At 30.9% G+C, this 72,089-nt stretch overlaps 2 protein-coding genes across 2 annotated transcripts; one reads left to right on the forward strand and one right to left on the reverse strand.

The window, feature by feature from the left end:
* Nucleotides 1-721: 721 nt before the first annotated feature.
* LOC110672426 (putative leucine-rich repeat receptor-like protein kinase At2g19210) lies at nucleotides 722-17,809 on the reverse strand. The gene is made up of 14 exons (XM_058142868.1): nucleotides 17,665-17,809; nucleotides 14,122-14,695; nucleotides 9,305-9,780; nucleotides 9,062-9,200; nucleotides 8,848-8,919; nucleotides 8,601-8,672; nucleotides 8,390-8,461; nucleotides 8,227-8,307; nucleotides 7,931-8,079; nucleotides 7,644-7,843; nucleotides 7,357-7,483; nucleotides 7,119-7,181; nucleotides 6,846-7,035; nucleotides 722-1,416 (listed from the first exon to the last, which is right to left on the reverse strand). Exons 1-14 carry the CDS (start codon nucleotides 17,807-17,809, stop codon nucleotides 987-989), a joined length of 2,790 nt encoding a protein of 929 aa, XP_057998851.1. The 3' UTR covers nucleotides 722-986.
* A 47,475-nt stretch (nucleotides 17,810-65,284) lies between these two features.
* Nucleotides 65,285-65,677, forward strand: LOC131177769 (uncharacterized). The gene has a single exon (XM_058142869.1). It carries the CDS (start codon nucleotides 65,285-65,287, stop codon nucleotides 65,675-65,677), a length of 393 nt encoding a protein of 130 aa, XP_057998852.1.
* The last annotated feature ends 6,412 nt before the right edge of the window (nucleotides 65,678-72,089 follow it).

The following is a 72,089-nucleotide window of genomic DNA, read 5'->3' on the forward strand; positions in this document are numbered from 1 at the left end:
GTTTAAGCTAAACAGTACTAGAGTTATATTAAAGGCCGTGAGATCTCGAAACAATTAAAGAGTAACAAAAGTATTAGTAATGGCAAAATTAAGAGATGAAATCATAATTTATTCTAAGTTTTATGTCTCGTTGGATTTATTTGACTGAAAAAATGCACTGAAAAATATGGATGGAGAAAATAAAGTGTTTGATACAATTAATTTTTAAAGATTTAATATATTTTCAAAACAAAAAGACTAAAATATTAGTAATAAAATATGAAGATTAAAAAGTAATTCACCTTTAAAATAACTAGACACTTATGAGACAATCCAGACTTGAGCAGTGCCACACGAGGAAAAGAACCCAAATGCTACTACATAACCAGTGGTACACTGCATATTTTATTATCTATACATAGAAAACGATTCATCGTTACATATTTTATGCGCTTAAAGAAAATAAAATTTATTATAAATTTAATTTATTTTAAAATATATTTTTCAATACAGAAGGAAAATTTGTAAAATTTCAAAAAAATATATATCGATCTTGGCAATAATCATTAGGGATGGTAGTGTGCAGGGAATTTTTTTTTTTTTTTGTTTTTTTGAAAAAAGGGAACTATAGGGTGCTGAGCTTGATAATGTGCAAGGCTAAGGAGAACACATCTTGATTCATTAATTTTGAAACTGAAACTAAATTGGAGGCTCGTCTTTGTATGGGGTGTAATGAAGCATCTTAATAGAACTAACACATTTCTTTGACAAATGGGTGCTTTCCACTTTGCAGCCTAGCTAGCTAGTGGTACAGCAAATGCAGTTATGGCTCTACCGCTTACTAGTACTCTGAAAAACAAAGTCACTCTATAGTATTTTGAAATGATAATTATACATCTCCAAGAAACTTCACAAACAAATTATAGATGCAGCTTAATACGTTAATCTAGAAGTGAAAGGTATAGAGAAATTTCAAGCCCTTACATAAGAGATCTATACTTCGGTGATTACCTTGGACTAGGAGCCATATCAGTATCAATATCCAGATAACTCATTCGAAGCGAATTGTTTAATCTTACCGCCCTAGCTTCCATTGTTTGGGATTCTTCAACGGCCATTACTATAGCTAAGCACTCCTGTAATTCAGCCAGTACATGACTCATGTCCGGCCTCTGTATTGCAGTGTTTGATACACAAGCAAAGGCAATCTCCACAACTTTCCAAGCAGAATTGGCATCGAATTCTCCTCGCAATCTAGGATCAACAATGGACTGAATATCACCCCTCTCAATTATAGGTCTAATCCACTGATGTATGCCAATGAAGTTTCCATCGATGTTTCTTACTATTGCAGGTTGACCAGTTATTAGCTCAAGTAGAATAATCCCAAAGCTATAAACATCACTTTTTTTACTAAAGTTTCCTGATGCTTGAGCCCTGTTGTAGAAAGCAAATAATTAGTCCAATCGAACTTTCACCAAAAGCAAATTAGACAAGAAATAACGCAAATGCAAAACCACTTGACAACCCTCATATAGAGTGTTGACTGAAATGTGATTTTTCCTTGATACTTAGTTGCTTAATTTTATGCTGGAACTTGTACTGAAAATGCATTTTTTACTGATGTATTTTTGCAGCTGTGTTAGGTAACTTTTTACCATACTTCCAGCCATGTTTTGCTTATTTTTAGTTGCTAGAGAAGTTAGTTTTTTGTAATCAGTGTAAACAACTCTCTCATGCCTATTTTATGAATGAAATTCTAGCTCTCAGTGTAAGGGGGATGTTCTGCCGAAGAAGATTTTTTTTTTCTTCTGTTTTGCTTTGGATTTATTTCTCTGTTTTTTAGAATTCATTTTTCTGCTCAAAATTCAACAGTGGTATCAGAGCATCTCATGATCTTTGAGGGCCTGTGATTGAGAGAAAACAAGTGAGAATCCCATTTACAAAAGAACCAAAACACTAGAAAGTTGAGAGAGATGGCTTCAAGTGGATACTCTGCTCCACCTCCTCTTGTATTTTCTGGAGAAGGTTACTCTATTTGGTCTGTGAAGATGAAGGCTTATCTCAAAGCCTTTGACCTGTGGGAAGTCACTGAAACTGGAAGGCAACCAGGTCCCTTAAGGGAAGATCCCACTCTTGCTCAATTGAAAGCACATAGTGAGGAGTGTGCTAAAGGGTTTAAGGCTTTGTCTTATATACATTCTGCTGTCTCTGATGTTATTTTTACAAGAATTATGGCTTGTGAAACTGCAAAGCAAGCTTGGGACAGACTTAAGGAGGAGTTTTATGGAAGTGAAAGCTCAAAGCAAATGTCAGTGCTGAATTTAAGGAGGGAATTTGAGGTTTTAAAGATGAAAGAATCTGAAACTCTTAAGGAGTACACAGATAGATTAATGTCTGTGGTCAATAAAATCAGATTATTGGGTGAAGATTTACCAGATAAAAGGGTTGTGGAGAAGGTTCTTGTAAGTCTACCTGATAGATTTGAGCCTAAGATCTCATCCTTGGAAGATTCAAAGGATTTGAGTAAGATCACCTTACCTGAACTTATAAATTCCTTGCAAGCCATTGAGCAAAGAAGAATTATTAGACAAGAAGATGCTTCTGAGGAGGCATTTGTTGCCAAATAGAAAGGGAAGCAAGTGATGGAGGTTAAGAAAGGTTCAAAAGAGAGAGACAACAAAGGGAAGCAACTTGAAAGTAGAAGTGAGGCTGTCAAGAAGAGCAGATTTCCACCTTGTCCAACTTGTAAAAAAACAAATCATCTGGAGAAGGATTGTTGGTAGAAGAATGGTGTAAAACCCATACAATGTCACTATTGCAAAAAATATGGCCACATTTCAAGAGATTGCAGAATCAAGCAAAGTAATGCTCAAAAACAACAACAGGGCCAGCAAGCAAATTTTACTGATGATCAACCAAAGTAGCAAGAAGATCATTTGTTCATGGTTTCTCAATCATGTAGAGCTATTGATAAGTTTATTTGGTTCATTGATAGTGGCTGTACAAGTCACATGGCTAGAGATGAAAGCTTATTTACCTCCTTAAACAGATCAGTGAAAGCAAGTGTCAAGATGGGAAATGGAGAGATGGTTCAGGCTATGGGCAAGGGTATTGTTGCTATGCAAACAAAGAAAGGTACTAAGCATATTTCTGATGTTCTCTACATTCTTAGCTTAGATCAACATTTATTGAGTGTTGCTCAGATGATGAAAAAAGTTTATTCCTTGTCTTTCAAAGATTGTTGGTGTCATATTTATGATTCCAATAATTCTAAAGTAATGGAGGTTAAAATTGTTGATAATAGCTTTCCTCTAATGTCTGGCAATGGTACTGATCATGTATTTACGACTGCATCTGATGATTCTTGGCTATGGTACAAAAGATATGGGCATTATAACTTGAATTCTTTGAAGTTTATGCAATCTCATGATACGATTAAAGACATGCCTGTTATTTCTAATTGTGATGAGGTATGTTCTAGTTGTCAATTTGAAAAATTGCATAAACAATCATTTCCCAAGAATCAAGTTAGGAGAGCTACTAAGAAATTAGAAATTGTACACATTGATGTATGTGGCCCTATGAGTGTGCTTTCTTTGAGCCAAAACAAGTACTTTGTGTTGTTTATAGATGACTTGACTAGAATGACTTGGGTGTATTTTCTAAGTAGCAAGGGTCAAGTTTTTAGTGTTTTTAAGAAATTTGAAGCTTTGGTTGAGAAGCAAAGTGGCTATGTTATTAAAAATTTGAGGTCTGATTAGGGGTGTAAGCGGTTGCTGGTTCGAACCAACCGAACTAAAAACCGAAAACCGAAAATCGAAAATTTTAAAAACCGAACCGAACCGATTGATAAGAGAAAACCGAACCGAATCGAACCGATAAATTTCGGTTCGGTTCGGTTTTAAACCGATCAAACCGAAATTTATAAAATTTCATATTTTTAACATTAAATCTAAATAATAAAAACATAAAAACAAAAAAAATTGGAAATCAAAACTCAAAAATCTTTAGATTCGGTTCGGTTTTCTTTGATTTCGGTTCGGTTCGATTCGGTTAGATTGGATTTTTTTGATTTCCTATATATTAATAATTTTTCGGTTCGGTTTTTTATTTTTTATGAAAATAACCGAACCGAACCGATTAAACCGAAATTATCAAAATTATAAACCGAACCGAACCGATTAAATTTTAAAACCGAACCGATTGAACCGAATTAATCGGTTCGGTTCGGTTTTTCGGTTAAAACCGAAAACTGCACACCCCTAGGTCTGATAATGGGAAGGAGTACACCTCAAATGAATTTGACAAATTTTGTGAGGAAGCTGGAATACAACATCAATTATCAGTGCCTTACTCACCTCAACATAATGGAGTTTCTGAGAGGAAGAATAGAACAGTTGTTGAGATGGCTAGGTGTATGTTGAAAGAGAAAGAACTACCAAAGATGTTTTGGCTAAGGCTGTTTGCACAGCTGTGTACTTGTTGAATAGACTTCCTACTAGAGCAGTGGAAAGAAAAACTCCAGTTGAAGCATGGTTTGGATCAAAGCCTTTTGCAAGTCACTTAAAGGTCTTTGGATCAATATGTTACATGCTTGTTCCTGATGTCAAGAGAATCAAGCTGGATGATAAAGCAGAATTGGGCATCTTTCTGGGTTATGCAGCCACATCCAAGGGTTACAAAATTTACAATGTGAAAACAAAGAAGGTGGTTGTTAGTAGAGATGTCAAATTTGATGAAGGAGCCTACTGGAACTTTGAAAAAGAGCAGGTTGTTGGAGTAAAAAATTCAGTTCAGCAAAGAGTTGATTCAGAAAGTTCTAGCAATGAATGTGTTGAGTCTGAAAAAGAGTACAACTCTGATGGTGAAGCACATGTTCCTAAGTTCAAGTCTCTTTCAGAGATTTATGAAAGTTGTAATTTAGTTGTGTCAGAACCTAGCAGCTATGAAGAAGCTTCACAAGTTGAAGAATGGCAACATGCTATGAAGGAAGAAATTGCAGCAATTGAGAAGAATGGAACCTGGGAATTGACTTCCAAACCAAAAGGAAAAAATGTAATTGGTGTAAAATGGGTTTACAAAACTAAAGTTAATCCTGATGGTTCTATTTTTAGATATAAAGCTAGACTTGTTGTTAAGGGTTATGCTCAACAACCAGGGGTGGATTATGGAGATACATTTGCTCCAGTTGGTAGGCATGATACCATCAAATTATTGTTCTCTTTAGCAGCTCAAAAAGAATGGCAAGTGTTTCACTTGGATGTCAAATCTGCATTTTTGAATGGTTTGTTGATTGAAGAAATTTATGTGCAGCAACCTGAAGGATTTGAGGTGCAAGGTCAAGAAGACAAAGTGTATAAGCTGAAAAAGGCTCTTTATGGCCTGAAGCAAGCTCCTAGAGCTTGGTATGCAAGAATTGACTCACATCTGATCCAAAATGGATTCAGGAGGAGTGAGAATGAACCAACCTTGTATGTGAGTGGTGATGGAGATGACTCTCAGCTGATAGTGTCACTGTATGTTGATGATATGTTAGTGACAGGTGGAAATTTTCAGTTACTGAATGATTTTAAAATGAAAATGCAAACTGAGTTTGAAATGTTTGATTTGGGGAGTATGAGTTACTTTCTTGGTCTAGAAATTGAGCAAGGTACTGAAGAAATCTTTGTCTCTCAAAGAAAATATGCTCTTGAAATATTAAAAAGGTACAATATGGATAAATGCAAATCTGTTGCAATTCCTCTAGTTGTGAATGAGAAACTTAGCAAGGACGATGGAGCTGAGAAAGCAGATGCTTCAATGTATAGAAGCTTAGTTGGTAGTCTGCTATACTTGACTGCATCAAGGACTGATTTAATGTATTCAACTAGCTTATTATCCAGATTTATGCATTCACCAAGTCAAGTGCATTTAGTCACGCTAAGAGAGTGTTGAGATACTTGAAAGGTACTATTGATTATGGTATATGGTTTCTAAAAGGAAGATCTCACAAACTTGAAGGCTATGTGGATAGTGATTGGGTGGGTGTTGATGATTCAAAGAGCACATCAGGCTATGTTTTTTTCTAGGTTCGTGTCCTTTCTCTTGGAATTCTAAGAAACAAGAGGTGTTGGCTCAATCTACTGCAGGTTGAATATATTTCAGTTCTTCACAGAAACCAATTAATTTGGCTTAGGAAGCTGTTGAAAGATTTGGGAATAGAGCAATGTGAGCCTACGGTTATTTGGTGTGATAACAAATCTGCAATTGCCATTGCAAATAATCCTGTTCAGCATGGAAGAACTAAGCACATCAAGGTGAAGTTTCATTTCCTAAGGGAGGCCGTAAAGAATTCAGAGATTAAGCTGCTGCATTGTAGGTCTGAAGAACAACTTGCTGATATACTTACTAAAGCTTTGACCAAGAACAGGTTTGAAGAGCTGAGGAAAAAGCTTGGAGTATCAAGGAAAAATCTCAAGGAGGTGTGGACTGAAATGTGATTTTTCCTTGATACTTAGTTGCTTAATTTTATGCTAGAACTTGTATTGAAAATGCATTTTTTAGTGATGTATTTTTACAGCTGTGTTAGGTAACTTTTTACCATACTTCCAGCCATGTTTTGCTTATTTTTAGTTGCTAGAGAAGTTAGTTTTTTGTAATCAGTGTAAACAACTCTCTCATGCCTATTTTATGAATGAAATTCTAGCTCTCAATGTAAGGGGGATGTTCTGCTGAAGAAGATTTTTTTTTTCTTCTGTTTTGCTTTGGTTTTTATTTCTCTATTTTTGAGAATTCATTTTTCTGCTCAAAATTCAACATAGAGAAACATAAAATATTCCTAGTAGCACTAAACCAAGGAGGTCTAGTTGAGCTTTAACACTTACTCAGGATCGAGGTAACCAAATGTGCCAGCAGGACAAGTTGATACATGTGAACCACTTTCTCTGGTGAAAGCTCTAGATAATCCAAAATCAGCGATCTTTGCTTGCAATTTTTCATTCAATAAGATGTTGGAAGTCTTCAAATCCCTATGGATAATCGGTGGTTTGCAACCATTATGTAGATACTCCAGTCCTGCAACGCCAGTTAGCAATGGATGAGAATGATGAATGGGCAGCTAGAAGTAAAGAAAAACAGAAATGGTTTCGCTCGAGAACCATAAGCTGCATCTACTGCTATTTGAAATCTCTCTTTCCAAGTGAGAATATTTCCACTAGTATCTGCAACCAAAATACACCAGCCTATCATTTTCAGGAGGTGTCTTGAGGAAATTCGAAAAAAGGATATCTATCTATATAAGAAATCTAGAAAAATCAACAAATCAAGTGTATATTTTTTTTTATAAGCGACCAATCAAGTGATTAGCGGAATTCTTCAACAGGTCGTGACAGATACCTGATAAATGCTCTCGCAAGTTTCCATTAACCATGTACTCGTATACTAATGCCAAGTTATGACTATCATTACAATATCCAATTAGTGAAACCAAATTCCTATGATGAACAATAATCAATAGCTGCACCTGCATTTGAATTTAAAAAAAAAAATCACTATTAATTAATCAGTGTATATCTATCCATCTATCTATCAATCTATCTATCTATCTTGTAATAATGACAAAAGGGCACAAATAATTGATTAAATTGAGTTGTAACTGCAGCTGTAGTAGTTTCAAATCTAACCTCTGCTTGAAATTCCTTGTAGCCTTGCTTTGATGATTGGGATAACAGCTTAATTGCAACCTGAGTGCCATCTTTTAGAGTTCCAAAGTAAACTTTTCCAAAGCCCCCTCCTCCAATGGTGGTATTAAAGTTATCAGTAATACTAACAATCTCTGAGTAACTAAAGGTCTGATTCTTTGATTTTTGTGTTTCTGCTATTGCTGTGTAAGTACAATAAACAGAGTATGAAATATATAGATAGAGAGATAAAGAAAATGATATATGCAAATGGAGGGAAAAAAGATTACCTTTCTGTCTTCTATATCTCCAAGAGATAGCTATCATGCATAGGAGTAGAAGCATCAAGATTGATATAATTGATGCCACAACTGGAAGAAGAAAATGCTTCTTTTTCTCACATGAATCCGACTGGCATAAATTTGGGTTTTTGTCGAAGCTAGCATTAAGTATGACGTCATCAATTCATCATATAACAGATATTAAATAATCTCTGTATTTTCAATATCATTATTTTTTTTATTGGTTCATTTAATGGCTGGGAAAATATGAAAATAAAATGATGGACAAGAGAAGATGATCAAACCTTAACTGCAATGTTCCATTATTAGACTTTGCTATAAGTGATTGTGGAATGGATCCAGTGAACTTGTTCCCAATTAAATTTCTGAAAAGAATGCATACTAAATCACTCGTGTATAATTCATCAAAAAAAAAAATCATGTATTTTATGCTAAGTTTCTTCTCACAGAGTTTTTAAATTTGGCAGTTGTGCTAAAAATTCTGGCACCGGCCCTGTCAATTCATTGTAAGATAAATCCCTGAAAGAGAAGATGCCATTATAATGTCAGTTGTATATTTATTTGGTGAAGGCAGGATATTAGTTCTCTACTTGGAGATTTAACCATACTTGGGCATGGTTCAACAATTTTTTTTTTCTTTTTTTTGGGGAAAACTTACAGCAAAGTTAAGTTCAACAGTTCAGAAAAAAAATTGGGGAGAATTCCAGTCAATTCATTGTATGATAAATCCCTGAAAAGACAACAAAAAGATTAACATATATTATATATTATACTATGATAGAGCAAGATATGTGAAAGCTCCTTCCCTGTAACAAGGGTGCCCTGTTTCTGCCCCCTATGGGAGAATGTCTTACGCAGAGGATATGTTCAAAAGAACAGTTAAAAACTTAGTCAACAATACTTACAAGTACTGAATTGCCTTGAGGGCGGAGAGTGGCGAAGCTATCTCCCCAGTCAATCTCCTTGAACTGAGGTCCCTGTTCACAGTTCATAGAGTAAGCTAGAGTGATATGTTGGCATCAAATCATAATCTAGATAATGATGTGCAGTTTAAAGAAAAGACATTACTCTTATGAATATTTTGTTAACAGCTAAGAAATTTAAATGAGCGCTACTCACAGAGAGATGATCCTTGGAAGATTGTTGTCATAACTACAATTCAAACCATTCCATAAAAGATCTCTCGGCACACAGGGGTCTCCTTGCAATTCATCTCCATTTATGTTGTATGATTGCATGACGGCCATGATTGCATCAACTATGATTGTTCCAGAAAAATATAGTTTATGTTGAGCATTCTAATTATCAATTATTGCTACTCATATAACAGTCACTACAAATGTTTAAAAAAAAAAAAAATACCATCTACTTGGTCTGTTGGAGAACGAGGAAGCTTAACTACACTGAGAATCTCAAAGGCATTGAGAATGGGTGGAAGGTCGGAGTTGCTTGTTGGATTGATAGTGAAGTTAATCTCTCCTTCATTTGGTGATTTAAGAGGTATAGTCTGTGGCTTCAAGTATTCCAGGCTAATGGGTCCATAGTTGAGATCATTCAGAGTAATTGTGAATTCTCTTCGTTGATCTTGTGGAATCTCCACAATTTCAGCAATGTGAAAGTAGACATAAAAATTGCACGATGGGGAACAGCCAAAGCTCTCGTTGTACGTCAATGAGCCAATGTCATTTTGGGCCTGGGCCGCAGTTTTTAAAACTTCAATGGGCAGTTTATATGAATCATCAATTTCCCGGAGTTGTGTGTCTGATGTGGCATTGACCCAAGTCGTATTTGCTAACCCACAAGTTCCCCAGGTGCGCTGAAAGACATCATCCTTGTACCTGAATATCAAAGATAAGGCAACACCCATTTTTATTTATACCAACGCAATTAAACAATATATATATACACACACTATTGATGTACCTATTAAAGTTTTTTTCCAAATAGTTCCTATGGAAATTTAAACTTGAAATATAATAGTTTTAGAGACGATTTTAATGTCATTAATTAAAATTCATTGATAACTTCTAATGCCTATTTAGTACTTAGAAAATTATATTATGTTCTTAGTATAGTGTGTATTCACTCAAAAAATATAGGCCTCCTTGACATGTGAGTAACATATTTCGCGTAATTTTGAGGAAAGATATATATAAACCGACTGAATATATAGCAATAATACACCTTTTTAACACATTATCCAGCAAGACAATTAATTTGCAAAGTACCATGTCCATGCATGGTACTGAAGAAAAAGTTTGTTGCCAGCTCTCGATATGACCAACCAAACTATTTAAAAAAAATATATTTTATATGCTAGAGAAAAATATTTGAAGCTATTAATATCACAATAATTTTATCTTAATTAGATAAAAAAAATACTAAACATTATATCTAAATGCTTTAACTTTAGACTACGTATTTTAACTTTTAATATTAAAAATAATTTTAACTAAAACTCAAAATCTAAAGTAGCAAATATAGATTTTATGGTGTTAAATTATTATTTTGTTACCTACAATATTATAAATTTTTTTTTTAACTTTTTTTTAAATAAAATTTAAATTTTTCTAAATTAATTTTAAGATTTAATAACAATTGCTCTAATTTTAAAAGTTGAAATTTATAATTTAAAATTAAAATATTTAGATATAATTATTAATTAATGAAAAGATTTCTATCTAATAAACCGTTATTTTCTATGGCAATGATAATCACATTTTAAATCTACCTTCGAAAAATAATCTTTAATTGCCCAAGATGATACTTTTCTCCTATGAGAAGGATTAAATCAGATGTCATTCACTACTTAATTGGGGACCTATAAACGTCCGTAGGTGCAATGATTACATTGCAATCATATCCTAATTTTTTTCGTCTCCATGAAAAATTACATTATTACTTTGTTTTTAATAAAATATAAATTCTATTTAAATTCTTCTCTCCTCCCTTCTCTTTTTTTTTTTTCAATTATTTTCTTTTAAGCAATCACATTATGCATTTTCTTACTGGTAGCTACTCTTAAATTAATTTTCTTTATTTATTTTATTATTTTTTATTAATTTTTTTAATAAACTCTTAAACCTATATTTGTTTAGAAGATAATCTAAATTTTTTTTCTCAGATTTATATTTATGAGGAATAGACATTAGCTTCTATTTTAATTATAAATAGAATAATATTATATAATTAAATTGTTTAAATTGAGTGTTTTGTGTAATGCTAAGGAATGTAAGTATTTTATTTTAGGTTAAAGGTTCAATTTTTCTTTAAGGTTCAATTTTTCTTTTATATAAATTTTGTTCTTAAAAATTAGCAAATTAGTGGATATTAAATGAAGAATGAGAAAAGTTAATAGATATAAGTGAAGAAAGAGGTAATAAACATTAAATGAAAAAAAAAGTATAAAAAGGATAAATTTGACTGTAAAAATAGTATTAGTGACTTTATAAATGAAAAATACAATTATTACCATAGTTTTGAAAATTGAACTGGTTTAATTGGAATCAAAGCTTAGTTCGATTTTATTCACTCACAAATCTTGATTTTAATAAATCTGTGCTGAACTATAATAATTAGTCAGATGACCAGTGAACTGATGAGATCTGGCTGCATTTAAATCGATTACTTGAGTTATTAATCAAACCACATGATCTTATTACTCATAAAAAATTTCTCTCTCTCTATATATAATTTTTTTAATGTTATTACAATAAATATTAATATAAAGTAATTAATAATTATTAATTTAAGACAATTGTAAAAAAAATGAATGTTTCTTTATTTTACTAACTTATGATTTAAATAATTAATGACACTAATAATTTATGTTATTAATGTATTAATATAAATTATTTTTTATTGTTTCATAAATTCTTAATATTTTAAAATAAATTTTTATTAAAATGAATAAATCTAATATTATATAAATATTATCTAAAATATTTTATTTTAAAATATTATAAAATTATTTTTTAAAAAAAGTTACACATTAAAATTGAAGTAAATTTCTTTTAATTACTATTTATAAAATATATTAAACTAAATATAATAATATATTATTTTTAATGAAATTAATAATTTTATAATATATTTATATTATATTGATTAAATCCCAATTTAATGCAGTTAAATTTTAAATTCTTAACTCTATGTTTTTACTGATTGGGCCATGTTTAAAAACCTGGATTATTATCCCTTTCATCGAATTAAGTTGATCAAAACAATATTGTTAAAAAAAATAATAAAAATAAAATCATGATGAAGACACCTTTCTCGATATTTAAATATATATAAATGTATGAATGAGGGAGCAAAATTTTAACAGATAAAATATCTTTAAATTTTATATTATTTATAGTTATATTATTTTTAATTATTTATATTAATTTTAGAGTTTTATAAATCTAAAATTAATTTTTAACATTGCTTATAATTTATTTAACTAAAATTTTTATTGCAACATAAATTAAAATCTTATAAAAAATAATTAATAAATTTATATTTACTAAAAAAATCATGAATTTATGTTTAAGAAATAAAAAAATTAAATAATATACTTAATTAAAGTAAAAGAAAATTTGTCAAATGATAAAAAGGTGCTCTAGTGATGGAAGAAAAAAAAAACTTTCAGATTTTTGTTAACTATATATGTAATCTGGTGGATTAAATATATCTACTAAAATATTATATAGATATGATAAAAGTTTTATAAACAATTAGCAATGGACACATAATTAAAAATGTAGGAGGACAAAAATTAAATAGTTATATAATTGTTATAATTAATAAAAATTTATAAATTATACTTTTATCAAATAATTATCGCAATTTTTTTTTTATAGATCATATCTTTTTATTAACTTTAAATAATTAGAAATAACTTAGTAGAAAAGATCCATAAATCATAACCAACATTTATTGTAATATTTTTTTTAACTTTCGATTCGAGTATTAATTTTTAGAGAATTTAATTTAAGATTTCAGGATTAAATATATTTTTGTTTTAAAATAATAATTTATAAATATTATAATAAACATAATTAAAAATTTTGACTCTATAGGAATAAAATAAAAAGAGATAAATTTGTATACCATACAAAATTAGATTTTTTTTACTTAATATTTAATCTATTTTCATGATTGATGATAAAACTAATTTTAAATATTAATTAGATAAAATTATTATTTTCAAATTTTAAGAGAAATTTTTAGAGACAATTTAAAAAAAATAGTCACTAAAATTAAAATTTTTAATAATTTAAATAAATAATAAATATAATGGAAAAGCAATATTTTTAGAAAAAAAAGCGTACATGAGTCTACCCTCATATAAAACATTCATAATAAAATTATAGAATTAAACAAATAAAAATTAATTACAAAGTTTATTAGAAACAAATTAATAATTAAAAATTTTAATTATATATATAGAGAGAATATTATAAAAGGACATAATGTGATATTTAGTGTGTTATCACTAAATGGACAAAACCTTTACTTTTATCAAATTAATGTCTTAAAATTTTAATCATCATATTATCCATATTCTTTAATAGAGTAATAACATGATAATGACACTAAATGAAATTTAAAAAAAATGGTCACTTTAGTATTATATTAATTGATATAAAAATAATATAAGAGCATAAAACTTCACAATATTAATTTAATAAAAATGAAAACTTTCTTTCTTAATTAATAATCATGCGGTAAGCCACATGGTGTATTTTTTAAAATCTCTATATATAATTTTTATTTATATATTCACATTTTTATATAGAGTTTTGTCTTGTTTTATTTATTGAGGTTCTTAATTTTATTTGTTTCATAAGAAAGAATTATATATTATCTTTATGCTATTTTTTTTTTTATAAATTCTATACGTTTTAATGTTAAATAATGATTTATTAACATAAATATTTGGTGTAATGTTTCTTATTCTAAGTTGGTTTGTAATTTATTATTATTATTATTATTATTATTATTATTATTATTATTATTATTACAATTAGATCATAAATTTAAATAAATTAAAAATAATTTTTTAAATAAAAACAATAATAATTTAAAACATATTAAAAATGATAAGACGCACAAGCACGCACTTGCCAGAAAAAACTAATATACACTAATTGCAACAATAATATATGTACAGACTAAAATGCATATCTATTTACCTGAAATTCAAGCCGGTAGGATAGCTCAGTTGACATCTTCCAACAACATTTAATGATCCAAACTCACTTCTATAAATGGAATCATTCACAGGGTGTAATTCCAATGCTGAAATGAAAGGTACGCCAACGTTTGTGTTCACAAGACACAAATGAATAATATCAGTTGAAGAGAAATGAAACAAGTCGTATGTTCTCCAAAGCAAACCAGCTAGACCTTCCACCGTTATCCAATAGTTAACCCCTATATACAAATCAAACTTTGGAGGCTGATTCTTGCCATCATAATTTCCATAACAAAAGAGAGTTTTGATGAAGTAATTATGGTTTTTTCCCTGTTTAGGTCGCAGAGTGTAGCAATTTTTTCTTCCCGTTGGGAAACTTCTTAAATTCTTACACAGCCGTTCTGTAAAGGACTCGAATTGAGTGGACCCGAGTTCTGCATCATGATTTTCCCCGGTGCTTATGAAATCTCTGTCTGATTTGTAAAGCAATCCTACATTGTCATCTACATAATCATCATTCACCCCGCAATCGATGCTTATGGAGCCTTTAAATTGGACATAAAGATAAGAAAAGAGTTAGTTATGCTAAATAACATATATAAGAGTTAGTTTATAGGAAAATAAATGCAAGTACCAATAGGTCCTAAAAACTTTTGTGGCCTTCAAAATTTTTTTGAAGCTACACAAAATGCATAGAATTTAGAACTTAATTATTGTTTCTAATTCAAAGATATAAAATGTATGGTAAAGCTCATATATAAAATCAATAAAATTCACATATTGATGCCTGATAAATAGACAAAAAAAACAAAATAAACCCATGATTCTAGAAGTCTTTATGCTTTCCTTTATTTTTCCATTAAGTGCAGCTTATGATTAACTTTCATTGAGGCAAAATATTTATCTAAACATAATAGCTCAAAACATAAGATATATAGTAAAATTCACATATAAAATAAATAAAAATCACATATTTATATTTTGAGTATAGATAAATGAAAGTAAGAAATATTCTTCATCAAGATAGATAAATATTAATTTTAATATCATTTTAATTGATTATCTAAATAAATATATCTATCAATTTAAAAATTATTTTTTATTTGATTATATTTTTATAAAAGTTGTATGCCATATGATTAACATGTAATATTAACTTAATTATAAATTTAAATGTAATATAATAAAAAATATAATAATAAGTTTTAAAAATATAAATAGGCAAAAATATATAAAAATAAAAATAAATTAACAATAAATACAAGTTAACTTATTGAATTTAAATAATTTAAACTCTATTATTTTATTATTATTATTTTTTTAAAGTTTGATTTGCATACCTTATTTTTATTTCCCATAATTTAAAATAATCTTAATTTGCATAATGAAGTTGCACATCTAATATGTGAAAGAAATTTATTTGTAAAATTAGAAAACAGAGTAATTTATTAAATGAATCTTTGTTAGTTAAGTATACTATTATTATAAAATTTTCATTTTTATTATATTGATATCTTGAAATTTTATATTGCCATATTGTTTGATAAAAAAAATTTAAAACCTATTTAATATATTAATTATTTAATATATTTAATAAGTATTTTTATTTTTTGCAATTATAGATTAATTATATATGTTATAAATACATTATTGATTAAAATATAAATATAAATTTAATCAAGAATGTTCTAATTAAAATTATATATATGTTAATTTTCAAATGTTAAATTAAAAATTATAACAAATTTTTTGTATAATAATTTTTAAAAAATAAATTTATAAAAGAAAAATATAATTTTAGATTATTAATATTTATAAGATTATTTTTATTAGTTCAAAAGGTAATAATACTTATAGGATTATAAATATAGAATTACTATATTAAGAATTATAATATGTTTTTAGTATAAGTTGAATTATTATTATAATAATATTAAAATTTTAATTCATACTAATTATTGTAATATTAAAAAATAAAATTATAAGGTATTTAGTAACGAATATTTCGTTGCTAAAAGTTATTAGTGACAATATAATATATAGTTGAATTAGCATTATAAAGAGTTTAGATACAAAAGATTAACGATGATAATGTTTAGAAATTAGAAGGTATTTATTGCTAAAATTATTAGCGATGTATCTCTTTGTCGTTAAATAGTATTAGCGATGAATTTATGTTATTATATATATATTATTATCTTTAATATGTATTATTGGTGACAAATTATTTATCTGTCGCTATAAATACGTTTTTTATACATTTTAATAAATAATAGATAGATTAATAATATTTTTTCTTTATTAATTTCTTGTTTTAGTTAATTATTTCTCATAAGATTTTATATTTAATTGAAGTTAAGTATAAGTAAAATTAAGAATTTTAAATTTATATAATTTTAAAATTAATAATTTTAAATAATAAAATATAATTATAATTAATTTTAAGAATGAAAGGTAATTTAGGCAAAATCAATGTTTCAACCTTCATATATATATATATATATATGAAATTTTTAATGACAAAATAAAGAAAATATGTTAAAACTTCATATATAAATAAAGTTAATCTTAATGAATTAGAAACAAATAATATAATATTTAGAGACTAAGAAGTTTTACCTTAAAAAATTAATTATTAGAAACAAATAGTATAATATTTAAAGACTAATAAATTTTACTTCAAAAAATTAATGATTAGAAATAAATAATTATATATTTAGAGACTAATAAGTTTTTATATTAAAAAATTAATTATTAAAAATAAATAATATAATAGTTAGATATTAATAAATTTTTGTCTCAAAAAATGAGTCATTATGGACAAATAATATAATATTTAGAAACTAATAAATTTTACCTTAAATAAAAATTATTAATAATAAATATCTTATTTTCCTCAAAGTATTTATCTCTAAATTTTTTTTTTTTTTTTCATTTGGCTTCTATTAGTATTTAAACCTCAAGACTTCACAAGCATAGAGACTATTCTAATACTGCTATGTTAAAATTCATTGCCAGATAAATAAAACTCTTTAGAGTCTGTTTGGTTAACTGGAATGATGGAGTGGGAATGGGAATAAAATATTTATCCCCAAAGTTGGAGTATTTTAGCAAACAGGAATGCTAGGAATGGGAATGAAAAAGCTGAAATAAAAATTAAAATATTCCTGAGTTTTTATTACCTTGGGGGGAATACTAAAAATGAGAATCAATAATTAAGGCGTAATGGATATTTCAAAATCTTATTCCCATTATTTGCATTTCAACCAAACTTATATAGGAATAACATTCCCATTCCCACTCCCACAATGCCATTCCCATTAAGCTATTCTTAATCCCAGTACTTGGTGATAATTATAATAGAAAATAATAATTAATTATTGGATGACACAAAAATTAACAAAGTGGGTTGGATCTGTAACTCTCCAGCCACAACTTACTTTAATAAAATTTTGTCAACTCCCTTACCAGGCCTAGGATATGTAAACTCTTTAACATTTTTATATCCCACTGATGTGGATATGACAGGATTCGCGCTTACCTGGGTTTCCGGTGGCAAGCTTTCTTCTTCCGGCGGGTTCATTATTTGCTGCAACAGCTACTTTAGAGCTCCCAGATGAAGCATATATTGGATTAAAGATTAGCCATAGTATTGAAAACAAAACGAATATCTGCCAACCATCCATGTTGATGATTCGATAGCATACAAGTAAAGAAAACTTGGTTGAAATTGGTTGCCTCTTAAGTGCTAGCGCGAATAGGAATCGTTCTATATATACTACATTCATGTACGGATAATTATGTTTCATACAGCGGATGGATCTTGGAGATTGAATTATAGCCATTCATTAATGCCGTGTTTAGATTTTTTAGAATTTTATAAAAATTTAATTTAATTAAATTATCACACAATATCTAAATTGTGATATCAAGACTATAAATTTTTATTCAAAAAGTAATTTATTTATCTTTATATATTTTTAAAAATAAATAATCATTTATCTCATTTATAAATGTAATTAAAGATAAATATAGTAAAGACTCCAAAGCCTGGCCCATTTCTCGCGACGCAGTAAGTCATGCAGGTCACCATCATTGTTTGTATTCCTGCATTGAGTTACAATCAAAACAACTGTTTACAATTTCTTTAGGCTTATATGAAATTACTATTTTGCAAAAAAATTAAAAATTAAAATAATTTTTCATATAATTATATGTTTTATTTTTATTTATTTAAAAATAATTTTTTAAAATTAAAAAAAAATTCCAAAATAATATGATAATTGGCTAAAAAAATGCACTACTACAATATTATCTTTTAGAGATAAATATTTTGAGACAAATAAAATATTTATTACTAATAATTATTTTTTGAGATCAAATTTTATTAGTTTTCAAATATTATATTATTTATTTCTAATGATTCATTTTTTATGACAAAAATTTACTAATCTCTAAATATTATATTATTTATTTTTAATAATTAAATTTTGAGACAAAAACTTATTAGTCTCTAAATATATAATTATTTATCTCTAATGATTAATTTTTTGGAGGTGAAACTTATTAGTCCCTAAATATTATATTATTTATTTCTAATTCATTAAGATTAATTTTATTTATATAAGAAGTTTTAACTTTTTCCTTTAATTTGTCATTAAAATTTTTTTTTTCATATTAAAAAAATTTTAATAACTAACTAATATTTCATTGATATAATATTGGTATATAAATTAAAATTCATTTGATCATAAAACAAAGTCACCTTAAAATTAGTTTAGGAAAGATAATAATGATTAACATAAATTTAATAATCAAATAGTTAAATAATTCAACATAATTAAAATGACAATATAATAGAAAATAAAATAAAAAAATATTTCGAATTCATATATAAACACTTAAGTAATTAAAAATAAAAATAAATAATAAAAATTCAAAATATTACATAATAAAATAAAATATTTAAATAAAAATTTAAAAGGGATTAAAAGAAAAAAATGGTGTAGCATGTACAAAGATTACAAGATATATCATATGAAAATTAAAAAGAAAGTATTTGTTTTTAGTAATAAAATAAGAAAAATTTTTATTGATAAAATATTTTTTATTAATTTATTTTTTTGAATATCTTGAAAATATTTTTTAAAAAATATTTTTTTGTAAAATAAATGAAACCTTAATATGGAATAATATTGAATGGATACTTATGTTCCATACGGCCATTGGATCTTGGAGATTGAATCATAGCCATTTATTTAAGAAACTGAAAACAACTGTTATGATTGTAACATGAGGAAGACAAACAATGAGAGTGAATTGCATGACTTACTGTATCGTAAGGAATGGGCCGGTGGACATAAGTTAAGGATTTTTTTTTTTTATAAATATCATTCATCATTAATCTTAAATACAAGATATATAATTTATATATTTTATTTTTTAAATTTATTATAAATTATATCTAAATAAAAATTTCTTGTTGAGTTCATTTCTATAAATTCGTGGCCTTTACGACAGAGTAATTCGTGTTATTATGAGGAGAGAACTTTAAAAGTTCATATCACTACGACGTTACATGGTTTTCGATAATTGAAGTCTTGGTTACGACTACTTTACAAATTTAGTAATTTAAGGGGACAAAAAATAGAAGACCATTATTTTTGCTGGTCCCCTAGTATACAATATTAAGCAGAGGCAAGTATACAATATGAATTACTAAAAAAATTATTAAATTTAACATTTATAAACTATAAATTTAATTTTTGTTTATAAAATTATCAAAATAAATTATATGTAAATTTATTATAAAATTTTAAATTTAAATATGAGGATTAAATAGCTGAAATTTTAAATTTGCTATGAATTTATATGTTGAAGTATTGACGTGCATTTTCAACAAGTTCATGAATCGTATTAAATAATAAAATGATGAGTAGAGTATCATTGTCACAAGAAATTGTGTTTAAGTATTAAACTATGATTACTTTGATTATTTAAATTAATGGCAATTTATAAGCAAACTAAATTAACTCAATGTAATAATTTAAATAGAAAATAGGTAATAGACAAAGTAAATAAAACTTAAACTAAGCAAACTTATAACACTCCTCACCCGTCTACAGTGTAGCCGAGCAAGGCATGTCACACAATGTACCGGAGCACCTTATCTTATCCTATTTCACTTTAGTTCTTAATGAGCAGAAGTATTAATTTATAACATTGAATTCAAAAATTTTCTTCTAGGGTCTCATGTATCATGCAAGATTCATTATTTACCTAATTGATTTCAATGTTAAACAGCATATTAAAACACTTTTAATATGTTTTTGAATCTACATTTGCCATTTAAGATTTTAGAATTAACAGATTAATTCATTAGAACCCTAAATTAAATCAAGAACATGTGCACTAACCTTTTTGTCACGACCCAACCTATGGGCCGGACCGGCACTAGGACCTGGGCCAGCCTAAAGCCTCCGAGGCCCGTAGTAAGCCTAACTGTTCATTTACCCAATGCTGAGGCCCATTTGGGCCCAATTTCAAGAAAACAAACGGACAGAGTCCGGCCATAAAATGGACTTACCAACGGGGAGTTTTCGACTCACCCGACCTGTAAACACAATATATAGTCATTTGGGGAGCTCAGCTCACCCTCCACATACTCATCAACATAATAATAAATGGGAGCTCAGCTCCCTCATCCAATCCATCAAAACAGACTTAAAATATTAAGTTTACAGGTCCAACATGATAATAATATTACAGACCAAATTCAAATAATTACTGCTAACACATGCGGAAATTCTAGGAGTAAATAAAATTACACAAATATCGATAAACAACCTGCGAAGTATAAAAGCAGGTTAACCCAGAATAAAATATCCTCCTGCGGCCTGTAAAAATTTTTGAACAGGAGTGAGCGTTCGACTCAGAGAGTAAAATATCAATTTTAACCATAATCTCTATAACTATCTAAAACTCATGCAACCTGTGGAATGAAATGCAACATCAGCAATAAATTCACATCATAGCATCAAAAAGGTAATTTGGAGCACTCACACACCCTGTAGCATCAATCATAATATATTGGGAGCTGATCCCCTATACAGCTCTCTTAAATCCAACCTGGTGCCAGCGAAGAACTCAAGCCGGACTTTCGCTTAATAAACCAAATCGAGGGTCCCAGCGAAGAACTCAAGCCGTGACTACCCCTCGAAGGAACAGTCCCAGTGAAGAACTCAAGCCGTGACTACCCCGGCCCTATCCATAGTCCACACCACATCACACGACGCCAACGCACGCACACCGCCTCCAAATTACCACAACAACACTCATGGCACATTAACAGTTATGAATGCAACATAATTCGTGCCTAGAGTTTAACTACATAAATATATGCATATAAGTGATGCATGGGCATGCTGAACATATAATAATATCGAAATTACAATTAAAATTAATATTCTACTCACAGACTTGACGACAAATTACTGTGGCGGCGGAGGAAGAAGGTCATCGGCTCACCTGATAATTACATTACATCTATTTAATAAATTTGACTCAATACAAACAAAGAAAAAGAAGTCGTGCCGAAAATCCGGCAGAGTCTCCCCTATACCTAGGACCTACCCATCCTGCAAAAGGGCTAAAAACGCACTTCTATATTCACAATCCATATATCAACAGTTCAATCATATCACACAGCCCCTCCTGGGCCCATCAAATCAATCATCCATCACAATACGCAAAATTTCAATTTAGTCCTTATTATTGATCATTTTTGCAAAACCCCAAACAAGCTCTAAAAATTATAAAACTTTGCCCCGCGGTCCTTAGCAATATTACTAAGCTATTGCAAAAAGAATCGTAATTTTCTAAGCTACCACGAATATTTTATGGATTTTTAATCCTATTTAAGCACTAGAAAATTACGTAAAAACTAGGTTCGGGTTTACCTTTGCCGATTCCGACTTCGGGGACGCGCTCGGGACGTCTGACAATGGGGGGCTAGCCAAAACCTCGGCCCAATTCGGAGACTTTTCCAGAACAGTCCGTTCGCCCAAATTTGCGGACCGATCAATCGCCGAATTTCCGCGAATCTAGAATACCTACACGAAGCCCATAACACGGGGGTTAGTACATAAATTTTTCAGAATTTTCTAAGCTCATTTAATGCTCGAAAATACACTGCGAAGTTTCGTGGGACCCACCGAAAAACGGTGTCGAAAAATTTTGAAATTTATGTCGTTGCGAAGCTCTCGACGAATGGAGCGTGCTGGTGGCCTAGGTTTTCTCGTGGGATTCACGGTTTTCGAGAAATCTAGCCCAAAAGTCGAAATGGGCTAAAATCTTCCCGAGCTAAAATCGGACAATCCGCTCGATGGATTTCGGCGTTCTTGGTGTCTATGGAAAGCTCTCACCGAGTAGATGATTTTGAACACAAGACCCGGTCCAATTGGTGGCCGGATCGGCCGGATTTGGCCGAGGAAGTCGAAGCGGCGCGATTTTCCGGCCGTTGGCCGCTGGCTGGCTGGCGGCGCGCTCGTCGCTGGCCGGCTGGTGCGGGCGGGCGGCGAGAGGAGAGAGAAACGGGAGAGAAAAGAGAGAGGGACGACGCGCGCGGGAGAAGAAAAAGGAAGAAGGAAAAGGGCCGGTCCGATTCGACCGGTCCGATCCGGCCCTCGATTCGGGCTGTTCGATTCAGATACAAAATTTTGAATTTTTACTCGCCTCGGACCAAAACGAGGTCCAAAATTCAAAAAATTCGTAAAACTCGTAAAAATACGTAGACTCCAAATATATTTTTAGTTTTGCCACGTGGTCTTTAAATTAATTTTTAAAATCATCAAAGTTTATATTTTCGTAAAATCGAAACCGATTTTTAAAATCTGAAAAATCTCAAAAAAATTCCTAAAATTCAAATAAAATTAAAACACCAAAAATACTCATAAATAATAAAATTTTGGGGTGTTACATTCTTCCCCTTACGTAAAAATTGTCCTCGAATTTTTACACAAGGCGTAATAAAGTACATGATTATACATTGAACAAGTAAGGGTACTTGCTACGCATGTCCCGCTCGACTCCAGTGCACTCTTCCACCAACCGACTCCTCCACAAAACCTTAACCATAGGGATCTGCTTGGATCTTAGCCGCCTTACTTGGTAGTCCACTATGGCTACAAAGTTGCTCCTCAAATGTCAAATTCTCCTTTAGCTCTATCACATCCAGCTGCAGTACATGAGAAGGATCGGGAATGTATTTCCTGAGCATGGAGATGTGAAACACGGGTTGAACGTGAGAAAGGTTGGGTGGTAGCTCCAACCGGTAGGCAACTGCTCCAACTCTATCCGTAACCTCAAAAGGTCCAATATACCGAGGTGCCAACTTGCCCTTCTTTCCGAATCTCATGACTCACTTCATTGGAGATACCTTCAGAATACATAATCGCCCATCGCAAACTCCACATCCTCCGTCTGGGTCTGCGTAACTCTTCTCGCTTCATCGAAAGTCGCCCTCGCTGCCTCGATTAAAGGAACTACCTCTGAAGTGTACTGCACTAGGTCTACATCATGCACCCTTGCTTCCCCCATTTCTGTCCAACACAGAGGAGACCTACACTTTCTTCCATATAATGCCTCATAGGGTGCCATCCCTATGCTGGAGTGATAACTGTTGTTATAGGCAAACTCCACCAAAGCTAGCTGCTCATCCCATTGACCTCCAAAATCCAAGACACTCATGCGAAGCATGTCTTCGATGTTTGGATTGTCCTTCTGACCGTCCGTCTGCATCGAGGGTGGAAAGTCATCAAGTTCAATTGTGTGCCAAGTGCCTCCTGCAACTTTCTCCATAACCGAGAAGTGAACTGGGGCCCTCTGTCAGATATTATGGAAGCCGGAACTCCATGCAATCTGACTATTTCTCGAATGTAGAGCCGGGCATACTGTGCCACAGAGTATGTAGTCTTTACAGTAAGAAGTGAGTGATTTGGTCAAGCGGTCTACAATTACCCATATCGAGTCATATCCTCGCGTGGTACGAGGCAACCCAGTCACAAAATCCATAGTAATCATTTCCCACTTCCATTCTGGGATAGGGAGCTCTTGCAGTTTCCCTGACGGTCTCTGGTGTTCAAACTTCACCTTCTGACAAGTCAAGAACTTGGACACAAAGTCTGCTATGTCTCTCTTCATGCCATTCCACCAATAGCTATCTTTCACATCATGGTACATCTTGGTGGAACTCAGGTGGACATCATGATGTATAGTGTGCCTCTCGCATGATTTCATTTCTGAGATTGTCCACATCGGGCACACATATCCTAGAACCTTGCACTAGGACGCCATCATTGGCAAATCCAAACTCACCACCTTCACCTTGCTGTACTCTTTCTATGATCTTCATCAATTGTTGGTCTCTGTGCTGGGAAACTCTAACTCTGTCCCTCAAGTCTGGCCTCACTGAAAAGTTATCCAACAATAGCCCCTCATCTGAATGATATATGATTAATACTTGATCCATAAACTCATTTACCTCCTTATTCAATGGTCTCTTCTATACTGAAATGTGCGCCAAACTGCCAGAAGATTTTCTGCTTAAGGCATCTGCTACAACATTGGCCTTCCTGTGGTGGTACCGATGGTGCAATCATAGTCTTTCGTAAGCTCCATCCATCTCCTCTGTCTCAAGTTCAAGTCCTCTGTTGGAAGATGTACTTCAAACTCTTATGGTCGGTGTATATCTCGCACACTTCACCATACAGTAGTGTCTCCAGATTTTGGTGCAAAGATTACAACTGCCATTTCCAAATCATGGGTGGGGTAGTTCTGCTCATGCCTCTTCAGCTGCCTTGAAGCATAAGCCACTACCTTTCCATTCTGTATCAAAACACACCCTAGGCCAACTCTGGAGGCATCACAATACACGGTGTATCCTTCACCACTCATAGGTAGTGTCAACACAGGGGCAGTGGTTAGACACTCCTTAAGCTTCTGGAAACTCACTTCACAGTCATCTGTCCAAATGAATGGAACATTCTTCCTGGTCAACTTAGTTAAGGGAGCCGCTATCCTGGAGAAATCCTGTACAAAACGCCTATAGTAGCCACTAAACCAGAAAACTTCGCACCTCGGTGGATCATGTAGGCCTAAGCCAATCGATTCTGACTTCAATTTTCTTGGGATCCACTTGAATGCCGTCACTAGAAACCACGTGTCCCAAGAATGAGATGCTTTCTAGCCAAAATTCACATTTTGAAAATTTGGCATATAGCTGGTGCTCCCTCAACGTTTGCAACACCATCCTCAAGTGCCACACGTGTTCTTCCTCGGTCCGAGAGTATACCAGAATGTCATCTATGAATACGATGACAAAACGGTCCAAAAATGGCTTGAACACCCTGTTCATCAAGTCCATGAAGGTCTTGGTGCATTAGTGAGTCAAAAGACATCACCAAGAACTCATAATGACCATATCTTGTCCGAAAGCCGCTTTGGACACGTCCTCATTCCTGATTCTCAATTGATGGTATCCTGAACGCAGTCTATCTTGGAAAGAATCTAGCTCCTTGGGTGATCAAACAAATCATCGATCCGAGGAAGTGGATACTTGTTCTTCACATGACCTTGTTCAAATGCGTAGTCGATACACAACCTCAATGACCCATACTTCTTTCTCACAAATAGAACAGGAGCACCCCAGGGTGAAGTGCTCGGACGTATGAAACCCTTGTCCAAAAGCTCCTGTAGTTGCTCCTTCAGCTCTTTCAATTCTGCTGGTGCCATCCTGTAAGGTGGCATCGATATGGGGTTTGTACCCGGAACAACATCAATGCAGAACTCTATTCCCCTTTCTGGTGGCAACCCTGGAAGCTCTTCAGGGAAGACATCCATGAATTCTCTGACAACAGGAACATTTTCCATGCTGACACCTTCTACAGATGTGTCTCTCACCAATGCCAAATACCCTTGGCATCCACGCCTCAACATTTTTCTAGCACTAATTGCTGACACCAAATTATATGGAGCCACGCTCCTGTCACCATCAAAACTAAACTCTTCCACACCAGGTATGTGGAAATACACCTTTTTGTTCCTGCAGTCTAAGGTGGCATAATGAGTTGCCAACCAATCCATCCCCAAAATTACATCAAAATCCATTACTGGTAGAGGAACCAAGTCTGCTGGGAGGATCTTTCCATCCACTACCACTGGGCTACCCGGAAATACCATGTCTACATCTATGTTATCACTAAGTGGGGTAGCTACTGACAAAGGGCACTCTAAAGTTGTAGGGTTTCTACCCAACCTCATGGCAAACACAGGGGAGACAAATGAGTGCGTAGCACCCGGATCTATCAAAACACGAGCCTCATAAGAACAGACCAGAAGAATACCTGCCACAACTGCATTGGAAGCCTGAGCATCCTGGTGGGTCAGGGTAAAAACTCGAGCTTGACCCCTACCCTGAGTGGCAGAACCCTGATACTGACTTCTACCTCCTGATCTGCCTCCAAATCCACGTCCCCCTTGTCCTCGGCCTGGTACCGAATCGCCGCCATGTTGGAAGCGCCGGATACAATCGTCGAGGAACATTCGCAATGTAACCTGTGACCCCATCTGTGGCTCACTGAATACGGGGCTTTCTCTAGCAAAGTTACCTGGTTTGCCACACCTGAAGCATACTCCTGATCCCATCAAACAAGGTCCTGAATGTCCTCTTCCACACTGTGCACAAGGTGCCAAGGAGGATCCTGAGCCAGACCCAGAACTGCTGTACCCTGAACTGTGACCACTGCTGGATCCGTACCCTGGTCTGAATCCTCGTGGTTTGTGTCTAAAACCACTTTTCTTGTTCCTACTCTTTCCTCTGTAATTACTCTGGCCACCACTATCCGGAGTACCCATGGAAGGGACACCTGAGGAACCCTCTGCTCTGTTTTTCTTTGCTCTTCCATTGTCATCTACAAAGATAATCGATCTCAATATGTCTAGCTCGGTCAACCACAACATCAAAAGAATTATCAGACATCATGGACAGTTTGCATATCTCTGTCAAGCCCCTTTAGGAATCTTTTCACCTTCATAGTCTCTGTAGATACCTTTGTAGGGGCATATCTGCTCAATTCAGAATTCTGTAGCATATTCATCTGGACACTGCCATTCGCCTTAAGGCCTCAAAGGCCCACTGCTTCTGATCTCTGAAACTTTCTGGCACAAACCGGTTGATAAAAAGTTCCACAAACTGAGCCCATGTCAAACCCTCCATCCGGGGTAACACGTAGTCATTCATCCATTGCCTAGGCATGGGCCCCATGACGTGCTGCATACACTCTATCAATCTTCTATCGACCAATCAGTAATTACATTCTGCTGCTGCAGAATCCAAAAACCGATATGCATCGTCTGACACATCATAGGTACCAGGCACCAACTTCTTGAAATTTATGATCTGTTTGTAAGATTCCTCTCTTGGTGCGGTGGCCGCTTTGCTGTGGAGGGTGGACCACATCGCGCCATCATGTCGATGGTTCTCTGCAGACCGGCTAGAGTAGGCGCCATGGGGTCCATAGGACCTGTGCCATGAAAGACTGTTCTGAATCGTGGGTAGTGCTCTACTTGAGCTCTAGGCCTCCTACCCCGCCTCCTCGGGCAGCGCCTCATCTGTCTTGACACCTCGTCGAGCACATCGCTCTGGTGCGATGGCGGCTCTCACCTTCTACGCATTTTCCTGAAATTCAGCAGCATTAGCCCACAAAATTCAAAACTGCACATTACACAGCTCTATAGACTCATATTTATACATAACATATGGAGCAAAAACTAGAAGCAAAGATGACAATGCAAGACGAATGTGGACCCTATATTTCCGCATGTGACTCCTAGTAGACTCTTCCCAACACTTTAGACAACATTCCCTAAGAATCTGGAGCCTAAGCTCTGATACCACATTTGTCACGACCCAACCTATGGGCCGGACCAGACTAGGACACAGGCCACCTAAAGCCCCGAGGCGTAGTAAGCCTAACTGTTCATTTACCCAATCCGAGGCCCATTTGGGCCCAATATCAAGAAAACATACGTACTGAGTCATTCCTTAAATTGGTCTTACGAACGGGGAGTTTTCGACTCACCCGACCTGTAAACACAATATATAGTCATTTGGGGAGCTCAGCTCACCCTCCACATACTCATCAACATAATAATAAATGGGAGCTCAGCTCCCTCATCCAATCCATCAAAACAGACTTAAAATATTAAGTTTACAGGTCCAACATGATAATAATATTACAGACCAAATTCAAATAATTCGCTAACACATGCGGAAATTCTATGAGTAAATAAAATTACACAAATATCGATAAACAACTGCAGTATAAAAGCGAGTTAACCTGCATAAAATATCCTCCTGCGGCTGTAAAAATTTTTGAACAGAGTGAGCGTTCGACTCAGAGTAAAATATCAATTTTAACCATAATCTCTATAACTATCTAAAACTCATGCAACCTGTGTGGAATGAAATGCAACATCAGCAATAAATTCACATCATAGCATCAAAAAGGTAATTTGGAGCACTCACACACCCTGTAGCATCAATCATAATATATTGGGAGCTGATCCCCTATACAGCTCTCTTAAATCCAACCTGGTGCCAGCGAAGAACTCAAGCCGGACTTTCGCTTAATAAACCAAATCGAGGGTCCCAGCGAAGAACTCAAGCGTGACTACCCCTCGAAGGAACAGTCCCAGAAGAACTCAAGCCGTGACTACCCCGTCCTATCCATAGTCCACACCACATCACACGCACGCCAACGCACGCACACTGCTCCAAATTACCACAACAACACTCATGGCACATTAACAATTATGAATGCAACATAATTCGTGCCTAGAGTTTAACTACATAAATATATGCATATAAGTGATGCATGGGCATGCTGAACATATAATAATATCGAAATTACAATTAAAATTAATATTCTACTCACGCACTTGACGACAAATTCTTCGTGGCGGCGGAGGACGAAGGCTGTCCCGGCTCACCTGACAATTACATTACATCTATTTAATAAATTTGACTCAATACAAACAAAGAAAAAGATCAAGTACGTCCTAAGTCGTGCCGAAAATCCGGCAGAGTCTCCCCTATACCTAGGACCTACCCAACCTGCAAAAGGGCTAAAAACGCACTTCTATATTCACAATCCATATATCAACAGTTCAATCATATCACACAGCCCCTCTTGGGCCCATCAAATCAATCATCCATCACAATACGCAAAATTTCAATTTAGTCCTTATTATTGATCATTTTTGCAAAAACTGCCCAAACAAGCTCTAAAAATTATAAAACTTTGCCCCGCGGTCCTTAGCAATATTACTAAGCTATTGCAAAAAGAATCGTAATTTTCTAAGCTACCACGAATATTTTATGGATTTTTAATCCTATTTAAGCACTAGAAAATTACGTAAAAACTAGGTTCGGGTTTACCTTTGCCGAGTCCGACTTGAGGACGCTCGGGGCGTCGACAATGGGGCTAGCCAAAACCTCGGCCCAATTGGAGACTTTTCCTGAACGGTCCGTTCGGCGAAATTTGCGGCAGATCAAGCGTCGAATTTCCGCGAATCGAGAATACCTACACGAAGCCCATAACACGGGGGTTAGTACATAAATTTTTCAGAATTTTCTAAGCTCATTTAATGCTCGAAAATACACTGCGAAGTTCTGTGGGACCCACCGAAAAACGGTGTCGGAAAATTTTGAAATTTATGTCGTTGCGAAGCTCTCGATGAATGGAGCGTGCTGGTGGCCTCGGTTTTCTCGTGGAATTCACGGTTTTCGAGAAATCTAGCCCAAAAGTCGAAATGGGCTAAAATCTTTCCGAGCTAAAATCGGACAATCCGCTTGATGGATTTCGGCGTTCTTGGTGTCTATGGAAAGCTCTCGCCGAGTAGATGATTTTGGACACAAGACCCGGTCCAATTGGTGGCCGGATCGGCCGGATTTGGTCGAGGAAGTCGAAGCGGCGCAGCGCGCGTAGGGGGCATTTCAAGCGCGATTTTCCGGCCGTTCGGGCGTGGCCGGCTGTTGGTGGCGGCGCTGGTTCTTTGCCGGTTGAGGCTGGTCGGCGGCTAGAAGCGAGAGGAGAGAGAAACGAGAGAGAAAAGAGAGAGGGACGACGCGCGTGGGAGAAGAAAAAGGAAGAAGGAAAAGGGCCGGTCCGATTCGACCGGTCCGATCTGGTCCGGTTCGATTCGGCCGGTTCGATTCAGGATACAAAATTTTAAATTTTTACTCTGCCTCGGGACCAAAAACGAGGTCTAAAAATTCCGAAAAAATTTCGTAAAACTCAGAAAAATACGTAGACTCCAAATATATTTTTAGTTTTGCCACGTGGTCTTTAAATTAATTTTTAAAAATCATCAAAGTTTATATTTTCGGAAAATCGAACCCGATTTTTAAAATCCGAAAAATCTCAAAAAAATTCCTAAAATTCAAATAAAATTAAAACACCAAAAATACTCATAAATAATAAAATTTTGGGGTGTTACACTTTTGATGCACTGTAGTTGTGTTTGGCACCTTTGGGATGCACCTAGGACACCAGATGTTGTCCCTCTAGCTTGTCCACACCAAGATCACCAATGGCAGCCCCTTGAACAGCTTCTCAAGCCTTTTCAATCAATTAGAAATTCAGGTTTTGGCTTTAGAGAGATTACAGATGTATATAGGACATTAGAAACGATTTCTAGTAATTTTAATTCAAGAGAATGTTGGCAATTCTCTTTGAATTGATGAGAGATGAAGAAGAAGAAAGGGGAGAGTTCTTTGGGTGGCGGCACATATGAAAGAATAACAGCTTATTATTTTGTTCTTTCATCCTTTCCCTTATATAGCTAGGTCATTACTTAAAACCCTTGCCACATGTCATCTTCTTATTGGCTCTTAGTTTAATTGACCCAATCACATAGTGCCAAGTGTCAAACTTAGATTTAATCTTGACTTTGATCACCTTGCATGATAGGAAGACAAATGACAAACTTATATGATGCCATGTGTCACCATCTCATGGTGCCACATGTCACCATGTGAAATGACCAAAATACCCTTATGTTGTAATTTTGAGTTCTCAACCTAAAATCATTATTTCTCCTCTTCTAATCAATTTATATCAAATATAAATTAATTAATTAATATCTATTTATTAATTTCTCATAATGAAATTCATATATAAACACTTTAAATATAAATTTAACTTATACTATATATACAATAACCTAGATTTGGTTTCAAGCCATGCTAGGGACTTTGCAATCTTATTGCAAACTAAACCTATTTAATTAATCAATTAAACTCTTTAATTAATTAATTAAATCACATTTAACTTGGTGATTAACTTGTGTATGTGTGTGACTCACTAGGCTCATCACTAATTGGCAATGAGATATGATATCAACTCTTAATATCATCAGAACTCTTTCTTACCATAAATAATTTCTCTAAATCATTTTAGGCATCTCATAGATCATGGTTGACACCTAGCATAGCGTGCCATGGTCACCCAATCAGTTACAAGGAATACCTTAAATGAACCTATAATCATATGTTACCATGCACTGGCATATCTCGGTTATAAAATCCCAATTCGAGCTGGAGTCATGGTTAGTGTCAAACCCTATTTGCTATAAACATTACGTTCTCTTTTAATTCCAGTTCTTAATTAATTAGATTTTCTTGTCAGAAACTCTTTTTTGACTAAATCTATCTGTCCTGGCCAGGAACTTAAAACATCAAGAACAATTAAATGAACATAGGATTTTATCCCTATTTACTTAGGGTAATGGATTCCATCTTGATCAACACCTATCTCCATATATAACTAGTAGGAGCCAACACACGCCCATATACCCATACACAGTACAAGTATGAAAGCAATATCAAACTCAAACTACCTATATACAAGATAACTGTGTTATCTCAGGTTTAAATATTATATGCACCGATATGATATATGACAATGCATTGACAAGAGTAAACTCCATGTGCTTGTCATATGCGTCACTGGTTCGACATACTTCTCATGTATAAGTGCCTATCATGTTTGTTATGTGGCATGAGACTCACCATTCCATTTTATTTATATCTCATGTAAATAAATTGGAATAAACATGAATACAATATTTCTGGATAAGTCATGTCTTGTGTGAAGTATCATCGATTACGAAACAATTTATGATACTTTATGCTAGAAATACTGTCACCCATATTCTTAACAACTTAAGAATAGAATTTCTAACAAAATATCAATGGATCTTTTCTACTACACATAAATATATTATGTAAACGAAAAAGTGAAAATGCCTTTTATTAATAAAACATGTACAAGATACATACTAAATGATATGCTATAGGGCATACTACTAACAATCTCCCACTAGCACTAGAGCCATTCATTACAATATCTTAGACCCATCTTCTCAAGATGTCGGTCTAGCTAAGTTTGTGACATAGGCTTAGTGAATGGATCAGTTGGATTTTCAGCTGATGCTATTTTCTGCATGGCTACATCGCCTCGCCCAACTATTTCTCTGATAATGTGGTAGCGCCTTTTTATGTGTTTGGATTAGTGAGACCGGGGTTCCTTATATCCAAACAGCTTCCTTTGCAGCATCTGATGCAGCAATATACTCAGCCTCTGTAGTAGAATCTGTAGTCGTACTCTATTTGGAACTCTTCCAACTGTCTGCACCTCCATTACAAATGAACACATACCCAGAGGTAGACTTTCTATCATCGATATCTGATTGAAAATCAGAATCAGTATAACCATCCAATTGCAAGTCACCACTTCTATATATCAAGAATAAATCCTTAGTTCTTCTCAAGTACTTAAGGATATTCTTGACAGCTATCTAGTATTCCAAACCTGGATTGGATTGATACCTGCTAGTCAAACTAATAGCATATGCGATATTCGGCCTAGTACACAATATTGAATACATCAAACTTCCATTAGCTGTAGCATATGGAATCCTGGCAATTTTAACTTTTTCTTCAGGAGTCTTAGGAGACATCTCTTTAGAAAGGTGGATACCATGTCTCACTAGTAACAATCCTCTCTTGGAATCAAGCATGTTAAACCTCTTTAACAATTTTTCCAAGTATAGACTTTGGGATAAACCAATTATTCTTTTTGCTCTATCTCTATAGATGCGAATCCCAATAATATAGGTTGTCTCCCCTAAGTCTTTCATGGAGAATGTATTTGACAACCATACCTTTACAGTTGTCAACATACTTGTGTCATTACCCATCAATAAAATGTCATCCACATATAAGACAAGGAAAGTGATAACACTATTACTAACCTTCTTATATACACATGGCTCATCCTCATTTTTGATAAAACCAAATGAGTTAATAGCTTCATCAAAATGGATGTTCCAACTCCTCGAAGCTTGTTTCAACCCATAAATGGATCGCTTTAGCTTGCATACTTTGGAACCATCTTGGGATTCAAAACCCCTAGGTTGTTCCATGAAAATGTTTTCTTCAATGTATCCATTGAGAAAAGCTGTTTTGACATCCATCTGCCAAATCTCATAATCATAGTATGTAGCTATTGCTAATAGAATCCTAATTGATTTAAGCAAGGCAACAGGCAAAAAAGTCTCCTCATAGTCGATTCCTTGCCTTTGGCGAAACCTTTTCGCTACTAGCCTTGCTTTATAGGTCTCTACCTTTCCATTAGAACTAATTTTCTTCTTGAAAACCCATTTGTTCCCTATAGGTACAATACCTTCAGGTGGGTCAACAAGATCCCAAACTTGATTCTTATACATGGAAGCAATCTCGGATTTCATAGCATCAATCTATTTTGAAGAGTCTATATCTGATATAGCTTCTTCATAAGTAAGTGGATCATCTCCATGATCTACTTCTTCATGAGTAAACAACTCTTGTTCATCTTCATGAAAAAAACCATATCTCACTGGTGGGTGAGATATCCTGGTTGATCTGCGAGAAATTACAGTAGATGTTTCATCAACAGGTGTAGGTTGACAAGATGAATCTATATCCATCTGATCTGTTGGTTGGTTAGAATTCTCCAATTCTAACTCTATTTGCCTTCCTTTGCCTCCTTCTTGAACAAACTATTGTTAAAGAAATGTGGCATCTCTACTTACTACAACCTTTTGTGATGTAGGCAAATAAAAATAATATCCAAAACTATCTTTCGGATATCCAACAAATCGACCCTTTTCTGATCTGGTTTTCAATTTATTAGTGTTCAGCTTTTTGATATAAGCTGGACAAACCTAAATCTTAACATGCTTAAGACTTGGTTTTCTTCTATGCCATATCTCATAAGGTGTAGAAGATACTGATTTTGATGGAATTCTATTCAGAACATGCAAAACTGATTCTAATGCAAATCCCCAAAAGGAGATTGGCATATCAGTATAGCTGTAACACCCTCCCTGTAGCAACTCCGTACATTTTACTGTTCCTGTGACCAGTGTTGGTCCGGACAGCTAGAACGTCTAGAAAAAAATTTAAACTAAAGTGAGGAACCATAATTAACTCAAATATTAATAATAAAAATTTTAAAAATAAAATACAACCAAGTTAAATGAGCCGGTATTCTAGCGATGGGTAAACCAGTGGGAAGTTGCGGTTCTCGTAACTAGGAGCCCTAGACCTAGGGGAAAATTCATAAAATAATTTTTGGGACTCCAGAGAAGAGTTATTGAGGTTTCTATAGCATTAGAATGCCAAGAAAAGGTTTAGAAAAATTTTTCAATCGGTACAGACAATTTTGGCCCGTTAAGCCAAACGGAGGGCATTTTGGTCATTTTGTCTTCAGAGATGATTTTTGGCCAACTTGTCCAGTTAAGTAAATAATTATTATGACATAAAATATGAATAAATATTGCTAAAAATTAAATTAGAAATGAGTAGAAAAGAAAAGAAATTTAAAATAAAAATTAGACCTATGACATAAGCCATGATGTCATAAAGTTTAAATTAAAATTTACAATAAATTAAAGTGCCAACCAATGGGAGCTTGACAAACATTTTAAGAGGATAAAAACTTAATAAATAAGGATAAAAAAATAAAAAGAAACAAGAATGTTCTTCGTAAATTCGGGCAGCCATCTTCTCCCTCCACCATTGAAGAGCTTCTCTCTTTCTCTCATGCCAAACCTTACCTTTTCACCATAAAGCCCTAAACTTTCTTTACTAAACCTCTTACTCACACCTTAAACCATCTCTAGGCAGCAATTAGAAGAAGAAATTAAGGAGATTTATAAGCTCAAGTTATCTCCCAAAAGAGGTTAGTGCCAATTCCTTCTAGAAATTTTATGCATATCATATGTGGAGTAGGAATTAAGTGTGAAAATTAAGTGAAATTAAACAAAAGTTGCACGATGAATTTTTACCATTTTTGGCAGCCATGGACTTATGAGAGTTTTGATGATTTTTTTTTAGGTTAAAAGAGTATATAAGCTGTCCTTTGATATGAAATTAACACTTAGCACCTTATATTGTAAGTTAATGGAAGAATAGAGGAATTGAGAATTTAGGGTTTTGACCAAATTGAGGTTTTAATACTATATGGTGTAGGAACATTTTAATGGTCAATTAGTGACCATTTGGTTATTGGTAAACAAGAAATGAAGTGTGTTTAGTAATGGGATTTAGGTTTAGTGTGGCTGCCCTAGGTGACCTACAGAATTGGACACGAGTCTAGCAGGTTTGGGCAGCTATAACTTGAATTGTAGAGGTTCAATTGGTGCAAGGCTAATTGGACATAAAACTAGACACATAATGGCACAACTTTGGTGAAGAAACCATGCCCATAAAACCAAACCAAGTGGACCAAAAGCTTGCCCTAATTCGGGTAAACTGCAGTCTATTTCTGCAGAATGACCAACTGAACAGGCCATAACTCAGTGTAGAATGGTCCAATTGACCTGAAATTTTACCATCAACAAGTTGAGATATAGACCAACAACTTTCATGAAGATACCTAACCCAAATTATGACCAGAACCTATCCAACAAGTGAGTTGCAACATCGCTCATCGTGACTGTAGATATGGTCAGTCCAGAAAAATTTCAATCCGGCTAGTTGTGGTTTTTGGACCATAACTTGAGCTACAAAACTCCAAATGGAGTGATTCAAAAAAGGAAATTCAACTAGACAAAATAAGGAACAACTTTCATGTTGATCATTTTGCCAAATTCCCACTGCAAAAATAACTAATGGAACAGTAAAAATAAGGAATGAAAACTGAAAATTCTGCTCAATTAACTTTAAGCTTAGAAATGGTATTGGCAACCAATACCAACAAATTTTGAATGCAAAATGTGGTATGTTGGGAGTATTAAAACCAATGTACCTATTGTCTATGCAATAGTCAACATTTTGGTTGACTAATGAAGTGAATAATAACACCAAAACTTTAAATTCAAAAATTATAAAACTCAAATGTGTAAAATGCCCTAGTATACCTAACAAGATTGGTTTGGATAGCTTGGCATGCCAATAGGGTTCAGTTAGCGGTACTGCACATGGCATTATGCCATTCTATGATTTTATGGCTTTTAGCCATTCTGACATTGTGTTGAGACTTGGCCTTGTGCCTAATGTTATTACAGCTTATTAACTGTTCTGTTGCACACCGGAAGACACATATGTGACCGATGGTGTGACGGCCTGAGGTACTTGATGCCCAGTGCCAGTTTACCCGTTTATCCAGTCCAGTCGTCCAGTATAGGTTACTTGGGCAACCAAAAATGAAAGTGGATAAATTTAATTAAATAATGAATAAAACAAGTACAAAATAAGTAAGACTACAAATACTCATCGAAAATTTATTTGAAATGAGACATCAATACATTCACTGCATATTTATTTTCTGTTATTTCTTTTTTATTTTATTATTGGCACCACTAAGCATTATTGCTTAGCGCGTTGCTTTTGCCACACGTAGATTCTGGAGAGACCGACCGAGAGCCCAATAGACCACAGACTGGGTGAGAACTTCTGCAGCTCTGCATAGTGTCCGTGTTACCTCACCGACGTCAGTGCATTCGTAGGATACTAGGTTTCATTTTGGGTATTTTGTAATTAACTTTTATTTTCTCATATGTAATTGAAACTTATGTAATGTATTTTGGTATTATTGTAAATAGTGAAAATTGTGTTTATGAATGAAAAAGTAAATATTTATTTATGACTTTTACATGATTATCATATGAGATGAATGATTGAGAAATGGAAATGTTGTTGAAAAAAATATTGAGATTTTGTTGATGAAATGGAGTTTGGAATTGATTGAAAATATTGGAAGTGTTTTTCACAGGTTCCGAAGAACTGTTTTCTCCATTTTTAGCCGGTACTCTGCCGGATTTTCTATAAAATTTGCGGAACCTCAAATAAATTTATGATTTCAATAAATGACTGAAATGAATTATATTTCACAAATTGTATTCCATAACTATGAAAAAAAAAATAAATTAGAAAGAATAAAAATGATTGAATTAAAATAGGGTGTTCTGATACACTGTGTGGCATATCTTGCTCGGCTACACTGTAGACGGGTAAGGGGTGTCTCATTTAGTGGTATCATGCTACGTACCGTATCTAATAGGGTACGATTTCTCCTTTCAGATACACCATTCAGCTGTGGCGTTCCTTGAGAAGTCAGCTTGGAAACAATGCCATGTTCTTTCATGTATTCATCAAATTCAGTACTTAAGTATTCACCTCCACGATCTGATTGAAGAGTTTTTAATACTTTTTTCTGTTTGATTTTCTACTTCAGAATTAAATTCTTTGAACTTTTTAAAGGATTTATGTTTGTATTTCATCAAATACAAATATCCAAACCTTGATTTATCATCAGTAAAGGTAATAAAATAATGAAAATCGCCTCTAGCCATTTCTTTAAATGGACCACATACATCACTATGTATTAGCTCCAAAATATTTTCAGCTCTTAGCCCTTGTCCAACAAAGGGTGATCTGGTCATTTTGCCTTGAAGGCAAGATTCACAAGTTGGAGTAGGTTCAGAACCCAATGGTGATAGAATCCTTATTTTCTCCAGTTTTGCAATCCTATCTTCTGCAACATAACCTAATCTTAAGTGCCAAATATATTTTGAACTTGAGTTGATTTTCACCATGGCATTGCATTCATTTAAATCAGTTGCATTCAATTTGTGTTTGTCATTATTATCCAAATAATAAAGACCATTATTCATATAACCCGAACCAACATATTTATTTCCAAAATAAATATTATAAACATCATCTGTGAACTGAAATTCATAGCCATTTCTAGTCAAACTAGATATAGAAATGATGTTCTTAAAAGGATCAGGTACATATAAAATATTATCCAAACACAAAACATGTCCAAACATGTAAAATATTTACAACATCTCATGCTTAACAATTATTCTTAAGAAAATCTTTTAAATTAATTGCATCATATGCAAGTATTTAAAATTTCTTAAAATAATTACCTCAATGGAGGGCCCATGTTATAATTACTTTAATTATACCATTTCCAACTTAATCATTTGTTTTGAAGATTTTTTGGTCATCCTAATTACTATTATGGTCTCACTTTGCACATTATCCTTTTAGCATGCATATATCATATACTTGCATACAATCCCATACATCTCATGCATTCATGGATAAACAATAAATATGGTATGATTATGGACTTTCTAAGAGATTCAATTCTGAGCCACTAAGAATTGAATCAGGGCATTCCTAGGTGCATTTCATTCATTCATATTACAAGAGTTGCTGAAGGAGTACATAATCAATACTTGATATTGAATTCCTCCCACTGGTCCCACTAATGCTCTTGACCTCCTTGATCTTTTTGCAATCTAATTACATAGTAATCCTTGGCATACCAAGGCGAATTTACAAGAACCAAATAAATGAAATTATAACCCAAAAATATTACAACCTTTATAATATATGCCACCAAAATAAATTAATTAATTTACAACCCAAAGAAACATAAAAGAAATAAATCAAATCACATTGGTCTTTTATTGTCCATGATCATCCATCATGCATATCACTATTTAACAATTATTATTTTCTTAATTTATAATTTAGAACTTAAATTTTCAATTCATCATATAAATATTTTACTATAATATAGAATTAATAACATATTATATTATACAATCAAATTTTATTATCTTTATTATAGTACTTCTATATTTTTCAGTATAAATTTAATTAAAAAAATAATTAAAAAATAAATATATTAATATTTGTATAATTAACAAATTCAAATTATCAAAAATGGTAAAAGTGTTTTTATCGAATTTTTGAGTTTTTTTTCTTAAAAAGTTAATAACACTTGTTAGTCCAATAATTAACAACAATATATTGATTAAAAGCTTTAATTATATAGATTAAAAGAAACATATAATTTCTTTATTTTAATATATAGAAACATAATAAAATATGAGTATATATGTATATATATTTTACATTTTTAATTTTTAAAATTACTATTTTTGTAACACCCCATTTGTATAGCCTAGTATATTTCATTATTCCGGTGACCAGTGTCAGTTCAGACAATTAAGAGGATTAGAACCATACTTAAGATAACTGGAGAAGCCATAAACACAAATAATTAGTAATGTCCAATTAGTTAAGTATAAACAAGAAAAATAGAACATAAGAAGTTAAACGAGTCGAGAGTCACAGCGATGGGTGACAGTCTCGGGAACGATTGCGAAGTCATTTTAAACTCAAATTTTGAATCGTAAAATGTGACGTTGCTGTCCTTAGGACCATTATAAACATAGTGGAAAAGAGAAAATCACGAAAAAGAACTGTTAAGTCAGTCAAATAATTAGGTCAGGGAGCCGGAAAAAATATTAAATTATTTGCAAACCGGGAAGAACCGACGAGGCGCAATTTAGTCAATTAACCTCGAGAGCTAACTCTTGACCTAACTGTCAAATAAAATCGGAGAAAAAAAAAATTCAGAATCGAGAATTAAATTAAAGAACTAATAGAAAAAAAAAAGAAAAAGAAAAGTTGAAAAGGTGATGACATCATCATGATGATGCAACTATGACTTCATAATTAATTTTAATTTAATTAACTAATTGACTAAGTCAAATTAAAGAATAAAAACAAAATTGAAAAGCCAAATTTTATCTTCTTTTTCTTCTTTTTTTTTCTCTCTTTCCCATAGCTTCTCATCCCTCTCCCTTTTCTCACTAAATCCTCCATGGCTACTTAATTTCAAGCTTTTAAAGCTTGAATTAACCCCATAAATCCCACAATTTTCCTAAATAAAACTTGTTCTTGGATCTTGGCAAGCCTATTGAGAAAGAAATTTAACAAGAAAGAAAGAAGAAAAGAGGAGGAAAATTGAAGAATTGGAGCTAAAAATTCTGCTCACTTAAGGTTGGTACTCTTCCTTCATTCTCTCTTTGAATTTATGTTTAAGTAGCTAAGTTACATTTGTAAGCAACAAATAAGTGAACAAAATCAAGCATGGTGGATCAAATAGAAATGTGGGCAGCTAGGGTTTAGGTTTGAGGATGGATAATTTTGATACAAATTATGAATTAGTTAAGTGTGAATGAGTGTATAACTTCTAAGTATGCAATTAGAATTCAACAAGTGAGTTAAACATGGAAGTTAGGGTTTGAAACCTAGGGTTTGGGAGACAAAATTTGGAAAAATGGTGAAATGATGTCTTTGACCTAATGTGAAGTGAAAAATGGTCATTTGTGACCAAATGAGGTGTGTTAGAAGTGTTGGAATTAAAAGCCAATTCGGATTGGGTATGCACCATGACCAAAAAGTCAACTTTGAGGGACCAAAAATAAAATTTTACAAGTCCAATTGGTATGGGACCAATTGGAGATGAAAATAGGCACTAAATGACACAATTTTCATTTAGGAAGCCTGCCCAAAAAGTGACTAAAACCTAGTGAACAAAGTGGCCGAAGTCGGAAAATCACAGGCTGCCTCTGCACAAACTGACCAAATGAACAGTGTTTGTTCATTTGGTCATAACTCGAGCTAGGCAGGTCAAAATGACCTGAAATTTTACCAACAATTAGATAAGATATAGATCTAAAACTTTTATGAAGAACACCAACCCAAATTATGCCATTAACCCAATCAAAATACTGAGCAAAATTGGTGATCTGAATCTGCAAAACTAGAGATTGCCATATGAACAGTAAAGTTTCAATGGCTATAACTCTCTCCAGAAAACTCCGATTTAGGCGATTCTTGAACTGATGGAAACCTAAGACATAGTAGAACATTTCATATGAAGAAAATTAGACCAAATTATGGACCTAACTTGATCAAATTGCTGAACGAAGTTGGAATCAATAATCTGCCAGAATAAAATTCTGCAGCATAAACAGTAAACATAATTTGCTTATAACTTGAGCTACAAAACTCCAATTGGGGTGATTCAAAAAGGAGAATAAACTTAAGACAATAAGGAACATTTTCTATAAAGAAAGTTTTGCCAAATTCTAACAGTAAACTGACCAATGAAATAGTACAATTAGGGACACCAAAATTGAAAATTTGGCAATTTTGCCTAAAAGACCTAAGTTTTGAGAAAATGACCAAAACCAACAAGTTTAGTGACCAAAATGTGGTATGTGGGTGAAGTTGGAGTTCCCATACCTATTAAGCCTTAGAAAGTCAACTATTTGACTTGAATAGTGTAGTGAATAGTAACCCGAAACACAAAAAATTCTAGAACGTCGAATTTAGTTCGTTAGAGTTAGGTAAAAGTGAAGCTAAATTTATTTTGGGTTTATGTTAAGTTTTAGTACTGAAACATTATAAAATTGTGTGTTTCAGTTGAAAAGAATACCGGGAAAGAACCCGAGGAACCGAGTCAAGGCCAAGAGGCAACTCGCTTGAGGTTTGTGCACAACGTATACTTTTTGTAATCATCTTTTGCATACTGTTTTGAATAATGTGAAATATTGGATTATGGCATTCTTATGATGTTTTGATTTAAATTGTTGAAAGTTATTATGTATATTGAAATGACAATGTTTAGCAAATTGTTAAGCTAAGTTTTGAAACCACAGTGTCATGACTATATATTTGAACACCTTACTAGCATGACTAGTGGGGGTAATTAGTTTCGAATTTTGATTCCTTCTCTGGAGAAGTGTTGAGGTGTGCCAGTAGAAGAGGATGTGAATGGATATCCATATATTTGAGCTAGCTAGCCTTGTGATGTGATTTCTCTTTAGCCTCTGGCTATTGAGATTCTATTTGTTTCGAATGACATGATCTAACTGTGGGTTTTATGAAATGTGATTTGATACTTCAAAATGAAATTGTTTGGGATTAAAATCTCATAATGCATGATTTGTACTTAATTCTCATGTTCAGCCAAATTTTTGAATAAATGTGATTTAAGTTTTGCATAAAGATTATTTTAGTATGTTGTGCACCACTGAGTCCTAGTACTCAGCGATAGCTTCTATTGCTGTCGCAGATACAGAGACTAGAGGAGCAGCAGATTGAGCTGCTGAGGTGTGAGGAGCTATCAGCTTAAAGTCTTCGGGTATAATTTATACCCTAACTGTAAATATTTCTTTTGATATATATATTGCACATAAATGTATGGACATGTAAAAATGGGTCTTGAGCAGTTTGTATAAAATTTGTATAAAGTTGTAATATATATTGTAGTTTGAAATTCTCTTAATGTAAATTTTGTAATGATGTATATAAATTGTTTTGTTTCTAATGAAATATGAATGAAACTATTTTATTTAATTTGAATAAAATGTATTGCAAGTATTTTGAGGATTATTGAATTTTGAACTTGAGAAATTGATTGAAGTGATTGTGGAGTTGTTGAAATGGATTGAGTTTGGTTGTGAAATTGAAGTAGTTGTTGAGAAAAATTTTTAGAAGTGCTTTCTACAGGTATTTGAAGAACTGTTTTTTTCAAAATACAGAGGGAACTCTGTCAAAATTTTTATAAAATTTGTGGAAAAATAAAATGGACCAAAAATAATAACTAGTTTTAATTTTAACTAAATGTTTTAAATACTTATTAGAAAATGCTCACCACTTATCAAAAATAAGAAAATTGTTTTAAAATCTCTTGTAGGGTATTTAATGAGTTATCGGTAGGCGAAGTTCGGTAGTTCATTAGGTATTCTACGGAATCATGTTATGCCTTACAGAGTGGTAAGGTGTGACAATTTTATTTAAGCATATATAATCTATACATACTTAGCACATATATATATGCTATCAAAATTTTTTTAATATGAAAAAGGAAATTTTCTAATGACAAACTAAAGAAAAAAACGTAGAAACTTCTTATATAAATAAATTTAATCTTAATGAATTAAATACAAATAATATAATATTTAGATACTAATAAATTTTATCTCAAAAAATTAATTATTAGAAACAAATAATATCACATTTAGAGACTAATAAGTTTTTGTCTCAAAAAATTAATTATAAAAAATAAATATAATATTTAGAGACTAATAAATTTTTATCTCAAAAAATGAGTCATTAGAGACAAATAATATAATATTTTCAGTAATAAAATTTTGCCTTAAATAATAATTATTAGTAATAAATATCTTATTTGTCTTAAGGTATTTGTCTTTAAAAGACAATATTGTAGTAGTGATAAATTGTTCACCTATTTTAGCAATATTTCTTATACTTTTTTTTTTTTTTATAAATACTACTTTAAAATAGTAAGATTTTGATGATAATAATAATAATAATAATAATAATAATAATAATAATAATAATAATAATTATTATTATTATTATTATTATTATTATTATTATTATTATCTAAAAAGTATTAAAACTAATATCTATAGCATTTTTACAATATCTATTTATAGGTGTTAGTCAATTATAAATTTTTAATTTACTATTTTATAAAATAATTAATAATAATTTTATAATCTACAGCCTATCTATAATCGATAATATACAGAAAAGTGGAAAGTATATATATATATATATATATATATTAATTTACTTGATTATTGAAAATTAATATATTTAAAGAAAAACAAGAATATAAAATTATCAGTTTTAAAGTTTTTATTGCATTATGATACATTTTATTTATCTTATAATTTCTACTACAACTTTATTAAAAATAATTTAAAAATCTCTAATTTTCTATGTTATTTGTAATATTAAAAATTTTAATGCGACTTAAATTTTAATTATAATATTAATAATAATTCTATTACCACTAAATTTCTAAATTTTTGCTAATGTGAGTAATATTTAAAAATAAAAATAAAAATAAAAAATTTAGCTGAATCAAAGTAATTTAGAGAAAATCAAATTAGAGTATAAAAATATTAAATAATTTATAGGCAAATAAATTTTTTATTGAAATTAAAATATATAAATTAATTAATTTAATTTTTAATTAATTAATTAATTAAAAATTTAAGTACTAGATAATTATTAACTGTCACGACCCAACCTATGGGTCGGACCGGCACTAGGACCTGGGCCAGCCTAAAGCCTCCGAGGCCCGTAGTAAGCCTAACTATTCCTTAACCCAACTCTAAGGCCCATTTGGGCCCAATTTCAAGAAATCAACCGGACAGAGTCCGGCCATAAAATGGATCTTTCAACGGGGAGTTTTTGACTCACCCGACCTGTAAACACATCAAATACTCAATTGGGGAGCTCAGCTCACCCTCCACATACTCATATCATCATAAAATATATGGGAGCTCAGCTCCCTTATCCAGTCCATCAAACATGCATGAAATATTAAGTTTACAGGTCCAAAATAACAATTTATATTACAGACCCAAATCAAATAAACATTTCTAACACATGCGGAAATTCTAGAGTTAACAGATTTATATAGACATTAAAAAATGACCTGCGAGGGAGAAAAGCAGGTTAACCTCAAAAATATCCTCCTGTGGCCTGGAAAAATATTGAACAGGAGTGAGCATTTGACTCAGAGAGTAAAATATCAATTTTAACCATAATCTCTATAACTATCTAAAACTAATGCAACCTGTGGAGTGAAATGCAACATCAACAATATTTTCACATCATAACAGCAAAAAGGTAATTTGGAGCACTCACACACCCAGTAATATCAATCATAATATATGGGAGCTGATCCCCTATACAGCTCTCTTAAATCCAACCTGGTGCCAGCGAAGAACTCAAGCCGGACTTTCGCTTAATAAACCAAATCGGGGTCCCAGCGAAGAACTCAAGCCGTGACTACCCCCGAAGGATCGGGTCCCAGCGAAGATCTCAAGCCGTGACTACCCGTCCTATCCATAGTCCACACCACATCACACGCACGCCAACGCACGCACACTGCTCCAAATTACCACAACAACATCCATGGCACTTTAACAGTTATGAATGCAACATAAATCGTGCCTAGAGTTTAACTACATAAATATATGCATATAAGTGATGCATGGGCATGCTTGAACATATAATAATATCGAAATTACAATTAAAATTAATATTTTACTCACAGACTTGACAACGGTCACTGTGGCGGCTGGGCGGAGGAAGAAGGCTGTCCCGGCTCACCTGACAATTACATTACAATTATTTAATACAATTGACTCAATACAAATCAAGAAAAGACCAAATACGTCCTAAGTCGTGCCGAAAATCCGGCAGAGTCTCCCCTATACCTAGGACCTACCCAACCTGCAAAAGGGCTCAAAACACACTTCTATATTCACAATCCATATATCCACAACTCAATCACATCACACAGCCCCTCCTGGGCCCATCAAATCAGTCATCCATCACAATATGTAAAATTTCAATTTAGTCCTTATAATTGATCATTTTTGCAAAAACTGCCCAAATAAGCTCTAAAAATTCTAAAACTTTGCCCCGCGGTCCTTAGCAATATTACTAGGCTATTGCAAGATGAATCATAATTTTCTAAGCTACCACGAATATTTTATAGATTTTTAATCCTATTTAAGCACTAGAAAATTATGAAAAAGCAAGGTTCGGTTTTACCTTTGCCGATGTCTACTTCGGGAACGCGCTCGGGATGTCTGACAATAGTGGGGTAGCCAAAACCTCGATCCAACTCGGAGACTTTTCCAGTAGCGGGTCTGTCTGGCCGGAAATTCACAAACCCGGACAACTGTCGAATTTCAGCGAATTGAGAATACCTACACGAAACCCACAACACGGGGGTTAGTATAAAATTTTTACGGAATTTTCTAAGCTCATTTAATGCTCTGAAAAATAATGCGAAGTTCCGTGAAACCCACTGAAAAACGGTATTGGAAAATTTTGAAATTTATATCCCCGCAAAGCTCTCGACGAGTGGAGCGCTCTGGTACTCTCGGTTTTCTCGTGAGGTTTACGGTTTGTGAGAAATCTAGCCCAAAAGTCAATATTATTCCATATTAAGGTTTCATTTATTTTAAAAAAAATATTTAAAAAAAAATATTTTTGAGATATTCAAAAAAATAAATTAATAAAAAATATTTTATCAATAAAAAAAATTAATTTAATTTTTAAGAAAAAAATTTTTTTTAAACTTTTATTATATTGTTAATATATATATATATATATATATATAATATTAATTTAATATTATAATTAAATAACAAAAAATATTATCTATAAAAATATTTTTTTTAAAAAAAATTTTATATATAAATTATTTTTTATAAAATAAATGAAGTACAAATTAAATTACACTTTTACTATTTTTAACTACAGTAAAAGTAAACTTTTGCCCTTAAAAACTAAAGAATTAAAAGAAGCATATGGATTTTCTTGCGACGAAGCATAACTTCTGCTTCTGCAGTACACGCACTGACGCACATGACCAAATAAAAATTCTATCTAACATATTTTATATTTTTTTCAAGATAAATAAATAAAAAAAAAATACCTTCTTTTATATTCATCAAAAATTGAATTGTTGGTGCTCACCAAAAGGAAAATTAAATTGTTTTTGTTAAAAATTATGTCAAATTTATTTTCAATTAAAAGCTTCTCTTCTATATATACTTCAATATTTTAAAAAAATAATAATTTTATTTCATATTATACTATATTAATATATTAAAAAAGAGTGCACTTTTACTAAACGTAAGAATAGTAAAAATACCTTTTTATCCATTATATATTTATACTATAAAAAAAAAGAAAAAAATTTACTGTACAATTTACCTCTAATCTCTCTTTTTCTTTAAAATTTTTTAATTTCTATTTTACACTTTATTTTTAAAAATTTTTCTTATTTTATTACGAAAAACAAATACTTTCTTTTTAATTTTCATATGATATATCTTGTAATCTTTGTACATGCTACACCATTTTTTTCTTTTAATCCCTTTTAAATTTTTACTTAAATATTTTATTTTATTATGTAATATTTTGAATTTTTATTATTTATTTTAATTATTAATTACTTAAGTGTTTATATATGAATTCGAAACATTTTTTTATTTTATTTTCTATTATATTGTCATTTTAATTATGTTGAATTATTTAACTATTTGATTATTAAATTTATGTTAATCATTATTATCTTTCCTAAACTAATTTTAAGGTGACTTTGTTTTATGATCAAATGAATTTTAATTTATATAACAATATTATATCAATGAAATATTAGTTAGTTATTAAAATTTTTTTAATATGAAAAAAAAAATTTTTTAATGACAAATTAAAGGAAAAAGTTAAAACTTCTTATATAAATAAAATTAATCTTAATGAATTAGAAATAAATAATATAATATTTAGACACTAATAAGTTTCACCTCAAAAAAATTAATCATTAGAGATAAATAATTATATATTTAGAGACTAATAAGTTTTTGTCTCAAAATTTAATTATTAAAAATAAATAATATAATTTTTAGAAATTAGTAAATTTTTGTCATAAAAAATAAATCATTAAAAATAAATAAGATAATATTTAAAAACTAATAAAATTTGATCTCAAATAATAATTATTAGTAATAAATATTTTATTTGTCTCAAAGCATTTATCTCTAAAAGACAATATTATAGTAGTGCATTTTTTTAGTCAATTATCATATTATTTCGGAATTTTTTTAATTTTAAAAAATTATTTTTAAATAAATAAAAATAAAACATATAATTAAATAAAAATTCATTTTAATTTTAATTTTTTACATTTATTTCGAATAAGCCTAAAGAAATTGTAAACAGTTGTTTTGATTGTGACTCAATGAACTCGAACAATGATGGTGACCTGCATGACTTACTGCGTACCAAGTCTTAAGCATGTTAAGATTTAGGGTTGTCCAGCTTATATCAAAAAGCTGAACACTAATAAATTGGAAACCAGATCAGAAAAGGGTCGATTTGTTGGATATCCGAAAGATAGTTTTGGATATTATTTTTATTTGCCTACATCACAAAAGGTTGTGGTAAGTAGAGATGCCACATTTCTTGAACAATAGTTTGTTCAAGAAGGAGGCAAAGGAAGGCAAATAGAGTTAGAATTGGAGAATTCTAACCAACCAATAGATCATATGGATATAGATTCATCTAGTCAACCTACACCTGTTGATGAAACATCTACTGTAATTTCTCGCAGATCAACCAGGATATCTCACCCACCAGTGAGATATGGTTTTTTTCATGAAGATGAACAAGAGTTGTTTACTCATGAAGAAGTAGATCATGGAGATGATCCACTAACTTATGAAGAAGCTATATCAGATATAGACTCTTCAAAATGGATTGATGCTATGAAATCCGAGATTGCTTCTATGTATAAGAATCAAGTTTGGGATCTTGTGAACCCACCTGAAGGTATTGTACCTATAGGGAACAAATGGGTTTTCAAGAAGAAAATTGGTTCTGATGGAAAGGTAGAAACCTATAAAGTAAGGCTAGTAGCGAAAGGGTTTCGCCAAAGGCAAGGAATCGACTATGAGGAGACTTTTTTGCCTGTTGCCATGCTTAAATCAATTAGGATTCTATTAGCAATAGCTACATACTATGATTATGAGATTTGGCAGATGGATGTCAAAACAGCTTTTCTCAATGGATACATTGAAGAAAACATTTTAATGGAACAACCTAGGGGTTTTGAATCCCAAGATGGTTCCAAAGTATGCAAGCTAAAGCGATCCATTTATGGGTTGAAACAAGCTTCGAGGAGTTGGAACATCCATTTTGATGAAGCTATTAACTCATTTGGTTTTATCAAAAATGAGGATGAGCCATGTGTATATAAGAAGGTTAGTAATAGTGTTATCACTTTCCTTGTCTTATATGTGGATGACATTTTGTTGATGGGTAATGACACAGGTATGTTGACAACTGTAAAGGTATGGTTGTCAAATACATTCTCCATGAAAGACTTAGGGGAGACAACCTATATTATTGGGATTCGCATCTATAGAGATAGAGCAAAAAGAATAATTGGTTTATCCCAAAGTCTATACTTTGAAAATGTGTTAAAGAGGTTTAACATGCTTGATTCCAAGAGAGGATTGTTACTAGTGAGACATGGTATCCACCTTTCTAAAGAGATGTCTCCTAAGACTCCTGAAGAAAAAGATAAAATGGCCAGGATTCCATATGCTTCAGCTATTGGAAGTTTGATGTATACAATATTGTGTACTAGGCTGAATATCGCATATGCTATTAGTTTAACTAGCAGGTATCAATCCAATCCAGGTTTGGAATACTAGATAGCTGTTAAGAATATCCTTAAGTACTTGAGAAGAACTAAGGATTTATTCTTAATATATAGAAGTGGTGACTTACAATTGGATGGTTATACTGATTCTGATTTTCAATCAGATATCGATGATAGAAAGTCTACCTCTGGGTATGTGTTCATTAGTAATGGAGGTGCAGACAGTTGGAAGAGTTCCAAATAGAGTACGACTACAGATTCTACTACAGAGGCTGAGTATATTGCTGCATCAGATGCTGCAAAGGAAGCTGTTTGGATATAGGGAACCCCGGTCTCACTAGAAATCCAAACACATAAAAAGGCGCTACCACATTATCAGAGAAATAGTTGGGCGAGGCGATGTAGCCATGCAGAAAATAGCATCAGCTAATAATCCAGCTGATCCATTCACTAAGCCTACGTCACAAACTTAGCTAGACCAACATCTTGAGAAGATGGGTCTAAGATATTGTAATGAATGGCTCTAGTGCTAGTGGGAGATTGTTAGTAGTATGCCCTATAGCATATCATTTAGTATGTATCTTGTACATGTTTTATTAATAAAAGGCATTTTCACTTTTTCGTTTACATAATATATTTGTGTAGTAGAAAAGGTCCATTGATATTTTGTTAGAAATTCTATTCTTAAGTTGTTAAGAATATGGATGACAGTATTTCTAGCATAAAGTATCATAAATTGGTTCATAATCGATGATACTTCACACAAGACATGACTCATCCAGAAATATTGTATTCATGTTTATTCTAATGTATTTACATGAGATATAAATAAGATGGAATGGTGAGTCTCATGCCACATAACAAACATGATAGGCACTTATACATGAGAAGTAGGTCGAACCAGTGACGCATATGACAAGCACATGGAGTTTACTCTTGTCAATGCATTGTCATATATCATATCGGTGCATATAATATTTAAACCTGAGATAACACGGTTATCTTGTATATAGGTAGTTTGAGTTTGATATTGCTTTCATACTTGTACTGTGTATGGGTATATGGGCATGTGTTGGCTCCTACTAGTTATATATGGAGATAGGTGTTGATCAAGATGGAATCCATTACCCTAAGTAAATAGGGATAAAATCCTATGTTCATTTAATTGTTCTTGATGTTTTAAGTTCTTGGCCAGGACAGACAGATTTAGTCAAAAAAGAGTTTCTGATAAGAAAATCTAATTAATTAAGAATTGGAATTAAAAGAGAACGTAATGTTCATAGCAAATAGGGTTTGACACTAACCATGACTCTAGCTCGAATTAGGATTTTATAACCGAGAGATTCCAGTGCATGGTAACATATGATTATAGGTTCATTTAAGGTATTCCTTGTAACTGATTGGGTGACCATGGCACGCTACGCTAGGTGTCAACCATGATCTATGAGATGCCTAAAATGATTTAGAGAAATTATTTATGGTAAAAAAGAGTTCTGATGATATTAAGAGTTGATATCATATCTCATTGCCAATTAGTGATGAGCCTAGTGAGTCACACACATACACAAGTTAATCACCAAGTTAAATGTGATTTAATTAATTAATTAAAGAGTTTAATTGATTAATTAAATAGGTTTGGTTTGCAATAAGATTGCAAAGTCCCTAGCATGGCTTGAAACCGAATCTAGGTTATTGTATATATAGTATAAGTTAAATTTATATTTAAAGTGTTTATATATGAATTTAATTATGAGAAATTAATAAATAGAGATTAATTAATTAATTTATATTTGATATAAATTGATTAGAAGAGGAGAAATAATGATTTTGGGTTGAGAATTCAAAATTACAACATAAGGGTATTTTGGTCATTTCACATGGTGACATGTGACACCATGAGATGGTGACACATGGCATCATATAAGTTTGTCATTTGTCTTCCTATCATGCAAGGTGATCAAAGTCAAGATTAAATCTAAGTTTGACACTTGGCACAATGTGATTGAGTCAATTAAACTAAGAGCCAATAAGAAGATGACATGTGGCAAGAGTTTTAAGTAATGACCTAGCTATATAAGGGAAATGATGAAAGAACAAAATAATAAGCTGTTATTCTTTCATATGTGCCGCCACCCAAAGAACTCTTCCCTTTTTTCTTCTTCATCTCTCGTCAATTCAAAGAGAATTGCCAACATTCTCTTGAATTAAAATTGCTAGAAATCGTTTCTAGTGTCCTATATACATCTGTAATCTCTCTAAAGCCAAAACCTGAATTTCTAATTGATTGAAAAGGCTTGAGAAGCTGTTCAAGGGGCTGCCATTGGTGATCTTGGTGTGGACAAGCTAGAGGGACAACATCTGGTGTCCTAGGTGCATATCAAAGGTGCCAAACACAACTACAGTGCATCAAAAGGTTAGTGCACATGTTCTTGATTTAATTTAGGGTTTTAATAAATTAATCTGTTAATTCTAAAATCTTAAATGGCAAATGTAGATCCAAAAACATATTAAAAGTGTTTTAATATGCTGTTTAACATTGAAATCAATTAGGTAAATAATGAATCTTGCATGATACATGAGACCCTAGAAGAAAATTTTTGAATTCAATGTTCTAAACTAATACTTCTACTCATACAGAACTAAAGTGAAATAGGATAAGATAAGGTGCTCCGGTACACTGTGTGACATGCGTTGCTCTGCTACACTGTAGACGGGTGAGGGGTGTTACAAGTTTGCTTAGTTTAAGTTTTATTTACTTTGTCTATTACCTATTTTCTATTTAAATTATTACATTGAGTTAATTTAGTTTGCTTATAAATTGCCATTAATTTAAATAATCAAAGTAATAATAGTTTAATACTCAAACATTTAAAGAGGATAAAAACTTAATAAATAAGGATAAAATAATAAAAAGAAACCAGATTGTTCTTCCTAAATTCTGGCAGCCATCTTCTCCCTCCACCATTGAAGAGCTTCTCTCTTTCTCTCATGCCAAACCTTACCTTTTCACCATAAAACCATAAACTTTCTTCACTAAACCTCTTCCTCACACCTTAAACCATCTCTAGGCAGCAATTAGAAGAAAAAATTAAGGAGATTTATAAGCTCAAGCTATCTTCCAAAAGAGGTTAGTGCCAATTTCTTCTAGAAATTTTATGCATATCATATGTGGAGTAGGAATTAAGTGTGAAAATTAAGTGAAATTAAACAAAAGTTGCATGATGAATTTTTACGATTTTTGGCATCCATGGACTTATGAGAGTTTTGATGATTTTTTTTTAGGTTAAAAGAGTATACAAGCTGTCCTTTGATATGAAATTAACACTTAGCACCTTATATTGTAAGTTAATGGAAGAATAGAGGAATTGAGAATTTAGGGTTTTGACCAAATTGAGGTTTTAATACTATAATGGTGTAGGAACATTTTAATGGTCAATTAGTGACCATTTGGTTATTGGTAAACAAGAAATGAAGTGTGTTTAGTGATGTGATTTAGGTTTAGTGTGGCTGCCCTAGGTGACCTACAGAATTGGACATGAGTCCAGCAGGTTTGGGCAGCCATAACTTGAATTGTAGAGGTTCAATTGGTGCAAGGATAATTGGACATGAAACTAGACACAAAATGGCACAACTTTGGTGAAGAAACCATGCCCATAAAACCAAACCAAGTGGACCAAAAGCTTGCCTTAATCCGGGTAAACTACAGTCTATTCTTGCAGAATGACCAAATGAACAGTGGCCATAACTCAGTGTAGAATGGTCCAATTGACCTGAAATTTTACCAGCAACAAGTTGAGATATAGACCAATAACTTTCATGAAGAAACCTAACCCAAATTATGACTAGAACCTATCCAACAAGTGAGTTGTAGTCACTGTTCACTGCACTGTAGATATGGTCAGTCCAGAAAAATTTCAATCCGGCCAGTTGTGGTTTTTAGACTATAACTTGAGCTACAAAACTCCAAATGGAGTGATTCAAAAAAGGAAATTCAACTAGACAAAATAAGGAACAACTTTCATGTTGATCATTTTGCCAAATTCCCACTGCAAAAATAACTAATGGAACAGTAAAAATAAGGAATGAAAACTGAAAATTCTGCTCAATTAACTTTAAGCTTAGAAATGGTATTGGCAACCAATACCAACAAATTTTGAATGCAAAATGTGGTATGTTGGGAGTATTAAAACCAATGTACCTATTGTCTATGCAAAAGTCAACATTTTGGTTGACTAATGAAGTGAATAGTAACACCAAAACTTTAAATTCAAAAATTATAAAACTCAAAAGTGTAAAATGCCCTAGTATACCTAACAAGATTGGTTTGGATAGCTTGGCATGCTAATAGGGTTCAGTTAGCAGTACTGCACATGGCATTATGCCATTCTGTGATTTTATGGCTTTTAGCCTTTCTGACATTGTGTTGAGACTTGGTCTTGTGCCTAATGTTATTACAGCTTATTAACTGTTCTGTTGCACACCGGGAGACACATATGTGACCGATGGTGTGACGGCCTGAGGTACTTGATACCCAGTGCGGTTACGGTTTATCGATCGATCGTCGGTATAGGTTACTTGGGCAACCAAAAATGAAAGTGGATAAATTTAATGAAATAATGAATATAACAAGTACAAAATAAGTAAGACTACAAATACTCATCGAAAATTTGTTTGAAATGAGACATCAATACATTCACTACATATTTATTTTCTGTTATTTCTTTTTTATTTTATTATTGGCACCACTAAGCATTATTGCTTAGCGCGTTGCTTTTGCCACGCGTAGGTTCTGGAGAGACCGACCGAGAGCCCAGTAGACCACAAACTGGGTGAGAACTTCTGCAGCTCTGCATAGTGTCCGTGTTACCTCACCGACGTCAGTGCATTGGTAGGATACTAGGTTTCATTTTGGGTATTTTGTAATTAACTTTTATTTTCTCATATATAATTGAAACTTATGTAATGTATTTTGGTATTAATGTAAATAGTGAAAATTGTGTTTATGAATGAAAAAGTAAATATTTATTTATGACTTTTACATGATTATCATATGAGATGAATGATTGAAAAATGGAAATGTTGTTGAAAAAAATATTGAGATTTTGTTGATGAAATGGAGTTTGGAATTGATTGAAAATATTGGAACTATTTTTCACAGGTTCCGAAGAACTGTTTTCTCCATTTTTAGCTGGTACTCTACCGGATTTTCTATAAAATTTGCGGAACCTCAAATAAATTTATGATTTCAATAAATGACTGAAATGAATTATATTTCACAAATTGTACTCCATAACTATGAAAAAAAAATAAATTAGAAAGAATAAAAATGATTGAATTAAAATAGGGTGTTCCGATACACTGTGTGGCATATCTTGCTTGGCTACACTGTAGACGGGTAAGGGGTGTCTCATTTAGTGGTATCATGCTACGTACCATATCTACTAGGGTACAATTTCTCCTTTCAGATACACCATTCAGCTGTGGCGTTCCTTGAGGAGTCAGCTTGGAAACAATGCCATGTTCTTTCATGTATTCATCAAATTCAGTACTTAAGTATTCACCTCCACGATCTGATTGAAGAGTTTTTAATACTTTTTTCTGTTTGATTTTCTACTTCAGAATTAAATTCTTTGAACTTTTTAAAGGATTCATGTTTGTATTTCATCAAATACAAATACCCAAACCTTGATTTATCATCAGTAGAGGTAATAAAATAATGAAAATCGCCTCTAGCCATTTCTTTAAACGGACCACATACATCACTATGTATTAGCTCCAAAATATTTTCAGCTCTTAGCCCTTGTCCAACAAAGGGTGATCTGGTCATTTTGCCTTGAAGGCAAGATTCACAAGTTGGAGTAGGTTTAGAACCCAATGGAGATAGAATCCTTATTTTCTCCAGTTTTGCAATCATATCTTCTGCAACATAACTTAATCTTAAGTGCCAAATATATTTTGAACTTGAGTTGATTTTCACCATGGCATTGCATTCATTTAAATCAGTTGCATTCAATTTGTGTTTGTCATTATTATCCAAATAATAAAGACCATTATTCATATAACCCGAACCAACATATTTATTTCCAAAATAAATATTGTAAACATCATCTGTGAACTGAAATTCATAGCCATTTCTAGTCAAACTAGATATAGAAATGATGTTCTTAAAAGGATCAGGTACATATAAAATATTATCCAAACACAAAACATGTCCAAACATGTAAAATATTTACAACATCTCATGCTTAACAATTATTCTTAAGAAAATCTTTTAAATTAATTGCATCATATGCAAGTATTTAAAATTTCTTAAAATAATTACCTCAATGGAGGGCCCATGTTATAATTACTTTAATTATACCATTTCCAACTTAATCATTTGTTTGGAAGATTTTTTGGTCATCCTAATTACTATTATGATCTCACTTTGCACATTATCCTTTTAGCATGCATATATCATATACTTGCATACAATCCCGTACATCTCATGCATTCATGGATAAACAATAAATATGGTATGATCATGGACTTTCTAAGAGATTCAATTCTGAGCCACTAAGAATTGAATCAGGGCATTCCTAGGTGCATTTCATTCATTCATATTACAAGAGTTGCTGAAGGAGTACATAATCAATACTTGACATTGAATTCCTCCCACTGGTCCCACTAATGCTCTTGACCTCCTTGATCTTTTTGCAATCTAATTACATAGTAATCCTTGGCATACCAAGGCGAATTTACAAGAACCAAATAAATGAAATTATAACCCAAAAATATTACAACCTTTATAATATATGCCACTAAAATAAATTAATTAATTTACAACCTAAAGAAATATAAAAGAAATAAATCAAATCACATTGGTCTTTTATTGTCCATGATCATCCATCATGCATATCACTATTTAACAATTATTATTTTCTTAATTTATAATTTAGAACTTAAATTTTCAATTCATCATATAAATATTTTACTATAATATAGAATTAATAACATATTATATTATACAATCAAATTTTATTATATTTATTATAGTACTTCTATATTTTTAAGTATAAATTTAATTAAAAAAATAATTAAAAAATAAATATATTAATATATGTATAATTAACAAATTCAAATTATCAAAAATGGTAAAAGTGTTTTTATCGAATTTTTGAGTTTTTTTTCTTAAAAAATTAATAACACTTGTTAGTCCAATAATTAACAACAATATATTGATTAAAAGCTTTAATTATATAGATTAAAAGAAACATATAATTTCTTTATTTTAATATATAGAAACATAATAAAATATGAGTATATATGTATATATATTTTACATTTTTAATTTTTAAAATTACTATTTTATTTAAGTATATATAATCTATACATACTTAGCACATATATATATATATGCTATCAAAATTTTTTTAATATGAAAAAGGAAATTTTCTAATGACAAACTAAAGAAAAAAATGTAGAAACTTCTTATATAAATAAAGTTAATCTTAATGCATTAAATACAAATAATATAATATTTAGATACTAATAAATTTTATCTCAAAAAATTAATTATTAGAAACAAATAATATCACATTTAGAGACTAATAAGTTTTTGTCTCAAAAAATTAATTATAAAAAATAAATATAATATTTAGAGACTAATAAATTTTTATCTCAAAAAATGAGTCATTAGAGACAAATAATATAATATTTTCAGTAATAAAATTTTGCCTTAAATAATAATTATTAGTAATAAATATCTTATTTGTCTTTAAAAAACAATATTGTAGTAGTGATAAATTGTTCACCTATTTTAGCAATATTTCTTATACTTTTTTTTTTATAAATGCTACTTTAAAATAATAATAATAATAATAATAATAATAATAATAATAATAATAATAATAATAATTATTATTATTATTATTATTATTATTATTATTATTATTATTATTATTATTATTATTATTATTATTATTATTATTATTATTATTATTATTATCTAAAAAGTATTAAAACTAATATCTATAGCATTTTTACAATATCTATTTATAGGTGTTAGTCAATTATAAATTTTTAATTTACTATTTTATAAAATAATTAATAATAATTTTATAATCTACAGCCTATCTATAATCGATAATATACAGAAAAGTGGAAAGTATATATATATATATATATATATATATATATATATATATATATATATATATATATATTAATTTAATTGATTATTGAAAATTAATATATTTTAAGAAAAACAAGAATATAAAATTATCAGTTTTAAAGTTTTTATTGCATTATGATACATTTTATTTATCTTATAATTTCTACTACAACTTTATTAAAAATAATTTAAAAATCTCTAATTTTCTATGTTATTTGTAATATTAAAAATTTTAATGCGACTTAAATTTTAATTAAAATATTAATAATAATTCTATTACCACTAAATTTCTAAATTTTTGCTAATGTGAATAATATTTAAAAATAAAAATAAAAATAAAAAATTTAGCTGAATCAAAGTAATTTAGAGAAAATCAAATTAGAGTATAAAAATATTAAATAATTTATAGGCAAATAAATTTTTTATTGAAATTAAAATATATAAATTGATTAATTTAATTTTTAATTAATTAATTAAATAAAAATTTAAGTACTAGATAATTATTAACTGTCACGACCCAACCTATGGGCCGGACCGGCACTAGGACTTGGGCCAGCCTAAAGCCCCCGAGGCCCGTAGTAAGCCTAACTATTCCTTAACCCAACTCTAAGGCCCATTTGGGCTCAATTTCAAGAAATCAACCAGACAGAGTCCGGCCATAAAATGGACCTTTCAACGGGGAGTTTTTGACTCACCCGACCTGTAAACACATCAAATACTCAATTGGGGAGCTCAGCTCACCCTCCACATACTCATATCATCATAAAATATATGGGAGCTCAGCTCCCTCATCCAGTCCATCAAACATGCATGAAATATTAAGTTTACAGGTCCAAAATAACAATTTATATTACAGACCCAAATCAAATAAACATTGCTAACACATGCAGAAATTCTAAAGTTAACAGGTTTATACAGACATTAACAAATGACCTGCGAGGGAGAAAAGCAGGTTAACCTCAAAAATATCCTCCTGTGGCCTGGAAAAATATTGAACAGGAGTGAGTGTTCGACTCAAAGAGTAAAATATCAATTTTAACCATAATCTCTATAACTATCTAAAACTAATGCAACCTGTGGAGTGAAATGCAACATCAACAATATTTTCACATCATAACAGCAAAAAGGTAATTTGGAGCACTCACACACCCAGTAATATCAATCATAATATATAGGAGCTGATTCCCTATACAGCTCTCTTAAATCCAACCTGGTGCCAGCGAAGAACTCAAGCCGGACTTTCGCTTAATAAACCAAATCGGGGTCCCAGCGAAGAACTCAAGCCGTGACTACCCCTGAAGGATCGAGTCCCAGCGAAGATCTCAAGCTGTGACTACCCGTCCTATCCATAGTCCACACCACATCACACGCACGCCAACACATGCACACTACTCCAAATTACCACAACAACATCCATGGCACTTTAACAGTTATGAATGCAACATAAATCGTGCCTTGAGTTTAACTACATAAATATATGCATATAAGTGATGCATGGGCATGCTTGAACATATAATAATATCGAAATTACAATTAAAATTAATATTTTACTCACAGACTTGATAACGGTCACTATGGCGGCTGGGCGGAGGAAGAAGGCTGTCCCGGCTCACCTGACAATTACATTACAATTATTTAATACAAATGACTCAATACAAATCAAGAAAAGACTAAATACGTCCTAAGTCGTTCCGAAAATCCGGCAGAGTCTCCCCTATACCTAGGACCTACCCAGCCTGAAAAAGGTCTCAAAACACACTTCTATATTCACAATCCATATATCCACAACTCAATCACATCACACAGCCCCTCTTGGGCCCATCAAATCAGTCATCCATCGCAATATGTAAAATTTCAATTTAGTCCTTATAATTGATCATTTTTGCAAAAACTGCCCAAATAAGCTCTAAAAATTCTAAAACTTTGCCCCGCGGTCCTTAGCAATATTACTAGGCTATTGCAAGAAGAATCATAATTTTCTGAGCTACTACAAATATTTTATAGATTTTTAATCCTATTTAAGCACTAGAAAATTATGAAAAAGCAAGGTTCGGGTTTACCTTTGCCGATTTTGACTTCTGGAACGCGCTCGGGATGTCTGACAATGGTGGGGTAGCCAAAACCTTGATCCAATTCGGAGACTTTTCCAGTAGCGGGTCTGTCTGGCCGGAAATTCACAAACCTGGACAACTGTCGAATTTCAGCGAATTGAGGATACCTACACGAAGCCCACAACACGGGGGTTAGTATAAAATTTTTACGGAATTTTCTAAGCTCATTTAATGCTCGGAAAAACACTGCGAAGTTCCGTGGGACCCACCGAAAAACGGTGTCGGAAAATTTTGAAATTTATATCCCCGCGAAGCTCTCGACGAGTGGAGCGCTCTGGTACTCTCGGTTTTCTCGTGGGGTTTACGGTTTGTGAGAAATCTAGCCCAAAAGTCAAAATGGGCTAAAACTTCCCGGGCAAAAATTGGACAAACCGCTCAATGGATTTCGGTGTTCTTGGTGTCTATGGAAAGCTCTCGACGAGTAGATGAGTTTAGACACAAGACCCGATCCGATTGGTGGCCGGATCGGCCGGATTTTGGCAGGGAAGTCGAAAAGTCGCGCGCGAGTAAAGGGGGCATTCGTGCGCATTTTCCGCCCGGGCGCCTCACTTGGGAGGGGTGGGGCGCGCCTGGGCCGAAATGGGTGGCAGGGGAGGCGGCGGCGCGGCAAGGGGAGGAGGGAGGAGAGAGAAAAAGGGAGAGAAAGAGAGGAAGGTCGTGACGCGCGCAAGAAAAGAGAAGAAGAAAAAGGAGCCGGTCCGGTTCGATTCGGAATACAAAATTTTGAATTTTTACTCTGCCTTGGGACCGAAAACGAGGTCCAAAAATTCCGAAAAAATTCCAGAAAACTCAGAAAAATTCATACACTCCAAATATATTTTTAGTTTTATCAAGTGGTCTTTAAATTAATTTTTAAAAATCATCAAATTTTATATTTTCAGAAAATCGAACCTGATTTTTAAAATCTGAAAAATCTTAAATAACTTATTAAAATTTAAATAAAATTAAAATATCAATATTACTCATAAAATAATAAATTTAAAATTTTTGGGTGTTACATTAACCTTTAGAAAAAATTCACCAAAGTTCACATCGACATTGTTGTGCCCACGATTTATGATAATAATAACAATATTATTATTATTATTATTATTATTATCCTTATATGGTTAAGAGACTTAAAATTTGTTAAAAAGAAAAAAAAATATTTATATATATTTTAAAATTTTTAATTTTAATTATTTACTTTATTTCACTTGAAATTTTTAAATTTTTTTAACACTCTAAATTTAGTGTTAAAACTAATTTATAATATTTATAATAGTATTCCATATAGCTCACAACCCCTAATGAGGTCCGCAGTTGATTTGAAACTTCCATTTCAAGTACAGAACTTATAAGATATTCACTACTTTCAAGTCAATTTTGATTAATTTCTATTAAAATATAGAAAATTTTTATTTAAATTTGACCCACAATAAATTTAAAAACACAAATACATCATTATACTCCTTACTTTATTTATTATTTATTTTTTTACTAATTAATATTTTTTATAAAAAAAGTATGCTAAATTTTACATATAAATAAATTTTAATTTAATAATTAACAAATGATGATAATATGTATACGGCTGCTAATTAATTAAATTTTTAACATTATGGACCATTATCACTTTTTATTAATTTATTAAATATTACATATCTTTTTTAAATTAAAATTTTAATCTCATTTTTATTTTAAAAAAATGTAATCCCATTTCCTAATTTTATAGGAATAGGGATAATAATTTATTTTATCTTTTATTATATTTAATATTATATAATAGGGGACCAGCAAAAATAATGGTTTCGATTTTTGTTCCTTTAGATTACTAATTTTGTAACGTAGCCGTAACAAAGACGGTTGAAAACCATGCAACATCGCGGCCATAAGAAACTTTCAAAGTCCCCTCCTCGTGATAAAGACCAATTACTCTGTTGTGACTTGTGAGTATGACTTAAACCCACCATAATGACTATAGTAAAGGCTCCAAAGCCGTGGCCCATTCCTTGCGACGCAGTAAGTCATGCAGGTCACCATCATTGTTCGTGTTCATTGAGTCACAATCAAAACAACTGTTTACAATTTCTTTACGCTTATTCGAAATAAATGCAAAAAATTAAAATTAAAATGAATTTTTATATAATTATATGTTTTATTTTTATTTATTTAAAAATAATTTTTTAAAATTAAAAAAAATTCCAAAATAATATGATAATTGGCTAAAAAAATGCACTACTATAATATTATCTTTTAGAGATAAATGTTTTGAGACGAGTAAAATATTTATTACTAATAATTATTTTTTGAGATCAAATTTTATTAGTTTTTAAATATTATATTATTTATTTCTAATGATTCATTTTTTATGACAAAAATTTACTAATCTTTAAATATTATATTATTTATTTTTAATAATTAAATTTTGAGACAAAAATTTATTAATCTCTAAATATTATATTATTTATTTCTAATTCATTAAGATTAATTTTATTTATATAAGAAGTTTTAACTTTTTCCCTTAATATGTCATTAAAAAATTTCTTTTTTCATATTAAAAAAATTTTAATAACTAACTAATATTTCATTGATATAATATTGGTATATAAATTAAAATTCATTTGATCATAAAACAAAGTCACCTTAAAATTAGTTTAGGAAAGATAATAATGATTAACATAAATTTAATAATCAAATAGTTAAATAATTCAACATAATTAAAATGACAATATAATAGAAAATAAAATAAAAAAATATTTCGAATTCGTATATAAACACTTAAGTAATTAAAAATTAAAATAAATAATAAAAATTCAAAATATTACATAATAAAATAAAATATTTAAATAAAAATTTAAAAGGGATTAAAAGAAAAAAATGGTGTAGCGTGTACAAAGATTACAAGATATATCATATGAAAATTAAAAAGAAAGTCTTTGTTTTTAGTAATAAAATAAGAAAAATTTTAAAAAATAAAGTGTAAAATAGAAATTAAAAAATTTTAAAGAAAAAGAGAGATTAGAGGTAAATTGTACAGTAAATTTTTTTCTTTTTTTTTATAGTATAAATATATAATGGATAAAAAGGTATTTTTACTATTCTTACGTTTAGTAAAAGTGCACTCTTTTTTAATATATTAATATAGTATAATATGAAATAAAATTATTATTTTTTTAAAATATTGAAGTATATATAGAAGAGAAGCTTTTAATTGAAAATAAATTTGACATAATTTTTAACAAAAATAATTTAATTTTCCTTTTGGTGAGCACCAACAATTCAATTTTTGATGAATATAAAAGAAGGTATTTTTTTTATTTATTTATCATGAAAAAAATATAAAATATATTAGATAGAATTTTTATTTGGTCATGTGCGTCAGTGCGTGTACTGCAGAAGCAGAAGTTATGCTTCGTCGCAAGAAAATCCAGATGCTTCTTTTAATTCTTTAGTTTTTAAGGGCAAAAGTTTACTTTTACTATTGTTAAAAATAGTAAAAGTGTAATTTAATTTGGACTTCATTTATTTTATAAAAAATAATTTATATATAAATTAAAAAAATATATTTTTATAGATAATATTTTTTGTTATTTAATTATAATATTAAATTAATATTATATATATATATTTATATTTTAACAATATAATAAAAGTTTTAAAAAAAAATTTTCTTAAAAATTAATTTAATTTTTTTTATTGATAAAATATTTTTTATTAATTTATTTTTTTAATATCTCAAAAATATTTTTTAAAAAATATATTTTTTAAAATAAATGAAACCTTAATATGGAATAATATTGATTGGATACTTGTGTTCCATACGGCCATTGGATCTTGGAGATTGAATTATAGCCATTTATTTAAGAAACTGAAAACAACTGTTATGATTGTAACTTGAGGAAGACAAACAATGAGAGTGAATTGCATGACTTACTATAGCGTAAGGAATGGGCCGGTGGACATAAGTTAAGGATTTTTTTTTTTATAAATATCATCCATCATTAATCTTAAATACAAGATATATAATTTATATATTTTATATTTTAAATTTATTATAAATTATATCTAAATAAAAATTTCTTGTTGAGTCAATTTCTATAAATTCGTGGCCTTTACGACAGAGTAATTTGTGTTATTATGAGGAGAGAACTTTAAAAGTTCATATCACTACGACGTTGCATGATTTTCGATAATTGAAGTTTTGGCTACGACTACTTTACAAATTTAGTAATTTAAGGGGACAAAAAATAGAAGACCATTATTTTTGCTGGTCCCCTAGTATACAATATTAAGCAGAGGCAAGTATACAATATGAATTACTAAAAAAATTATTAAATTTAACATTTATAAACTATAAATTTAAATTTTATTTATAAAATTATCAAAATAAATTATATGTAAATTTATTATAAAATTTTAAATTTGAATATGAGGAAGGTATCTAATATCTGGTAGCGCGCTTACCATCTGGCCTTTGGTAATGTGGGGTATCATCACTCTGGTGTACTGTACCATAAAATTTTAATTGAATGAATTTCTTATATATATGTTTTATGAAATTATTTTTATTAATGATTTGATAGCATGAGCATGATTTTATTGAATAGAAAATTTATTATAAAATTAATCAAGCGTCTGCCTATTCCTATTCCATTTTTTGCTATAATTATCATTCACTGAGCATTAGCTCAAACAACGTTTTCTCTGTCTGTTATCTGTTTCAGATCAGTAGAATTCTATAACTGATTCAAATATTTAGTCTATTTTCTGGAGAGGGACAATCTTTGATTTGTTCTCATGGTATGCCCAAATTCATGTTTTCTATGGCTAATAATTAGTTTAATTTATTGAACAGTTTAAGTTTTTATTTAAAATCTATAGAGACTCCGCAGTTTACTTATAGGATATTTATATTGTTTATTCAGTATTTTATTTATTTAGATTTTATCTTTTTTTTTTTTTGGGTTAGCAAGTGACAATATATTTTTTTCAAGATACTCTGATAAGGCTTGCATGATTTAAGGACAATTAAATTATGTGCCGGTCGCGGCACATAATTTTGGGTCATGACAGAAGGAGAGGTAAGCACTAAAGCTTATTGAAGTTATGAGATATCAAGTCAAGCGCAGTGGAGGCATAGTGAGTACTAAATATGTCAGAAAAAGATTGAAGAGTGATTTGAGGTACAAGTTTCGCTATGAAATGACGATAATAGCTAGGACACTACAGCAGACAAAAAGCTATGTAGATCCTAGGCAAAAGGATTTAGAGTTTGCAGTGGGCGATCATGTACTCTTGAAGGTCTCTCCGATGAAGGGAGTTATGAGATTTGGGAAGAAGGGCAAGCTCGCATCCCGATACATAGGGCCTTTTGAGAGTACTGATAGAGTTAGAGCAGAGGCCTATCGGTTAGAGTTACCACCAAGCTTTTCTTACGTCTACCCAGTGTTCCACATTTTCATGCTTAAGAAGTACATACCTGATCCTTCTCATGTGTTACAACCCTATACAGTGGAGTTGAAGGAAAACTTAACCTTTGAGGAGCAACTAATAGCCATAGTGGACTTTCAGATGAGGCAGTTATGGTCAAAATAGATCCCTATGGTTAAGATTTTATGGAGGAGCCAATCGGTAGAAGAGTGTACCTGGGAGTCAGAGTAGGACATGCGCAATAAGTACCCGTACTTGTCCACTGTGTAATCTTGTAATTCCTTATTCTGCCTTGTGTAAAATTCGAAGACGAATTTTCTGTAAGGGGGGAGAATGTAACATCCCTAATTTTTAAATAATTATTTTATATATAAATATAAATATTTTAGTCTAACCCCTAGTATTGTGTGCTTCGCGTAGGTACCTTCAATTGACGAAAATTCAATAGTTGCTCGAGTCTGCAATTTCGGACCGGGCAGGCAGGCTAACGAAAAAGTTTCAAAATGGGATCAAAATTATAGGCTACCCCACCGTTTTCAGACGTTCCGGACACCTCTCCAACGTCGAGATTGACATAGGTAAATCCGAACCTTACTTTTTCTTAATTATCTAGTGCTTGATTACGATTAAAAATCTATAAAATATTCGTGGTAGGTTAAAAAATTATAATTCCTTTTGCATTAGCTTAATAATATTGCTCAGAACCACATGGCAAAATTTTAGAATTTTTAGAGCTCATTTGGGCAGTTTTTGCAAAATAGTTAATTATAGGGACTAAATTATAATTTTTCAAATTATGGTTGTTTACTATTTAGATGGGCCCAAGTGGGGCCATGTGATGTGATTGAGTTGTGGATGTGTAATTTGCGGATATAGAAGTGCATTTTGAGCCCTTTTGCAGGTTGGGTAGGTCCTAAGTATAGGGGAGACTCTGATGAATTTTCGACACGACTTAGGCTGTCTTTGGTCATTTCTAAACTTGTATTGAGTCGAATATATTAAATAATTATAATAAAATTGTCAGGTGAGCCGAGACAGCTTTCCTCCTCCTCCCAGCCGCCGCAGTGACCTTGGTTCAAGTCTGTGAGTAAAATATTAATTTTAATTATAATTTCAATATTATTATATATTCAGGAATGCCCGTGCATTACTTATAAATATGTATCTATGTAATTAAACACTAGGCACATTTTATATTACATTCTTAATTGATGAAATGCCATGGATATTGTTTATGGTAATTTGGAGCAGTGTGCGTGCGTTGGTGTGCATGTGATGTGTGATATTGGATATGGATAGGACGGGTAGATGCGGCTTGAGAGACACTCGTTGAGACCCGGTCCTTTATGGATAAGTCGGAGTAGGCACGGCTCGAGATAATCTCGCTGGCCCCCGCATTTGGTTTATCAAGCGAAAGTCCGGCTTGAGAGACACTCATTAGCAGAGGTTGGATTAAGAGAGCTGTAAGGGGGATCAGCTCCCATATATGTACTGTTTAAACATTATTGGGTGTGTGAGTGCTCTAAATTGCCTTTTTACTGTTATGATGTGATTTGTATAAAAATTTTGATGGTGTTATATTTCACGCTTCAAGATTCATTAGCTTTAGATAGCTATAGAAATTATGGTTAAAATTGGTATTTTACTCTCTGAGTCGAACGCTCACTCCTGTTCACCTTATTTTTCCAGGTTACAGGAGGATTCCTTGTTGTGACTAACCTGCTCCTCTTCTTCGCAGGTCAATTAGTAATATTTAATGTATTTTGTATAATTTAGCTAAATTCTAGAACTCCACACGTGTTAGGAGTATTTTAATCAATTTAGGACTGTAATATAATATTATATTGAATTTGTAAGCATTTTAAATTCATGTATGTGGGTGTGTTATTGGACTGGATGAGGGAGCTGAGCTCCCATTTGATCTTATGTCATTATGAGTATGTGGAGGGTGAGCTGAGCTCCCCAAATTATAATATATTGTGCTTACAGGTCGGGCGAGTCAAAAACTCCCCGTTGTATAGTCTATGTTATTGTCAGATTTTATTCGGTTGAATTCTTGAAATTAAGCTTAAAATGGGCCTTAGAATTGGGTTAAGGAATAATTAAGCTTACTACAGACCTCGAGAGTTTTAAGCTGGCCTAGGTCCTATTGTCGGTCCGGCTCATTGATTGGATCGTGACATAAATAATTATTAACCTTTAAAAAAATTCACCAAAGTTCATGTTGACATAGTTGTGCCCACATATAATAATAATAATAATAATAATTTCATTATCATTATCATTATCATTATCAGTCTTTAGTCTATGGTTAAGAGACTTAGAACTTTTCAAAAGAAAAAAAAATTAATATTTATATTTTTCTTTTTTATTATTTATAATTTTAATTATTTACTTTATTTCACTTAAAATCTTTAAATTTTTTAACACTCTAAATTTTAGTGTTAAAAACTAATTTATAATATTTATAATAGTACTTTACATAGTTCACAACCCCTAATGAGGTACGTGGAGATTTGAAATTTCCACTTCAACCACCTAACTTACAAAATATTCATTTGAGATTGCACTTTAATTACGACTTTTAGATTGATTCTGATTAATTTTTATTAAAATATAAAAAAAATTTATTCAAATTCCATCCACAATAAATTTAAAAACACAAATACATCGTGATGCTCCTTGCTTTTTTCTTTTTTTTTTTACTAATTAATATTTTTTATAAAAAAAAGTCTGCTAAATTTTACATATAATTCAATTTTAATTTAATAATTAATAAAGGATGATAATATGTATATATCTGCTAATTAATTAAAATTTTAACATTATGGACCATTATCATTTTTTATTAATTTATTAAATATTACATATCCTTTTTAAATTAAAATTTTAATTTCATTTTTTATTTAAAAAAATGTAATCCCATTTCCTAATATTATAGGAATAGGGATAATAATTTATTTTATCTTTTATTATATTTAATATTATATAATAGGGACCAGCAAAAATAATGGTTTCGATTTTTGTTCCTTTAGATTACTAATTTTGTAACGTAGCTAGCCGTAACGAAGACGGTTGAAAACCATGCAACATCGCGGCCATAAGAAACTTTCAAAGTCCCCTCCTCCTAATAAAAGACCAATTACTCTGTTGTGACTTGTCAGTATGACTTAAACCCACCACGATAACTACAGTAAAGACTCCAAAGCCGTGGCCCATTCCTTGCGACGCAGTGAGTCATGCAGGTCACCATAATTGTTCGAGTTCATTGAGTCACAATCAAAACAACTGTTTACAATTTCTTTACGCTTATTCGAAATAAATGCAAAAAATTAAAATTAAAATGAATTTTTATATAATTATATGTTTTATTTTTATTTATTTAAAAATAATTTTTTAAAATTAAAAAAAAATTCCAAAATAATATGATAATTGGCTAAAAAAATGCACTACTACAATATTATCTTTTAGAGATAAATGTTTTGAGAGAAATAAAATATTTATTACTAATAATTATTTTTTGAGATCAAATTTTATTAGTTTTCAAATATTATATTATTTATTTCTAATGATTCATTTTTTATGACAAAAATTTACTAATCTCTAAATATTATATTATTTTTTTTAATAATTAAATTTTAAGACAAAAATTTATTAGTCTCTAAATATATAATTATTTATCTCTAATGATTAATTTTTTTGAGGTGAAACTTATTAGTCTCTAAATATTATATTATTTATTTCTAATTCATTAAGATTAATTTTATTTATATAAGAAGTTTTAACTTTTTCCTTTAATTTGTCATTAAATTTTTTTTTTTCATATTAAAAAAATTTTAATAACTAACTAATATTTCATTGATATAATATTGGTATATAAATTAAAATTCATTTGATCATAAAACAAAGTCACCTTAAAATTAGTTTAGGAAAGATAATAATGATTAACATAAATTTAATAATCAAATAGTTAAATAATTCAACATAATTAAAATGACAATATAATAGAAAATAAAATAAAAAAATATTTCGAATTCATATATAAACACTTAGGTAATTAAAAATTAAAATAAATAATAAAAATTCAAAATATTACATAATAAAATAAAATATTTAAATAAAAATTTAAAAGGGATTAAAAGAAAAAAATGGTGTAGCATGTACAAAGATAACAAGATATATCATATGAAAATTAAAAGAAGGTATTTTTGATGAATATAAAAGAAGGTATTTTTTTATTTATTTATCTTGAAAAAAATATAAAATATATTAGATAGAATTTTTATTTGGTCATGTGCGTCAGTGCGTGTACTGCAGAAGCAGAAGTTATGCTTCGTCGCAAGAAAATCCATATGCTTCTTTTAATTCTTTAGTTTTTAAGGGCAAAAGTTTACTTTTACTATTGTTAAAAATAGTAAAAGTGTAATTTAATTTGGACTTCATTTATTTTATAAAAAATAATTTATATATAAATTTTTTTTTAAAAAAATATTTTTATAGATAATATTTTTTGTTATTTAATTATAATATTAAATTAATATTATATATATATTTATATTTATATTTTAACAATATAATAAAAGATTAAAAAAAATTTTTCTTAAAAATTAAATTAATTTTTTTTATTGATAAAATATATTTTATTAATTTATTTTTTTGAATATTTTGAAAATATTTTTTAAAAAATATTTTTTTGTAAAATAAATGAAACCTTAATATGGAATAATATTGATTGGATACTTGTGTTCCATACGGCCATTGGATCTTGGAGATTGAATTATAGCCATTTATTTAAGAAACTGAAAACAACTGTTATGATTGTAACATGAGGAAGACAAACAATGAGAGTGAATTGCATGACTTACTGTATCGTAAGGAACGGGCCGGTGGACATAAGTTAAGGTTTTTTTTTTTATAAATATCATCCATCATTAATCTTAAATACAAGATATATAATTTATATATTTTATATTTTAAATTTATTATAAATTATATCTAAATAAAAATTTCTTGTTGAGTCAATTTCTATAAATTCGTGGCCTTTACGACAGAGTAATTTGTGTTATTATGAGGAGAGAACTTTAAAAGTTCATATCACTGTGACGTTGCATGATTTTCGATAATTGAAGTTTTGGCTACGACTGCTTTACAAATTTAGTAATTTAAGGGGACAAAAAATAGAAGACCATTATTTTTGCTGGTCCCCTATTATACAATATTAAGCATAGGCAAGTTGTATTGGGTTCATTGCAGGTCTAATCTATTTAAATCTAATTTTTTTTCGATGCAATTTTATTATAAATTAAAAATTTATGTAAATTACTCTTATTTAAATTAGTTGAATACTTAATTAACTATTTAAATTAATAATATATATGATAAAGTATGAATCAAAATATCATTACAATGTTTGAAAGTGAAGGATGATGGTTTAAATTCGTAATTATATTCCTAATTTTCATTGTCTTGAAAAGTCAAGCAGAATGTTTAAATTATATTAGATAATTTGTATTGATTTTGTTATTTCACTATATAAATAATTTAAATATTCTGCTTGACTTTTCAGGACAATGCAAGTTAGGAATAAAATTAGGGGCTTAATTGTTAATAAAATAAAGTCTTAAGGACTTTTGATTATTCTTGCTTGAATTAATGATAAGTTAATTGAAATTTTAATTGTAAGAACTAACTTATCAATTTATTAAAATGTTAGGAACTAAATTACTTGGTTTTAAAACAATAGGGATTAAATTGTAAGTTTAACAAAATTTCAGAGGCTAAACTATAGGTTACCCAAATTTATATATTATTTTATTACTATATTACATAATATTATTATATTATTATTGTATTATGATTATATATATATATATATATATATATATATATATATTATATTATATTTTATTATTATATATAATTCTATTATATTTTATTATTATTTATTTACTTATGGGATGCTACTTATATTAAATTTATAAATCAAATTTACATATTTAATAAAATAATAACTAAATAGGTTTTATAAAATAAAATATATATTTTTTAATATTTTTTAGATAATAATAATAATATTAAGTATAATATTATAACAAAAGAGTAATAATATTAATCAAAATTTTATTATTTTAAAGTAGTGTTTATAGCAACATATAAGTGCAAAAAATATTACTAAAATAAATGAACAATTTATTTTTATTATACTTTTCTTATAATGAAATGAAAACATGATATTTTATTAATATAATGTTTATGTATAAATTAAAATTTATTTTATTATTAAATAAAATCATTTTAAATTATTTAAAAAGAGATAATAATAATTATGGTAAATTTAATAATTAAATAAGCCAAAACAATTAACAATTAAAAGAATTGATGTATGAACACTTTGATGGTTTAAAATTAAAATAAATAAAAGGAAATTTAAATTTTAATTAATAAAATAAAATACCTAAATAAAAATTTAAATGAGACTCAAGGAAAAAATGTAAAATTTCAAAAAAATTCCAAAATATATCATACAAAATTTAAAAAAAAAAATCTCTATCTTTTAGTAATAAAATAAAAAAAACTA

This window comes from Hevea brasiliensis, unplaced genomic scaffold, assembly GCF_030052815.1.
Source record: "Hevea brasiliensis isolate MT/VB/25A 57/8 unplaced genomic scaffold, ASM3005281v1 Scaf86, whole genome shotgun sequence".
In the NCBI taxonomy this organism is placed as follows: domain Eukaryota; kingdom Viridiplantae; phylum Streptophyta; class Magnoliopsida; order Malpighiales; family Euphorbiaceae; genus Hevea; species Hevea brasiliensis.

What these genes read in the sequence shown, in the direction of transcription:
- LOC110672426 (XM_058142868.1), bottom strand. Translation starts at nt 17,809, where the DNA reads ATGGATGGTTGGCAGATATTCGTTTTGTTTTCAATACTATGGCTAATC. An exon ending in CTTCCAAGGATCATCTCTCT is followed by an intron (nt 8,920 to 9,061) that starts GTGAGTAGCGCT and finishes AACTGTGAACAG; the next exon opens with GGACCTCAGTTCAAGGAGAT. An exon ending in CTCAAGGCAATTCAGTACTT is followed by an intron (nt 8,673 to 8,847) that starts GTAAGTATTGTT and finishes TTGTCTTTTCAG; the next exon opens with GGATTTATCATACAATGAAT.
- LOC131177769 (XM_058142869.1), top strand. Translation starts at nt 65,285, where the DNA reads ATGACGATAATAGCTAGGACACTACAGCAGACAAAAAGCTATGTAGAT.